Source organism: Hyla sarda, chromosome 7 (assembly GCF_029499605.1).
Source record: "Hyla sarda isolate aHylSar1 chromosome 7, aHylSar1.hap1, whole genome shotgun sequence".
Classification (NCBI taxonomy): Eukaryota; Metazoa; Chordata; class Amphibia; order Anura; family Hylidae; genus Hyla; species Hyla sarda.
Window position 1 is genome coordinate 169351240 of NC_079195.1, and position 72089 is coordinate 169423328.

Sequence of the window (72089 nt, forward strand, 5' to 3'; positions counted from 1 at the left end):
TGGCCCGGCTTACAAGGACCTTCGGAGGCGGCGGAGGCGGCATCCTGGAGCAGCGGCTGCAGCAGGAGGAGCGGCGGCCGGAAAGTGCGGCGGAGAAGACTGCAGTGAAGATCGCGATAAGTGATCTTCACTGGGCCTTCTAAAAGCTGCAAAACTACAACTCCCAGCATGCCCACACAGCCAAAGGCTGTCTGGGCATGCTGGGAGTTGTAGTTTTGCAACATCTGGAGGGTCACAGTTTGGAGACCACTGTGTAGTCTGCAAAACTACAACTTTCAGCATGCACTGACTGTCTGGGCATGCTGGGAGTTGTAGTTTTGCAACATCTGAAGTGGATGGGGGATAGGGGATAAGATGTCTAAGCACCGGAGTACCCCTTTAAGTAATAGTGGGAGAGGGGACTATGAACCAATTGGTCACTCTTGCTGAGCTCCAGAGATCCTGTCTGCAGATGGGAGAAATTTCCAGAAGGTCAGTCATCACTGCAGCACTCCACCAATCGGCGCTTTTTGGCCGAGCCAGAAAGAAGCTTCTCCTTAGTAAGAGAAACATGAAAGTAAAGGCAGACTTTCATGTTTCTTTTACTAAGGAGAAGTTTCTTTTGGGCCACTTTGGTGGAGTTTGCAACAAATAAAAAAATAAAAAAAACACCTCAAGATTCTCTGGTATGATTGAACCAAGAGTGAACATTTTGGCATTAATTCGAAAAAATCATGTCTGAAGGAAACTTAACCCCTGCCGCGTACCATTTCTACAGTGAAGCATGGTGGTGAAAGGAATATTTTGTGGGGGAGGATTCAGTGGCTGGAACTGAATAGAGCTATTTTTTATTAAAACCTGTTAAAGAGTACTCTGGATCTCAGACTGGGCTGAATGTTCACCTTCCAACAGGGCAATGATGACCCTAAGCACCCAGCCAAGACAGCACAGCAGTGACTTAGGACAACTGAATGTTCTTCAGTTGTCCTAAGTCAGAATATTCTGAACCCAATCAAAAATCTCCAGAGAGACCTGACAATGGCTTCCACCAAAGGTCCCCATCCAACCTGTGAGGATCTGGTTGGCAGAAAGTTCACAAATCCAGACAATTCAAACACTTCAATAAATTAGCAAAGATTTCTAACATTCTGTATTCACTTTGTTATTATGGTATTGGGAGAAACTTTTTTTTTTTTTTACGGCAACAAAACAAAATGTGAAAAAAGTGCAAGGGTCTAAAGACTTTCTAAATGGATTTTTATCTATCTATCTATCTATCTACATATATATATATATATATAACTCAATGTATGTATGTATGTATGTGTGTATGTTCCAGCATCACGTCCAAACGGCTGAAGATATTAACACGAAACTTGGCACATGTTACTTATATGTCAACAACAAACATGGGATAGATGATTTAACCCTTACTCACCCCTATTTGCCAGAGTCGGGGTTTTTAGTTAAAGTCCTATACAAGTCTATGGGAAATATATGTTCCAGCATAACTTCCAAACGGCTGGAGATATTTTGATAATACTTTGTTACATGTTACTTATATGTCAAATTAAAAAGTCCACTTAAAATATGGTATTTAACCCTTAACTACCCCATTAGTGAGGGTCGGGGTTTTTGTTTAAAGTCCCATGCAAATCAATGGGAAATGTATGTTCCCACATAACTTCCATAGGGATAGAGATATTTCAATAATACCTGGTACTCATATTACTTATATGTCAAATAAAAAGATATGATAGTTAAATTAACACCTTATCTACACCCTTATATAAAAGATGTTTTTTTGTTTCAAGTCCCATGCAAGTATATGGGACTTCCAATACCTTACTCCACAAGCTGCATCTGCTGGTGAATGTGTCACACCCCATCTCACAAAGATACGCCCACATTTTAGGCCCCACACCTTTTATTCTCTACCTTTTTGTGCATCGGTCTGGCTTGCAAATCACGTCCAGTCCCACAAAGCCACGCCCCCTTCTATTTCCAGCTTACAGTATCTTCATTACAAATCAGTCCCACTTGAGGACAGGATATGAGGATGGGACATTAGGACGGGATATTAGGTCAGGATATGAGGTCAGGATATGAGGACGGGATAGGAGGTCGAGATAGGAGGACGGGAAATGAGGTTGAGATAGGAAGTTGGAATATGAGGACGGGATATGAAGATGGGATATGAGGTTGAGAAATGAGGACGAAATATGAGGACGAGATAGGACGGGATAGGAGGTCGGGATATGAGGATGGGATATGAAGTCGAGATATGATGACGGGATATGAGGTCAGGATAAGAGGACGGGATATGAAGTTGAGATATGAGGACGGGATATGACAACAATATATGAGGACGGGATATGAAGTCAAAAGCTTCCTCCTTTGTTAATTTCCTCCCCAACAAAGATTAGGGTACTCAGCTAGTATAATATATATATATATATATATATATATATATATTTTTTTTTATATCATATAGTCTTTATTTGTAAGGTCCCATAAAAATGGCAGAGTTGAAAACCTGTACTATGAAGCTACTTAAAATTGAAACCTAGGAAAAATCCTTACCATGAGATACAGTAGAGACAAAATACTGTTCAAACTAAACTTTTGTGTGCATGACACCTCACTCTTGGTTTGAGGTCAAACTAGTACTTTTGGGTCGATCAGATTTTGTACTCTAATATTGTAATAGAGGGCTAGGTTAGACAGCGTAAATATCGCCATGTGGGGCCTGGCATTCACCCTTTCAACTACACATAAGGAGACCGTGCCTGCTTATAATATTAACGTAGGCTATTTTTGGAAACACTATTAGTCATTGTAATTAGGTTGAAAATGTTTTCTCTAATAGTGAAATGCTTTTGTATTAGAATTACATGCAGAAAGTATGGCACCTAGTGGCTATATTTAGAACTGCAAGTTAATACACGATTTCACTTTTTTGTTGTTCTTTTACAGGAATGAATCGCCTATATTGTTTTCCTGATTAGAGATGGATACTGAAACATGTACTATTTTCTTATATGTTTTTTTTTTTTTTTTGTACACTATTATGGGGAATGAAATCTTGCCTGTATTGTTTTTAACAGCAATTAGAGATATGTTTTAAAGCAGGACCCACAGATATAGACAATAGGCAGGACCTGTACCATTCAGATGATGTGAAGATTCTCTGAGCATTCTCTATGAACTCTTTAGAAGTCATTCTTCAGGGAGGGTGAGGCTGATCCCTGCAGTTAAAGTTGGTAGATCCAGTGTTATCCATCTACTGGTGTCAACTTTCACTGTTCTCTTTGTCTGCTCTGAGAAGAAAGACATTACTAGGAAATTATCTGTACAACACATGAAGTCTTAGCTTCATTTTAACCCTATTGGCCAGAATGAAAACTGATCATTTTAAAATATAGATACTAAAATACCAAATTAGCAAAAACATCAAATATTCTTCAAATATAAAATCTTTAGATTACTGTTAGTCAATCTTTAAAGGGATACTCTGGGGCTAAGAAACAAGATTGAACTTTTTTGGCAAGATGGAGCTTAATCCCAGGCTTGTTTATTCGTGTGTTTTTTTTTTTTCATTAAAGGGGTACTCCGGCGTGAAGACAGCTTATCCCCTATCCAAAGGATAGGGGGATAAGATTCCTGATCGCGGGGGTCCCGTGATCTTTCACACAGCACCCAGTTATCATCAGCACCCGCAGCATGTTCGCTCCGAGTCTCATGACTGCCGAAAACAGGGCCGGAGTATTGTGACGTCACGCTCCGCCCCCTCAATGCATGCCTATGGGAGGGGGCTGATGGTAACGGGGTGCTGCGTGAAAGATCACGGGTGTCCCCAGCAGGGGGACCCCCGCGATCAGGCATCTTATCCCCTATCCTTTGAATTGAGGATAAGATGTCTTTGCGCCGGAGTACCCCTTTAATGAAAAAAAAAAAAGAGGGGAAAAGAAAAGAAAAAACCGCACAAGAATAAACAAGCCTGGGATAAAGCTCGATCTTGCCAAAAAAGTCCAACCTTGTTTCTCACAGTCTGAGAGCCCTTGAAAAGGAGTAGAAAATAAACTCTCACCTTCCTGCGTTCTTGCAGAGCACCGCTACAGCTGATCAGTCCTCCGGTCTGTCTTCTTCCTACTTCCGTATGCACGGATAGTCACATGGCGCTCAGCCTATCACAGGCCACAGCAATGTCCCGCCTCGACCGGTGATAGGCTGAGCACGCGTGACAATCCGTGCTGAGTGACCATTGGTTTTTGTCCACCTCTCTTACCAAGACCCTTCTACCCCAAATTATTAGTTTGGTAGGGCGGCCAGCTTCAGTGCAGTGTCCAAATACATGTATATTTCATGTGATTTGATTAAAAATCTTTGACTTTTTAAGATCAATCAGATTCAAGTCCGGACTTTGACTAGCCCACTCAAAAAGCTTTATTTTGTTTTTGTGTTATGGTCATAAAAAAAATTACTTTTGACAAGTTACACAGATATGTTAAAAAGTTGTTGATCGCACCATGTCCCACTCCTGAGATCTTCTGTGATTGTGAGATCTAAGCCAGGGAAACAAAAAATCATTGCACTCCAACCCGGGCCAGTTGGTAGATCCAACATAATCTCTGCATAGAAGTCTATACAGAGAAAAGGTTGAATCTGCCGGCCAACTGGGGGGTGAAGCACAATGATGACATCCGCTTCCCTGGCTTATATCTCACAATTGACAGTAATGCCTTAGCCATTCAGAAGCGCTTCAGCTTGAGGTCAAAAACTGATGGACAGAGATTCTTCTTCAGGATGTTTTGGTAGAGAGTAGAATTCATGGTTCTCTCAATCATAGCAAGTCATCCAGGTGCTGAAGCAGCAAGGAAGACTCAGACCATCACATTAGCATCAGCACATTATACGAATGTTGGGATGATGTTTTTTTTTTCTGAAATGCAGTGTTATGTTCACACTAGAGTTAACAGAAAGCACACCTTTCAAAAAGTATACAGAAAATGTTTTTTGAAAATGTTAAATGAGCCTTTATGTTGTTTTTGGTTAGAAGTGTTTTCACTTGGAACTCCATGGATGCCATTTTTGTCCAGTACGTTTCATATAGCATGAAGTCATTCTAAGAGAAATGTAGGTCACAGACACATACAAAGTACATGGACATGATCAGGATGCGATACTGAGCAACATATAACAATTTAGTTTTTTTAGTGATCTGACGGGTACATTTTAAGGAGTTTATCCAGGAATATATATATATATATATATATATATATATATATATATATATATATATATTATATATATATATATATATATATATATATAAAAAAAAAAAAAAAAAAGATCATTTCATGTGAAAAATGAAAGATACAATCTGCTATGGGCATCTTCACCACTTCACTTCTACACGGGTTTTGATAAATCTCCCCCACTGTTATTCATGATTTGACAAGGAGGGAAATTACTTTTCAAACCTTAATGGCTCTATGTGAAAAAGTTTTTTCCCATAATAAATTAAATGATTACTTGACAACTGCTTTTTGTGTTTAATTGGGCTCTTGATGATTAAAACATTTGAAGAGGATTTTTTCTGATCTTTCCTTTCACCTGTGATTAGAGATGAGCGAACTTACAGTAAATTTGATTCGTCACGAACTTCTCGGCTTGGCAGTCGATGACTTATCCTGCATAAATTAGTTCAGCTTTCCGGTGCTCCCGTGGGCTGGAAAAGGTGGATACAGTCCTAGGAGACTCTTTCCAGCTCACTGGAGCACCTGAAAGCTGAACTAATTTATGCAGGATTCGTCACGTAGAAGTTCGTGACGAATCGAATTTACTGTAAATTCGCTCATCTCTACCTGTGATGTTACAGCTCTGTACAGTGCTGTCCTGTATGTTTACATGTCCTCTTTTTGCTCTTTCTCCCACCATATCAGGGATGCCTTGAGGCTAGCCTGTATGTGCACATTCATATACAGTATGGTGTGTCATTTTTTTTGCACATTTGTCACATAAAGGAGTACCCCACCCCTAAACTGGTTATCTATCCACTAAAGGATATTGGACAACATGTCTCATCCCTGGGGGTCCTGCAACTGGGACCCCCTGCAAACTCCGGGCAAGAGCTGCAGCGTTACAGACACAGAATCCTGGGGCTTCCGTGATAGTGACCTCATGCCAAGCTCCCTCCATTCGGCCAGACCCCCGTGAGACATGTTATCCCATATCCTTTAAGGGATAGGAGATAACATGTTTAGGGGCGGAGTACCCCTTTTAAGTGTGACAAATGTGCAAAAAAAAATTACACACACACCATACTGTATATGAATGTGCACATACAGCCTAGCCTCAAGGCATCCTGGATATGGTGGGAGAAAGGGCAAAAGAGGACAAACATACAGGATAGCGCTGAACAGAGCTGTAACATCACAGGAGAAAGGGAAGATCAGAAAAGAAAGTACATGGTAAGATTTGTCTGATCATCTTTTATACCAGCTGGATGGGGTTTTATACACTAATTAAGGTAACAAAAACACCCAAAAAGGAGGAAATCCTGGGGTAGACAAATATTTTCTCTGTTCTTTTCTATATCTTTTCCTCTGAAAACCCTTCTTATCTGCAGGATGCTTTTCTATGATGTTATGCAAAACTAAGCCAAATAGCAGCTTACCTGGTCATTATCTTCATCAATGCTTCAGCTTTAGGGCCCTTCTATCCAAATTAGACAGAACTACTGCTTTAGCCACCATCTCACACATATTCTGCTGAATCGTCTGAAGGAAAATCTGTGGGGATGGGAAGGAATTTATCAAAAGCTGTGCAAAGGAAACGTTGGCCAGTTGCCCATAGCAACTATTCAGATCACTTTAATTTTTCAGAGGCAATCTTATTGGTTGCTATAGGCAACTGGACAATTTTTGTTTTCTTTGCACAGGTTTTGATAAATCTTCCCCATAGAGCATTGACTATGTTGGGTCAAGCTCAGCAAGCTGTGCCTCCTCATTACCCGGTGGCCATGTAGTAAATACAGCATCAAAGTGGATAGATGCCCATGGCAGCCAGATGCCTACTGAAGGTCTCTTTTACTGCCATAATAAAACTATAATCAGGCTGCAATCTGGAGATCTGCAGTTTGACAGGACACTGCAAAACAAGTGTTTAAGTGAACTGTATAAAAGTGATGAAAAAATTGCATAGTCACATCCTCAAGGAGAGGGGGGGAGGGGGGACTTAAAAAGAAAAATTTTAAAAACAATTGGTATTGCCAAGTGGGAAACATCTGAACTAAAATACAACATACAGATGTAATTATTAAAGTTTTAAGAAGAGTTGTAATATGGTGATGCAAAGGAAAAATAAATAAAAAAACAACAAACTACAACATAAAATCTATGACCAATGCCCTTCTTTCACATCACAGTGAATAGTGTACCCACGCAAAATATGTAGAGTTGCACATTTTTTTATTTTATCTCACAAAAGTTTGTTTTTCATTAATTAGCATTGTATGTTAAAATGAAGGGTACAATTAAAAGAATAACTGGTCCTACAAAAAGTAAAATATAAAAACAGTTAAAAGTTAAAAAAAAAATTGGCATATTTGTACCAATTGAGTTTAGTTGACCTTTTATCTGTTATTCATGATAATCAAAAGTAAACCTCAAAACACTTAAAAAATAGGGATCGACCGATATCGATTTTTTAGGGCCAATACCGATAGTCTGTCACCTTTCAGGCCAATAGCCGATAACTTATACCGATATTCCGCTATAAGGTATTGGCTTATTCCACCCCCCCCCCCCCCCTGGCGGGGCAGAAGCCATTGCAGATCATTGATTTAAAGCGGGCGCTTTAAATCAATGAACTGCAGCGGCTTTTGCGGTGCGATAGACCACCGCCGCCACCCGCTTCTCTCCCCCTGCCTGTCATGGGGTCCTGAGTCCTGCCACCGCCCCGGCCAGAGACCACCGCCGCCGCCACCCGCTTCTCTCCCCCTGCCTGTCCTGAGTCTAACCACCACAGTTGCCCCATCGCCTCCCCCCCATTCTCTGACCACATACTGCCGCCGTTGCGCCATTGCCTCCCCCCATCCTCTGGCCACATGCTGCTGCCCCATCGCCTCCCCCCCCCCATCCTCTGCTCACATACCGCCGCTGCCCCATCGCCTCCCCCCCATCCTCTGCCCACATACCGCCGCTGCCCCCATCGCCTACCCCCCATCCTCTGCTCACATACCGCCGCTGCCCCATCGCCTCCCCGCCTGGTGTTATAATTACCTGTTCCCGGGGGTCCGCGATCCTTCTGGCTCCGTCGGCTTCCTGCTCTGTCACTGTGCGCACTGACGGTGACATCGCGTTAGGGACGTCACTCGTCATTACGAAGCACACAGCAATAGCGCAGGAGCCAGAAGGATCGCGGACCCCGGGAACAGGTAATTATAACACCGGGGATGGGGGGAGGCAATGGGGCAGCGGTGGTGGTATGTGGGCAGAGGATGGGGGGAGGCAATGGGCAGCGGCGGTCGATCCCTAGTTAAAAATCATGGCCTTTTTATAAAGCATTTAAAAACACTAAAGAACACAGATTTTTCTCCTCTTCCGATAATTCAATCAAATTACCTGGAGACACCTTTGAGAGTTATTTTGAATTAAAAAGACAGAGTCTGTATCAGGTACCAAAATAATTACTTTATTATCTAAGTCAAAAAGTTTTTTTTCTTTTGCATATAAATCTCCTTTCCCATAAGAGGTTATTGAAATTATAAAGTAGTGGCAAACTTTGGAAACCTGAATACTATCATTTTCGTCACTGTTCAAGTGACAGTATTTGCAGCTAGTATACAGCTGAAAAATACTTTTGTTGCAGCACCATAGACAGGGATCCCCATCAGTCACAAACTCTGGTGTTTTATACTAGTTTGTCAGTTCCTACTAAAAGGTAGACCTTTCATGTATTTTTAACAAACATCCTGTATTTTTAATATATATTTAAAAGAAACTGCATACCCCCTGCAGAGGCTGTTTACTAGAAGCTAGATGGTTCACTGACTTTATGCACTAAGGAGCATTTATTATATACGACATAAAATCATCAAATGCGATCTCTGTATAATTACTGAATTCTGTTTTCTTTTTTTATTTTAATAGTTTCTTGGAAATTTGGTCACCCCCAATAAACTTCTATGTAGACATAAACATAGGTTTAAAAGGAGTAGACCAGTATCCTGCAGACCCCCTGCGATCTCTGGCCCGGAGCTCTGGCTCTTTGCATGAATGAAGTGCATCCACCAATGTACAAAGCTGTGGCTGACACGCCCCCTCCATGCATGTCTGTAGGACAACATGTTGAAAGAAGAAAAAGCCAATGCACTCACCAGTTCAAATGGACTTTGTTTATTCACAGTACATAATCGTACAACGTAATAGTCCTGAACAGTATGACCTTGTGGAAGGTGCAGAGCAGGGTGTATCACAGGCAGGGACGTTCACCAGAGTAAGACGGTGCCGCTTCACGCCAGTGGGCGTTTCTTCAGGCGCCCTCGGTGACAACCGGTTGTCGACGAGGGTGCCTGAAGAAACGCCCACTGGCGTGAAACGGCACTGTGTGCTCCGGTGAACGTCCCTGCCTGTGATACACCCTGCTCTGCACCTTCCACACGGTGATACTGTTCAGGACTATTACGTTGTACAATTATGTACTGTGAATAAACAGAAGTCCATTTGAATGGGTGAGTGCATTGGCTTTTTCTTCTTTCAACGTGTTGTTACTTGGATGTCTGGTCGCCATCATTGCACCCCCGTAGTTTTATATTCATGAACATTGGCCACATAGGAATATTAGGCAGTGCCCAGTTCATCCCTTTGTTCTCCCACTCTAATGTGCATGTCTATAGGAGAGCCAGACATACATGAACGCTGTTACTCCCTCTCTCCCATAGAGATGCATAGAGTGGGCATGTCAGTCACAGCTTTGTGCCGTGGTCATTCATGCAAAGAGCCAGGACACTGACAAGTTGCAGAATACTGTATGTGTGAATAGACCCTTAAGGGGACAGGAGGTTCTTGACATGAGTATGGGTACCTGCGCAAGGGTTCCAAATCAATATGGCAGGACACACGGTCCATATAGCTCCTTAGGATAGAGCCACACAGTCTTCTTGTACTGCCTTGGAGTTTCCTTTGGGTGCTGTATGTATGGAGATATTCTCCCCAATGCCTCATGGAACATTTTTTTTTATTTGTCAGAGCAGCAGAACATTCACAGTTCATGCATCAGGTAAAAATTCATGAATCATAAATGGGGTAAAAAGCAGCAAATATTGTGGTTTCTTGGGCATCTCGAAAGCAGCAAAAAAGGGACAGACAACAACACTTCATAGTAGACCTTTCATGAGCTAAATAGTGGTAAAATAAACCCATAGGGCTTCTTATTAGGATTCCTGGCATACTTTTTTTTTTATAAAACATCTCCATAACCCTTTTCAACGCAGAGTGCAGGTAAGACCAGCCCATCTCCTCTTTATCATTCCATGCTCACCTGCATACGTCAACTCCCCTTTGATAGGCACTGACATGGTGAAGAGGAGAAAGATTGGTTAACCCTGGGCACTCATTTGCTGGAAAGGACCATGGAGAAGAGAAACAAACAAAAAGGTATGCCCAGAACCCCAATGAGAAGCTCTATCTGGCCATGGGCTTTATTTCACCTGTTTAGATGCCAAATGGTCTGCTTTACCTCTGTGAAATAAGAAATTCATATATTGACTAAGGAAGTGCTGTGATGTTTGTCAGATTCATAAGGAATTTGATTGAAAAAAAATCCACAAGAAATTTGAGGCATACTAGTTACAGTACCTCTGTGGAAGCCCTTTTATGGCAACATTCAAAACAGAAATATACTTTTGGAAACATGTCACTACACAGCCTGACAGTGTCCATTCAGTGTTGAGAAAAATCTAATACACACCCTTTTAACAAGGTGACTCTTAATGGATTCATACATTTCTAGGAGGAATAACAGAGGAACATCACATTGTATAGTTCCACGTCAAGATGAATTTAATTTATTATTTCATAGGGAATTTGTTCCAGTGGTTTTCTAGGAAGAAGTTCAACTCAAAGAATGCATAAAATAAAAATGCAATGGATAATTGGTGGAATTGAAAATCCATCAGAGGAAATCTGGTCTGGAAAGAGAGAGTGGTCATTTACTAAAACAGACATACAAGGCCAGGTCCTCAAATGGTTTGTCTGGTTGTTACTTAGCTGGGAATGGTAAATTTTTCAGTGGCTGCCTGAAGCATTACGCATCACCCATTAAAATCAACAGGCTGCCCTTTACCGAGGCTCTCTAAACTTGATAACAGAGTGCCAAGCAGCAGACTCTTCTCAGTTACACGTATATACCCAAACAGGTAACACATCAAGGAGAAACTTAAACATAGCCCAAACGTAACTGCGAAGCATCATGAACAAAAACATATCCCCTATCTGCAGGAGATCGCCGCCCCCCCCCCCCCCACAATCTAAAACATATCCCCTATACTGCGGTAGGGAATACATTTTTGTGCAAGATTTTTCCTCTTTTAACAATCCCTTAAAGCAGTAATAATTTTAAGGGTGCGTTCACATGTGCACATTTTCTGCTGCAGATTTGCTGTATAAGATTTAGTTCCCTTATGAAGTCAATAGGCAGCAAAATCTGCAGGAGAAGATCTGCTAAAAAAAAAAAAATGCATGTTTGAACACACCCTGAAACTGTAATACGCGCAAATCCTTTGCTGTGACACATCTGTAATAAAAGACTTATGGCAACAGCATTTTTTTTTTTTTTTTTTTTTAAAGGAACCTCACATTTAAAAATGCAGTTTAGAGCAGTAGGGGGTGAGCAGTTTGCTATATGCTTTCTTGGAAAAGTTCCAAGATAACTTGCCATTTATTCATGTAAACCTATACACATTTTGAGCTAAGTAGTCAAGTGGGCGGACAAACTCTGTGACTGACAAATCCCTATAAGCCCACTTACACAGAGATAGCTGTCAATTACTGAAAACGACTGCCCACTTGAGTACTTTGCCCAGAATAAGCAGAGGATTTAGTGAATAAATAATAAGTTATTCTGGAACGTTTTTTCAAAATCACGTATCAATCTGCTTAGCTCCTGCTTTATAATATGCTGTCCATAGACTGGACTCAATTGTGACAGGTTTTTCTTTAACACAGAACAGGGCTTTTCCCCTTTCAAGCAGTAGTACTTCTCTAATACACTATCCATCAGCTGTTTTTGTATGTGTATAATCTTAGGATACAGATAAGAGTTAAAAAGCATCTGTCACCACAATCTGTTATTTGATCTATGACTATTTATGATATGCAACAGAATATTTCAATGGGCAGAATAATGTCTTTTTTGCTTTCATTCAAGGTTTTGGTTGTGGTCATTGTTTTAAGAAGATGACAATTTTTCAGTGGATTTTGCTACCCACTGAAGTCAAAAAGGTAGCAAAACAAGCGCTGCGGAATCTGTAGGTGCTATATCAATAAATAAATAAACCAGCTGTGGAAAATCTGCACATGTGAATGTACCCTTAAGTGTATATGTCTCATGTATTAAAATTAGTGCAGACAAGAACTGAAGAAATTGTTGCCCATAACAACCAATCTTTCATTTTCAGATTTACTTTGAAAAAATAAAAGCTGGATTCTTATTGGTTGTTATGGGCAACAGCTACTGTTTTTGTCTGAACTAGTATTATACAAAAGGCCCAATGCACATAACAATGACTTTGAGTAAGCAAAATATAGGAACTCTACAAGAAAATAGTTACATGTAACAAACCAAAGTACTTCCGAATAGAAATACCAAGAAAAGGGAAATTATTAGCCTGATACACTGCATCTTATAGGCAATGATACTTTATACAGACAATTGTTTCTATTCATTGGTACGCATGATATCAATAGCATGCATAGTGGCCATATAAGATCTGTGTGATGTAGATCATGAATAGAGAATTATATAAAAAGTGATAGTAAAATCAGCTTTTAACAAGATGAAACTATTATTAAGGCATTCTAACAAGCCTGTATATAGGCATTAACCCTATGAATGCAATGAATATTCATGAGAATGCTTTTAGATTAAGTGTACAAGTGGATAATGATGAAAGCTAAATGCAAAAATTACCCTGTGAGGAATATATTTATTATATCATTCTAAATGGACTGGGACAAAACACATAGAAAACAGCATTTTGGTGACAGATGCTCTTTAAACTATGCCACAAGTTTCAAATAAAGAAAAAAAAAAAACACACATTGCAACATAAATTTGTAAGAGCATAAGATTTAAAAAATATCTTCCTTTTGGCAAGCAACCATACCACATTTGCACTTAAAAACCCTAAAGTGTAAGTATAGAGTTTGTCTCCCACTAGTTTAAAGGTGCATTCACACCACATTGAGACTATGGGAAATATAGTGACTCCGGTCGGCTAATTTTTGCCACGTATCCGGTTTTTGACTGAACCTAAAACCGTGGCATAACGGCCCGTATCTCATTAATTTAAATGAGCCGACCAAAGTCATATAGGAGAGACACACACTGATCATTGCAGAACGGGAGGGAGACCAACGCCAGACCTACACTTTAAAGTGTCCATGTCATTATAATTGAAGCACTCAAGACGGATTCCTCCAAGGAACAGCACAGGATTGAGCCGGTGCACACAACTCCAGGTACAAACAGTTTATTTCCCGGCATGCAACGCGTTTCGCTGGATAACCAGCTTCATCAGGCCTGATGAAGCTGGTTATACAGCGAAACGCGTTGCACACCGGGAAATAAACAGTTTGTACCTGGAGTTGTGTGCGCCGGCTCAATCCTGTGCTGTTCCTTGGAGGGATCCGTCTTGAGTGCTTTACTTGTGTGTGCCAGGAGCGTCTGCAGAGCTTCGCCCGTCAAGGGTCTCTCTTTCATGCCTACACCATAGTTGTACTTGGTCGCAGTACAACTTTACTCGGTGAGCAATTTTGCTATTACTACATATTGTACCCATACGTTATCACACCAGGAGCGCTTTTCCTGTTTGTTCATTGTTCATGTCATTATAATATCATCATTTCAAAAGTTTTGAACACTCTGACCCCTACCAATCTCTAGATAGTCAGGGGAATCGAATGGTCGCACACTTCCTTCCTCGACTGGCCAAGATCTCTTCCCAGTTGGAGGAGACAGCCTCACAGACTTATAACGGAGCCATCTCCAGCAACTGGATGTAGACTGTGTCTAGCCAGGGAGTTAAGTGTGCTACAGAATGCTAGTCTATATGTAGAGATTTGTAAGGATCTGAGCACTGTATAATGACAGAGGCAGTTTAAAGGGGTACTCTAGGGAAATAAATGTTTTTATATTAAAGTCAGAGTGCTTTAAAAAAAAGAAAAAGTTGTTGACATGTCCAAATTCCCAGCAGCTGGCATTCTGATGGCTCCTGGGTTCTGCTGCTCATGGCGGCTTCCCGCTTCCTATGACAGGCTGATCCTGAAGGAATCGTTCAGTCAGCAAATCACTGGCCAAGGTATGAAATCACTGTGGTCAGTGACTGACTGATTGGGCATTTGATGTCGGCTTCACATGTTAGAAGCAGCTGTGGAAAATATGAGAGCTGTTGTGTTGGCAGCTGCGGGGACCAGGGATGGAAAATAAGGCCGGGTTCACACTATGGAATTTCCAACTGAAATTCTGCTCAGAAATTCCGCTGCATTAAGCTTAACAAGCAGGTGAAAGGATTTTCCCGTGAACCCATTAACACTGCGGAAATTTCAGTTTAAAAAAATTCTGCCATAAAATTGAACCTGCGCAATGTTCTGGCGGAACCCGCTTTGCAGACATTGCAATCTATGGGTCGGTCTATGCCATCTCAGGGATATGGAATTCCAATCGCCTGACGCCCGGGACATGCCGTTCCAGGCAGGTGAATTTTTCCAGCCCTTAGCCCTGCTTCGGGCAAGCAGGGACAGGCCTGGCAAGCTCGGCAGCGCTCAGCTGTTCTCAGTAGCCGGGGGCCCCGCTAATAGCCAGCCACGGCGATTGCCTCATGCTGGCTATTAACCCAAAGCTGACATCTGCATCTAAACGGACATGTGAATGCTCCCAGGAGGGCTAGTAGGGTGGATATCCACTATAGACATAGCCGGAGGGCTTACCTCTGCCGGAGGGCTTACCTCGGTGTCCATGGCTCTGTCATTGATAGAGCCTGGCTGGACTAGGCTCTATCAATGGATTGCAGAGCACACAGATCAATGGAGTTCAACAGAACTCTATTGATCTGTATGAGGAATCTAATGATTCCTCCTAAGAGTCTAATAAAGTGTAAAACAAAAAAAAACAAAAAAAGTTTTAATAAAAGTTTAAGAGACACACATTAACCCCTTCCATGTTTAAAGTTCAAATCACCCCCTTTTCCTATATAAAAAACATGTAAACATAATAAACATATTTAGTATTGCTGCATGCGTAATTGTACAAACTAATAAAACATAACATTATGTATCCCTTACGGTAAATGACAAATGTAAAAAAAAAAAAAAAAAATACCAAACCACAGAATTACAATCTTTATAATAACCCAGAAAAAAAAAAAAAGAGATTAAAAAGTCAGATCAATACCAAAATGGTACCAATACAAAAAACTGATTATGGCACAAAACAAATTGCCCTCATACAGCCTGGTATATGGGAAAAATAAAAAGCTACAGGGGTCAAAAAATTTGAAAAGTTATGAATTTTTTTTTTTAATTTGTAAAACATGACAGAAACTAAATAAATCTGGTATTGCTGTAATCAGGCCGGCCTAACGTATCAAAACAACATGTTCGCTCAACCACAATGTAAATGGTGTAGAAATCTGTGTGTGTGATATATCTCTATTTTTTTTTTTTAGTTTTGGTTCGGAGAATATGTTATTGAAAGGTATCATTATAGTAGTTAGTTATGGCTATTATAGGGCGAGGAGGAAAAAATTCGAGTGTAAAAGCCAAAATTGGTCCAGACAAGTGGATCGTCATGAGGGACAAGTAGATTTTGCCCCATTTTAGTCCCATGGACAAGTTTTTTTTTTTAATAAAAATTTCCCCACCCCTGCATCTAAATGTCTGTGAAGTCCTTTTTTAATTTTTATAGCGAATGAATATATATATATATATATATATATATATATATATATATATATATATATAATTTTTTTTTTTTTTTCCAATTAAAAAGGACTGCTTGCTCACATGTCCTGATCAGACTGCTACCAGTTCCCCAGCTGTTTACTCTGCTTTCCGCAGAATACCCTTTAAAGTTATCATGAACTTGGTAGTATGTATAACACTATGCCTATCGCCTTGTGTAACTGAACTGTAATATTAGAATAATAACCAAACGCAAAAAGATAACATCAAAAGTAAACTTTTAGTAAGATAGAAGGTGATTATATAAGGGTATGTTCACATGCTGTATTTCCCTTGGTGTTTTGCCATTACTCTTGTTTTTACCAAAAAATACCATGTGTGTACATACCCTGAGGGAAAAGCACCAGCAGATGTGTTAAAGGCTATGTGGACCTCTGCAACCATTTTTTATGTATTGTAGCAATGCAACTAAAGTAGAGGAAACTTTGCGAATACACTTATTTAAAAGTATTCTATCGCTGTGTATCTAGTCTCTTCTATAGGTCTTCTACTTCTTCCTAATCTATCAAATGTATGATCGCAAGAAGTAGAGAACTTATAGGAGTATAAAGGCAGGATCAAAAATATACAGAGTTTGTAGTCTGTTACCATGGAGACAATTCAGTCTCTATAGGAACTGTAGATACAATAGAACAGCATACTTTTAAAGACTATTTGCAACACTGCTTCATCTTTCATAAGAACAATTTTTAAAAAATGGTTGCAAAGGTAGACCCTTCCATTTAAGCATACAGATAGGACAGATGAGGCTGCTTATAGAAGACAGGACAGGAATATTTTTTTTTTAAATAAAGAGAACAAATAAGAAACTTTCTATTTAGAAAAGCAGCTGTAAAACAGTTGACGCCGTAAAACTTTGATAATGTTCTGCATAAAAATGTTAGGCCAGTTTCTTCCTGTTAGAAAAGTCAGTTTATGTAATCTTTCTGGCAAGCATCGCATAAAGAAGTCATTAGTTAAGACCTAGGGTTGCGTCACCCGCATGGTTCAGAAGTATAGTCCTATGATCTCTGAAGAGATGACAGTCATGTAGTGCAACAAAGTAATCTTCATCAACTATAAACGCACCTTATTCTGGGATTTTAACTAAAAGGTACAGACTTTTCCCTATGCATGGTAACAGGAAGGAGCCTTTCAAATTCTCTGGCTTGCCAAAGACACATGCCAAAAGATGTAATGTGTGTACGACCAGGAACCAGTGTCTCCATATAGAGCAGCTGTTCCTGAAAGCTGAACAGGTCAACGGGTTCCAACATGCTGCCTCCTTAAACCACAATCAAATATGCCAAAGTTCCTGTCTCTTAACTGGGGAAAAAAAACATATACTGGAAGCTCAAATCAAACTGGCAGAAGGAAACATCTTCAAATGGTAAGGGGGCATACTGAGTGGTAGTCAATGCTTTATGGTTGCTCTCCCAAGATCTCTTGTGCTTGTTATGAGATACAACCCCATAGTTTCTGCTTCAGGTCCACAAGGTTGTAATGAATATTCCTTTTCCAGACTTTCATAGTTTCTTGCCTTTACTCTTATGAGATTTACTTTGACCATCAGTTAGGCCTGCAAATGGCTGTAAAAGTGGCACTTCTGTAGATGAGGAATCCAAAAACATACTTGGAATATTACTTCCAAAATAGATTTTGTTGTTTGCAGATATAGCTTTATATTTCATGAGTTCAAGATACTCTGGTGTTAGCTTCAGCTGTCAAAATAGTGTAAAACAAGAAATTAACAGATGAACACAAAAAAAACATGGACACAAGAATTAGTGCATTCCACTTACTACACCAATGCACAGGTACAGTACTGTCAAAATATGTGTGCGTCTTTCTAATAAAATAACTCCTACAAAGTTCTGTAATATATTTGTTATGTCAAATTGAATAGCCACCATACTTTCTGACAGTACCTTTGGGGAAGGTGTTCATAACCTTATCTGATCCAAGGGCTAAATTTTAAGTTTGTACCATTTGCCAAGCACTCCATGATTTTTTTTTTTACTTCTATACGGTAGCATTGTCTTAAAGGAGATGTCCGGTGTGGACTATTCCTATTCCATCCTGCCCCGGGCTAAGGGAAGTAGACAGCCCGGCCGACAGATCAGCTGTTGCGGAGCTCCAGAGGAACATAGGAAGGTAAGTGAAAGTTTGTTTTCTCTTTTCTTGCAGCCAGAGCAGGATGGAATAGGAATAGTCCGTACTGGACATCTCCTTTAATACAGAACAATGCAGATGTAGAGGTTTTTACGTGTGCCTTGTGCTTACATGCGTTAGCTGATGTGGCAGGCATGGGTAAGGTTCCATAATGGATGCAAAACCATTACTGAAAGCACTTGCTGCTTACATTTCCCTTGACTCCTCTGGCTTTGCAGAGAGATTGGGTGTGGCATTTGATCACTGCATCTAGTCAGCTAATTAGGCAGCTCTTGCTGGAGTTTGCCCACTGAAATAAGACTCATAAGTTGGTTAAGTTCAGTTCACAGCATATGCCATTTTGGTGCAAAAGTAAATTGACCTGTTATCACAGAGGTTTCAACCTGCAGGCACTGAATTTATACATGCTTTTTACTACATTTAGGCTGTTTCTGCTAAGATGTGTCAATATTACAGAAACAAATTACTTATTTTTACCATGATTTGCACAATTGTAAATTGTGTAAAGTGTAAAATAAAACCTTTTTGCCATGACTTTGGGAAAATCAGGGTATAACTGCAGCACAAAATGCAATGCGTGAACACAGCCTCAGAAAGAGATGTACCTCTAATAAACATCCTGATCCCATATAGATAGCTGCAGCATACAGAGCTGGGAGTGGAGGGGGTCTGAGAACTAGCATAAGCAATCTGGTAGGTCATGAGTCGGCTGACACAAGACAGACTTATTATGCACAGTAATTTTGTGCGTCAAACAAGTGATCACATGACCAAGTTAAAGTAATGAAACTCATAGATGCAGCTCTGCAGAAATGAAACAAATGGCGCAGTATGATAAGTGATGGCGAGTGTGCATGACATGTTCAAAACAAACCCTGAAGTGCGTCTTAAGATAATGCACTAACTACTGCAAATAAATATAAATGTATTTAACATATATAGTACTGTATAAATGAGAGAATAAAACACAACACAACTGTCCCTTTGAGAACAAGATTCACACTATATAGGAATACAGGCTGCCTGAATACTGCTGACTGTGCTATCAAGAAATGTCAGGGAATTCAATTTGTAGTTAAGCTTTTCAGGCTTACTGGTTTAACGGCTAAATTAATAAAAACGTGTCATGGAATGGTTTATAATGCAACTCCATAATATAATCAATACAGTGGCTCTAAAGGAGACCTTCCAAAAGAAATCCACAGGATTTTGTGTGTTCTTTAAAAATGTGAACATTATTAACAGAATGAAATAAAAATAACAATGACATGCCTTTCCCAGTTTCATGTCTCACCTTATTAGACTCTGAAAGCTTGTAAGCAGTATAATATTCCGCATCAGCTTTTGCTTTCTCTTTGGCAAGATAGGCAGAGTCTAGGACACAAGAAAAATTTGATCAAGCACCTTTATATCAGTAAGCAACTTTCAGTCTTTAAATCGTAATGCGTACATAACAATACTATTACAAAGGCACCATGGAAAAAAAAAAAAAAACAAACACACACACACACACACATACACACACATACATACATACATACAGTATGTCCAGCATCTTCTCAAACAATAATTGATTTATTGCTGGATGATAAAAGAACTTTAACCCCTTAAGGACGCAGGGTTTTTCTGTTTTTGCATTTTCATTTTTTCCTCATCACCTTCTAAAAATCATAACGCTTTCAATTTTGCACATAAAATTCCATATTATGGCTTATTTTTTGCGCCACCATTTCTACTTTGCAGTGACATTAGTCATTTTACCCAAAAATCCACAGCGAAACGGAAATGAAATTCATTGTGCGACAAAATTGAAGAAAAAAATGTCATTTTGTAACTTATGGGGGCTTCCGTTTCTACGCAGTGCATTTTTGGGTAAAAAATAACACCTTATCTTTATTCTGTAGGTCCATACGGTTAAAATGATACCCTATTTATTTAGGTTGGATATTGTCGTACTTTGGAAAAAATCATAACTACATGCAGGAAAATTTATATGTTAAAAATTCTCATCTACTAACCCCTATAAAACTTTATTTTTCCGCGTACGGGACGGTATGAGGACTAATCTTTTGCGCCGTGTTTTGCGCCTCTGATCTCCAGTTCTTCTTACTTGACCAGAAGGCTCAGGTGCAGGGTCTCAGCGGGCTTGACATCCTCTGCACTGACGCTTGGGCCCCTTACTGGGATATTGGCTATAACCCCTGATGGCGGCCCTGTGTACAAGGTAGGAACAGAGAAGAAGTATCCAACATCCAGGTGAATTCCAAGGGTATACTTTATTTGGAGATTAGCAAATACACGTACAACACTCGTTTCGCTATGATTAAGCGCTAACGCACGAAACGCATCAGAGTGTTGTACGTGTATTTGCTAATCAAATAAAGTATACCCTTGGAATTCACCTGGATGCTGGATACTTCTTCTCTGTTCCTTCGTTGAGTGGCCGGGGTCGGAACCGGCATATCCGAGCATGGATGAAAACAGTCTGGAGGTGAGCTGTCTCCATTTGGATATTTGTGTAAAAGGTAGGGTCGGCACATAAGCCTGGTTGTCCGCTATTGGGAGAGTGTTGCTCGGCAAGGGGGCATCCGCTACTGGGAGTGTCCGCATTAAGTTTTAAGGGACTATCCCGGGGGGGATAAAAAAAAAAACTGTCCGCTATTGGGAGGTGTCCATTAAGAGAGATTTTACTGTATTACTGTTGATATTTCAAAAGATGTAGTTAAGTGTTAAAGGTTAGCAGTTTATATAGAGACCAGAACGGCTATTGTGTGCAGTCGATATACACAGGGACTAAAAAGAAGATCTGTCCAGCAGAATTTACAGGCATTAGCATGATCTCAGACTACGGTTTCCTTCATATTGCTATTGGAGGGATGCAGAAGCATTAAAGTCATAACTACCACTGAGATCGCACCGGTACCTTTCCGTAACTAGTGTTATAGTTCATAATAAATAAATAGAAATTGGTAAAGCTTTTGAATTTTAGATTTTTAGACAAAGAGTAGCAGTAACACTGCCACTTCTTTCATTGTATACACTGGACACAGCATTCTCTGAGTGATGTGTGCATTAAAATAACATTTCCATCTTCTATACCAAGTACCTGGGTCACAGATTTTCGCAGAAGCTATTCTTAAAGCGTTACTCCGCTCCCCAGAATCCGGAACATTGAGTTCCTGAACGCTGTGTGCGGGCTTCTGTACGCCCACCCGCCCCCTCGTGACGTCACGTCCCGCCCCCCAATGCAAGTCTATGGGAGGGAGCGTGACGGCCGTCGCACCCCCTTCCCATAGACTTTCATTGAGGGGACAGGCAGTGACGTCACGAGGGGCCGGTCGTGAACACTGAAGCCCAAACACAGCGTTCAGGAACTCAATGTTCCGGACCCTGGGGAGCAGAGTAACCCTTTAAGAACAGATAAAGGACTAGTGTGCTCACAAGGGACTAATGTTAATAGGCAAGATTATTTACTCATAAGCTCACCTATTAACCCACAGAGAAATCCTAATGTTAGCACATGTTCAAGCCACTAGAAGACAGGGCACTGAAAAACAATGAATTTCCTGATCTCCTTTAAATCATCCAGCTCCCTATTTCTTATTTAGTATTAGCAAAACTTATTCGCTTACACAGCCAAATAATGAAATAACTAACAACTTCGTTAGCATCTGTTGTGGTATACCGAGATACACCTTTAATTGAAGGAAGTCTTATTTTTAATCAAAGAAACCAAAAGCATTAATGAAGTGACAAGACTGACCTTCAATCTCTGAAATTCTCTTCTCAGTTTCTTTCTCCATTACTTTCTGTTGGAAATGGATTTTGGAAACTTGTGCAACTTTTTCTGCCTCTGAATGAATGAATGAATAAATAAATACATAAATGTGTGAATTCTACAGCAATGCAAGTGCCAAAGTGGTAACAGAGTTAACATGGCCAATCTAAGCAATGACCTAACCCTTAAATTAATTCTCTACATTCATAATAGCAGTTATGCTTTAAAGTGGACGACCACTTATTCCACATGATGTGGGAGTGCGCCTTGTAGTCCCTTACTGGAGGGATGTACTCCTGCTCATTCGCAGGGTACATGGGATCAAATCTGTTACTTGAGCCCAAGCTGTGTCTGTTGAGCCAGAGCCCTCTGGGGTTGAAATAGGGGTACAGCGTATTCTGGCTAGGAAACTGATGGCCCAGTACTGGATTAGGGCTAGCGCTCCTACTATAGCTGATCTGACTGTTCAGGTCACTCTTAATAGAATGTACTCTTGGTGGGTGCCTTTTTCCCATTGTTGGTGGTGGTGGTGGGGGTTATTTGGTTGGTCTAAGGATCCTCACCTTCACTCTAAGCTCTATGCTCTGGTTGGTTATTTTAGGTTGTGCTCTGTATTGTGAAATGACTCACTGTATGTTGCGTAAGCCTGCTGTATCTGTAAGCCTGTGCTCGTATGTGTTGTTTTTCTGTTTTTTCTATATATTTTTTTTCTCTGTGCATTGTCTGGGATTCTTTTGAGGCTCCTCCTGCTCTGACTCACATGAAGGAATGACTAAGATGGACTCAACTTTCTGGTGGACTTGGGATTGCTTTGTTTAAGGGTAGGGGAGGGGGGTGGCTATGTTGGGTGGGGGAGGTGGGGATGTGGGTGACTGTTCTGTTTTTGTGTTTAAAAATGCATACAATTTCAATAAAAATATCTGAAAAAAAAAAGTTTTGAATCAGTTTGGGTCTCGGTGTCAGTTTCTAGATTTTAATATTGCTGACCACTGAGGACAAACACTCCGAAAATCCTTATCAATAAACAATGATTTTATATAGTTAAAAACAATAGCATCTCACTTAGGGTCCCTGTCACCAGGTTTATTGCGGACCTTAGATTTAATGAGTTACTGTCATTTAAATAAACCTTTGATGTCAAAAGTTTAGATCCATCCGGGTTTCAATGCAAGGACCCTCCACCCAATCATTAGAAATAGCAGGGTAAAGTGTGCAGCAGGCTCCATATATAAGTTAACAAAGTATTTAGCCTGCAATGAGATGGATTGAGTGCAGACCTGGGAAGTGAAGCACGCTTTACCCAATATGTGCTGTGGGCAGGGTTCAAAACACTAAGCCCCCGACTTTAAAAAAAACTTTTGACACTTTTCAGTTTTCTAAATGACAGAAATAGGTTAACTGCCTGGATACGTTCTACCAATAGGGCACACAAGTTTAAAAAAAAAAAAAAGGCATAGCATATTAAGACAGACAATGGCAAATATTAAAACCAAACTAAAGACATGACTCCATGACAGACACCAGATACTTTACACTAGCATGTCTAAGGCTGCAACCATGGCTTTTTTTTTATTTTACCTAGTGCATCTAGACTCCATGTATAATACAGTATCTTTTTAAAAGAAATGAGTAAAGATTCCCATTTACCTATTACTGCTTTTTTTCTCTCTGTCTCTGCTTCTTTTTCTACTACCTTTTGCCTCTGGGCAGCGATCAAGAGCTTGGTCTTTTCAGCCTCCCTAGTTAAAAAAAAAAAAAAAAAAAAGAACATAATATGGAAGTCACATTGTCTAAACATAACTAAGTTAGGTATAACCTTTTTCAGGACTTTCTGCAATACTTAATGTTTATTTTAGGTTACACTTTACAATGGTTGTCAATCCAACAGCTGTAAAAATTGTAAACAATATATACTATCAATTACACAAAAATATAGGTTGTTTTAAAATGCAATGTATTATTATTACACATTTTTATTATTATAAACTTCCTAACATTTTCACAGCTGCACACAATGACTGCTGTATCTTGAACTCCATTTTAAGGAAACATACAGCCCTACTGTAGAAAGTAGTATATTCAAGGCCCTTCTAGGTCCAGTCCTGGCATTGCAATCGCACTCCCATTTGCGCACAGCTAGTAGAGTCCAAACATTACTTATTATAAAGAGAAATCACCAGCAGCACCAACCATAAAACGTCACACTTTATTCAGTATGGTCCATAAGAGCAAATGTTCTCATTTCTTCCAGGAAGCATTCACCAAAATATCAGATTATTACTCTATGGTACTGCTGGAGGACTGCGTACGCATTCCTACTAAGAGATTATGTATTATAAAATAATCCAAAAAAGTTAGTTTTCAGTCCTTCCAATGAGCATTATAATAAACTGAGACTTCCTGTTCTGCAGAGATAACTTTGCTTCAGTCTTCCCCTTGATTATCACAGGCCTGATTACAATGAGAGGTGACACCAGTATATAGATTAGATTAAAGGGGTACTCCGGTGAAAACCTTTTTTCTTTTAAATCAACTGGTGGCAGAAAGTTAAACATATTTGTAAATTACTTCTATTAAAAAATCTTAATCCTTCCAGTACTTATTAGCTGCTGAATGCTACAGAGGAAATTCCTTTCTTTTTAGAACACTGATGACATCACGAGCACAGTGCTCTCTGCTGACATCTCTGTCCATTTTAGCAACCATGCATAGCAGATGTATGCTAAGGGCAGCATGGTGGCTCAGTGGTTAGCACTGCTGCCTTGCAGTGCTGGGGACTTGGGTTCAAATCCCACTAAGGACAACACTAAATAAAGCGTTATTATTATTATAATAACTTCAGCAGAGAGAACTGTGCTCGTGATGTCATCAGAGAGCATTCCAAAAAGAAAAGAATTTCCTTTGTAGTATTCAGCAGCTAATAAGTACTGGAAGGATTAAACATTTTTAATAGAAGTAATTTACAAATATGTTTAACTTTCTGCCACCAGTTGATTTAAATGAAAAAAGGTTTTCACCGGAGTACCCCTTTAAATCCACTATAGGGTATTGTCAGAGTTTACTCTCTCCCCATTTCTGCCAAAAAAGACTGCAGAGGTCACAGAGGATGACTAGAAGACTATCCCAAAGAACTCAATAGGGTCCCCCCTTCAGTCTACTGTGTCCATGCGGATGCTATAAAACAGAGGTCTCAACCTGGTGACCCTCCAGATGTTGCAAAACTTCAACTCCCAGCATGCCTGGACATGTCCAGACAGTCATTTGCTGCAGCTAATGGCTGTCGGGAATGCTGGGAGTTGACGTTTCGCAACATCTGGAGGGCCACCAGGTTGAGACCCCTGCTATAAAACATAGCTTTAAACAGGCACTATCATTACAACAAACTAAGCAAAGGTCAATAGTACAAACAAATATAAGAAACTTTGCAAGTTATCCTAGACAAAAATGCTTTGTTCTCCTATTAACCCACCCCCCCCATAGTTTCACAAATTTCAACATGATTTAATTGATTTAACCCCTTAAGGACCGGGCGTTTTTCCGTTTTTGTTCTTTCGTTTTTTCCTCCTTACCTTTAAAAAGTCATAACTCTAAATTTTGCACCTAAAAATCTGTATTATGGCTTATTTTTTGCGCCATCAATTCTACTTTGTAATGACGTCAGTCATTTTACCCAAAAATCTACGGCGAAACAGGAAAAAAAAATAATTGTGCGACAAAATTGAAAAAATACAGCAATTTGGTAACTTTTGGGGGCTTCCGTTTCTACATAGTACATTTTTCGGTAAAAATTACACCTTATCTTTATTCTCTAGGTCCATACGGTGGTTTGATTTTTTTATTACTTCAGAAAAAAAATCATAACTACATGCAGGAAAATTTATATGTTTAACCCCTTCCCGACCTATGACATACCTGTACGTCATGGGTGGCAAGGTGTTCCCGACCCATGACATACAGGTACGTCATGGACATTACTGCCGCTACTCGCGGCACCCCGCAGCGCCCGGAAAGATGGTGGCTATCACTGATAGCCAGCCATCTTACCATGCGACCACGGGGGGTTTCGTCCCCCACCCCCCCAGCGATCGCTGCTATCAGCTGGTCAAATCTGACTAGCTGATAGCAGCGCGGTGTGTGAGTTCCGATCACGGGGATCGGGACACACACCGCTCTGCTAAGTGTCCCTGACCCGTCCCCCGGCATCACTTACCCGTCCGAGCGGTGTCCCGAGCGGTCCCGGCGTCCTCCATGCGGTCCCGGCTGCGCTGCGTCCCGGAGGTGAGTTTCCGGCAGCAGTGCGGCATCTTCATTGGCAGCAGTGAGATCGCCGTAAAGCGATCTCACTGCTGCCTCTGAGAGTTTCAAAACTGCAACTCCCAGCATGCCCAGACAGCCTTTGGCTTTCTGGGCATGCTGGGAGTTGTAGTTTTGCAACATCTGGAGGTCCACAGTTTGGAGACCACTGTATGATGGTCTCCAATCTGTGCTCTTCCAGATGTTGCAAAACTACAAATCTCAGCATGCTCAGTTTGTCCAGGCATGCTGGGAGTTGTAGTTCTCTAACATCTGGAAGAGCACAGATTGGAGACCATTATACAGTGCCCAAGCATGCTGGAAGTTGTAGTTCGGCAACATCTGATCCTTCAGATATTGCCGAACTACAACTTCCAGCATGCCTTGGCAGTCTGGGCATGCTGGGAGTTGTAGTTTTGCAACAACTGGAGGCCCACTAGTTGGGAAACATTGTCCGTTTCCTACCTCAGTGCCTCCAGCTGTTGCAATTGTTGCAAAACTATAACTCCCAGCATGCACTGACAGACCATGCATGCTGGGAGTTGTAGTTTTGCAACAGCTGGAGGCACACTGGTTTGGAAACACTAAGTTTGGTTGCAAAACACTTGAAAGTTTATTACTTAACTTAGTGTTTCCAAACGAGTGTTCCTCCAGCTGTTGCAAAACTACAACTCCCAGCATGCACGGACAGCCAAAGGGCATGCTCGGAGTTTGCAACAGCTGGATGTTTGCCCCCTCCCCCCAATGTGAATGTACAGGGTACACTCACATGGGCGGAGGTTTACAGTGAGTGCTGCAAGTTTGAGATGGCGCAAATTTTGCGCTGCAGCTCAAACTTCCAGCGGCAAACTTGCTGTGAACCTCTGCCCATGTGACTGTACCCTAAAAACACTACACTACACTGACACTAACCTAAAATAAAAAGTAAAAAACACTACATATACACATACCCCTCCCTACACAGCCCCCCTCCCCCCAAAAAATGAAAAACGTCTGGTACGCTACTGTTTCCAAAACGGAGCCTCCAGCTGTTGCAAAATAATAACTCCCAGTATTGCCGGACAGCCATTGACTGTCCAGGCATGCTGGGAGCTTTGCAACAGCTGGAGGCACCCTGTTTGGGAATCACTGGCGTAGAATACCCCTATGCAAATCCCTAATTCAGGCCTCAAATGCGCATGGCGCTCTCTCACTTTGGAGCCCTGTCGTATTTCAAGGCAACAGTTTAGGGCCACATATGGGGTATCGCTGTACTCGGGAGAAATTGCCTTACAAATTTTGGGGGGCTTTTTCTTCTTTAACCCCTTATGAAAAGGTGAAGTTGGGGTCTACACCAGCATGTTAGTGTAAAAAAATAAATTTTTTACACTGACATGCTGGTGTTGCCCTATACTTTTCATTTTCACAAGAGGTAAAAGGGAAAAAAGACCCTCTAAATTTGTAACGCAATTTCTCCTGAGTACGGAGATACCACATATGTGGGCGCAAAGTGCTCTGGGGGCGCACAACAAGGCCCAGAAGGGAGAGTGCACCATGTACATTTGAGGCGATTTGCACAGGGGTGGCTGATTGTTACAGCAGTTCTGACAAACGCAAAACAATAAATATCCACATGTGACCCCATTTTGGAAACTACACCCCTCACGGAATGTAATAAGGGGTGGGTGCAGTGAGCATTTACACCCCACTGGTGTATGACAGATTTTTGGAACAGTGGTCTGTGAAAATGAAAAATAAAATTTTTGATTTGCACAGTCCACCGTTTCAAATATCTGTCAAACGCCAGTGGGGTGTAAATGCTCACTGCACCCCTTATTAAATTCCATGAGGGGTATAGTTTCCAAAATGGGGTCACATGTGGGAGGGGTCCACTGTTCTGGCACCATAGGGGCTTCCTAAATGGGACATGCCCCCCAAAAACCCTTTCAGAAAAACTCACTCTCCAAAATCCCATTGTAGCTCCTTCCCTTCTGAGCCCTCTACTGCGCCCGCTGAACACTTTACATACGCATATGAGGTATTTCCTTACTCAAGAGAAATTGGGTTTCCAATTTTAGGGTGATTTCTCTCCTTTTACCCCTTGTAAAAATGCAAAAATTGGGTCTACAAGAACATGCGAGTGTAAAAAAATGAAGATTTAGAATTTTCTCCTTCACTTTGCTGCTATTCCTGTGAAACACCTAAAGGGTTCAAACACTTACTGAATGTCATTTTGAATACTTTGGGGGGTGCAGTTTTTATAATGGGGTCATTTATGGGGTATTTCTAATATGAAGATCCTTAAAATCCACTTCCAACCTGAACTGGGCGCTGAAAAATTACGATTTTGAAAATCTTGAGAAAAATTGGAAAATTGCTGCGAAACTTTGAAGCCCTCTGATGTCTTCCAAAAGTAAAAACTTGTCAATTTTATAATGCAAACACAAAGAAGACATATTGTATATGTGAATCAATATGTAATTTATTTGGAATATCCATTTTCCTTTCAAGCAGAGCCTTTCAAAGTTAGAAAAATGCAAAGTTTTCATGAAATTTTTTGATTTTTTACCAAGAAAGGATACAAATATCAGTGAAATTTTACCGATAAAATAAAGTAGAATATGTCACGAAAAAACAATCTCGGAATCAGAATGATAAGTAAAAGCATTCCGAAGTTATTAATGTTTAAAGTGACAGTGGTCAGATTTTCAAAAAATGCCCAGGTCATGAAGGGGTTAAAATTGTCATCTTCTGACCCCTATAACTTTTTTATTCAATGTTCAGGGAGCTATGAGGGTTCATTTTTTGCACCGTGATCTGAAGTTTTTGTCGGTACCATTTCTGCATTGATCTGACTTTTTGATCGCTTTTTATTCCTCTTTTCATGATATAAAAAGTGACCAAAAATACGCTATTTTGGACTTTGAAATTTGCGGCCATTGACCGTGCGGTTTAATTAGCGGTATATTTTTTTAATTCGGACATTTCCACATGCGGCGATACCACATATGTTTATTTTTGCTTACACTGTTTTTTTTTTATTATTGGAAATGTCGGGTGATTCAAACTTTTATTAGGGGAAGGGATAATTCAAAGGGTTAATGATTTTTTACACTTTTCTTTTGCAATATTATAGCCCCTATAGGGGGCTATAACATTGCATTTATCGATCTTTAACACTGTTCAATGCATCTCCATAGAGATGCAATGATCAGTGTTTTCGGCAATTGATTGCTCAAGCCTGGATCTCAGGCTTGAAGCATTCAATCGGCGATCGGACTGCAGGAAGAAAGGTAAGAGACCTTCCTCCTGTAGTACAGCTGTTCGGGATGCCGCGATCATACCGCGGAGATCCCGAACAGGTCCCTGAGCTAGCCGGGCACTGTTACTTTCACTTTTAGCCACGTGGCTCAGCTTTGAGCGCGCGGCTAAAGGGTTAATATCAGTGCCGCAATCAGTGCCGCGCGCTATTAGCGGCGGTTCCCGGCTTCACTATGACGCCGGGCCCTCCGTGATATGATGCGGGGTCACCGTGGGACCCCGCGTTATATCACGGGAGCGGGACCAAGGACGTACTCATACGTCCTTGGTCCTTAAGGGGTTAATTGATTATATATATCCATGCGTTACAAACTGAAGATGTCTCCAGCAAACTGCATATCAGGCATGTGACTTACATTAATTCAAAGTTTCTTCGAATAGTTTCTGGAATTTTTGGTTTTGTAACACGCACTGCCTAAAATAAATAATAATAAAAAAAAAAATAAAAAAAAAGGAAAATAAATTGAAAACAAGTGTTAGTATTGATGCCAACTGAATTAAAACACCATATTTTATTATTATTATTATTATTATTATAGGTTTTATCAAACAAAACTTGCCTGTATTGTGAGTCCAGGAGCCATGACATTGAGCTCTTTCTGAAGGGACAGTTTCAGGTTCTCATCTATCTGATCTGTTAAGACATTAGATCATGAATGTAAAACAGCAAAAAGTAGCCAAAGCATCTGATTTAGCCACAATTCTGCACACGTTTTGTAGTCAAATACCACAGTGAATGATAAACGAAATAACCACAATGTATGAACTACACAATAAATGTAATAGAAGAAAAATGAAGCTGAAAACAAAACAAAATTTTGAATAAAGCTTTTCTGAATTTCCTGGGACCTACACTCTATGAACAAATAACACTCACCAAACAGTTCAATGTATACTTCCTGCAAGGTGTGTGCACTGCAGAACTGGTTCAATTCATGGTGGATCTTGTTGAAGATTAAAGTCTTGTCATAATCTGCTGTATAATTCCTTACAACATCATATACTGTAAAGAGAATTCTGAGTATGATTACTGGAAACAAAAGTGTACAACCTACAATTTACTGAAAATATATCAAAGGGTTTTAAAGGGGTATTCCAGTTTTTTTTTTTTTTGACTATGCTTCAGGGGCTGTAAAGTTAGTGAAGTTCATAATATAGTGTCTGTACCTGTGTGTGATTGTTTTCTCACAATTGTTATGTGATTTTCACCCCAATATTTATAAAAGATGACTGTTGTCTCAGATTTTTCCCAGGTTGCAATGCGGCCGAGACCTGACTCACTACTCAGCTGATGACAGGAAGCCTGTCTGCTTCAATGTGTGGAGGGATCGCTTGGTGGGAGAGAGATCAATCTGCAACTAATGCAACAGCTGTAGGCACCCCGATTGAAACCACAGGTCTTTTGAATGGATGCAGCTAATTTTTGCCGGGGTTGGGGAGGGATATGGGAATCGGGCGGCGGCAAGACTCTGGCCCCGCAGAAGCTGCTGCAGTAACATGGTTTAAAGCTGCCACTTTAAAATGGGTACTCCACCCCTAGACATCTTATCCCCTATCCAAAGGATAGGGGATAAGATGTCTGATCGCAGGGTTCCCGCCGCTGGGGACCCCCACATTAGACCATGCGGCACCCACCTGTAACGGCTTCCAGAACCTCTGGAGGCCCTCTGGCTAATACCATCCCGACCATGAGGACGTAAGATCGTGACGTCACGACTCCGCCCCCGTGTGACATCATACCTCGCCCCCTCAATGCAAGTCTATGGGAGGGGGCGTGACAAAATGTGTATGTTTAAAATTGTCATCTTCTGACCCCTATAATTTTATTTTTATTTTTGGGCATACAGGGCTATATGAGGGCTCATTTTATGTGCCGTGATCTGTAGTTTTTATCGGTACCATTTTTATTTTGATGGGACTTTTTAATCGCTTTTTATACATTTTTTATGGTATATGAAGTGAACAAAAATTCACAATTTTGGACTTTGGTTTTTTTTTTTAAGTGTACACCATCGACCTGGAGGTTTAACTAACCTTATATTTTAATAGTTCGGACATTTACGCACTCGGCGGTACCACATATGATTACATTACTTTATTAGGAAGGGGTTGATTCATTTTTATAAACTTTTTTTTTTATTACACTTTTCTTGATTGCATACACTGTTCAATGCTGAGCTTTGCCTCTGAGGCTTCCTGGAGGAGCAGAGGACCGATCGAACAGCAAGAAGGCCATCCACTCAGCTGATTGAGACATTTCTATTTCGTAATAGTCCTGACAGCTCCGCTGAGCTCTCATGATTGTTAACCCTGCATTTTTGACACCGCATTTGATCGCAGTATCTAAAGGATTAAGGACGGTATTGTCTCGATGGGCGATGCCCGGCATTGACCATGCACAGTCCATGGCCATCACACCCCCTCCTATAGACTTGCACTGAGGGGGTGAGGAGTGACGTCATGAGGGGAGGGGTGTGACGTTCCGAACGTTGGGGAGTGGAGTACCCCTTTACGTACAAAAGACCAAAGGTGTATCAGTAAGTCCTTGGTCCTTAAATGGGCACTGTCATATGTTTAAATGTTGTAGTACAAATGTATGTCATGGGTCGGGAAAAGGTGAAGTGTCCTCTTCTGTCCCACACTAAAATGTTGTGCACGCCCTACAAGAAATGAGTATAATAAAGAGCACAAAGCAAAACATTTCTATATACACAAACTCCAGAATAGAAACTGGTGGTTCATATCCTAGGATGCTTTTTTTAAAGCAAATCTCTGGAGAAAAATACACCACCACAGAGAAGGCAGCACTGACCTGCAGATTGGGTCAACATGTTGACAACTTCAATTCGGTCAAAATATATCATTACGCCCCCACTGGAACAAAAGAAAGAAGTTACAAAAGGACAGATACCAATTTGTTGTGGGTTAAACAGAACCGTTTGGAGCGTCATGTTAACTGAAACACAAGCAGCATAAAAAACAGGACAGGCTTTCTAGTTACAACCAGTTACGATATACTCTGCGCTTCATACTTTAAAAACAAGCCAGGAACAGCAGGGATATTTGTCTGAGAAGCATAGAACCAGCTTCGCCCCCCCCTAATTGGCATAAATAAAAAGGTCTCTACTTGTGTATAAGGAGAGAGCTGTCAACCTAGCAAGTGTTTCAAAGTATACCATAACGGATTGTAAAGAAAAGGCTCTCCTGCAGTTCAGTCAGCATTAGCGTTACTTTTATTTAAATAGACCTTTCACGAGTCACACAGACCTGTCATAGGTTTATGATGGTCAGTGTTTCAGCAAGTACTGAGAACCCTTCCAATTGTTCAATTCAGCTAGGTGAAGCGCGTGGCAATGTGCTAAACTCCTCGGCTCTGCACTCAATCTGACTGATTGTATCCACAGACCTATAATGTAGCCAGTCTCCTGCAACCAGTCAGAATTATCAACAAGCCAGGGAGTATAGCGCACTGCCGCAACTTTCCTGTCTGTGATAAGGAGGCTATATACCGTTACAGCGAAAGGCGATACAAGTATATAGATAATACAATAGCAGCTCAGCCTCTGCACAGGTCACAGAGAATGCGTACAAACCTCCCCACAAAATAGGGTATGGGGATGTTTATTATGTCCATGGAGTTTGCTGTAAGGCATATCACTAAATACAGACCAGTGAAAATGGCTGACCCCATAATATTGTACTAAAAATGTAATTTGTAATCAGAACATAGAAAAAGATTGGAAAAAAGAAGATTTTTTTGTGCTTACTGTAAAACCTCTTTCTCGTAGCGTTCTTTAGGGGGACACCTTACTGATGGGGTATATGCTCTTGCCACTAGGAGGCACTGACACTAGGGGGAAAAAAAAAAAGTCTGCTCCTCCCTGGCAGGATATATCCGCCCACCTGCAGTGAGGAAATGAGTTTTGTCACAAAGCAGTAGGAGAAGCCAACAAGAAATGTCCAAGGACCCTAGAAAGGAATCCCAGATAAACAACCCAAGAACCGGAAAAAGTTAGCCGGAAAAAAGAAATAAATGGGTGGGTGTGGTGTCCCCCAATGAAGGCTACAAGAAAGCTTTTACGGTAAGCACAAAAAAAAAAAAAAAAATTCTCGGTCGCTCTTCCGTGCCCCTTAGCCGCATATGGGGGAACAGGTAGTGCCATGCTTCTGAACCCCCACCTGAAAAAGGGAAACAAAAGGGAGTAAAGAACCTGACTAAACATCCCTTACTAGAAAATAAAAGAGACCAGGTCTGGGGAGCACCCAGACCTGTGTCTTGCCTCTTTGCTGACACCAGTAAAACTGATTACCTCACTGCAGGTGGGCAGGTATATCCTGCCAGGGAGGAGCAGACTTTTTTCTCCTAGTGTCAGCGTCTTTTAGTGGCAAGAGCATATACCCATCAGTAAGGTGTCCCCCAATGAAGAGCGACTGAGAAAAATATGGTTTTAGTATGTGGGTCTAATCCCCAAAAAACAACACATTGGCTGTTGACTTGGCCTCAAACACTTGTGAGTTCTACTTGAAAAGATACAGTATCTCACACAAGTAAACTGATAACATTAATTTTAATTTTCTTATATCTTCTCATGTGACAACACTCTGCTACAATGTAAAGTAGCGAGTGTACAGCCTGTATAACAATGTTTAATGTTGTGTCCCCTCAAAATAACATCACACAGCAATTAATGTCTAAACTTTGGCAACAAATGTGAGTATACCCATTCAATATATTGTGTGGCCAACATTATTTTCCAGCACTGCCTTAAATTGGCACTGTCAGATTCAACATCTTTTTATATGTTTTACATCTTGGCAAAACATTAACCCTTCTACTATACTTCATAAGAAAGTTATATTTACATTCTATATAAAAAAATAAAAATAAAAAAAAACACACCACTAGGGGTCCCCCATACCATCCACAACTTTTGTCAAAGCTTGGCACAAGTATGGACAAAGTTCAGTAAGTTAGGGTGGGACTAGCCTCTGTGCTTACTCCTGTCCTATCAGACTCCTGTCTGAAAACAGAGAGGATTGGATGACTACATCACAGAGACCATTTTAAGATGTTCCACAGATGCTCGGTACGGTTTAGTTCTGGACATATTCTTTGCCAGTCTATTATATTTACCCGCACCTTCCTTAGCAAGGCAGTGGTGGCCCTGGAGGAGTGTTTGGGGTTGTTATGTTGGAATACTGCCCTGCAGCCCAGTCTCAGAAGATAGGGGATAATGCACTGCCTCAGTAGGTCACAGTACATGTTGCCATTCATGGTTCCCTCAATAAACTGTAGTTCCCCAGTTCCAGCATCACTCATGCAGGCCCAGACCATAGCACTCCCACCACCATGCTTGACTCTAGGTAAGACACACTTGTCTTTTTTACAAGCATGTAACACATTTCTTTCAAAATGCTAGATCCTGAAAGGAGGATGCATCAAGTTTATAATAGCCCATGCCATCAACTGTACATACCTGGTACCACAGGGTACATTCTTCACTTCATCAGTTTGTAAAGTCGTCTGAAAAACAAAAATAATATATATATCATTAATGAATATCCTAAATACACCCATTTACATCGTATATACAGGCAAGTGTGTGCGTGTGTATATTTACCATTCAACCTCTACAGGGTTTTACTGCAATAAAACAGGTATTTAACAACTGCACAATAGGCTATATAAAGAACTCAGGTCAGTACAGATCTTGCCTATGCTTGGACAAATATGAACACAAGACCACACATACATGTTCAATGGGGCACAAAGGAATTTAGTCAGCCACCAATTGTGCAAGTTCTCACACTTAAAAAGATGAGACAGAGGCCTGCAATTTTCATCATAGGTATACCTCAACTTTGAGACATAAATGAGAAAAATAAATCCATAAAATCACATTGTCTGATTTTTAAAGAATTTATTAGCAAATTATGGTGGAAAATAAGTATTTGGTCAATAACAAAATCTTCAACTCAATACTTTGTTATATACCCTTTGCTGGCAATGACAGAGGTCAAACGTTTCCTGTAAGTCTTCACAAGGTTTTCACACACTGTTGCTGGTATTTTGGCTCATTCCTCCATGAAGATCTCCTCTAGAGCAGTCATGTTTTAGGGCTCTCGCTGGGCAACACGGACTTTCAACTCCCTCCAAAGGTTTTCTATGAGATCTGGAGACTGGCTAGACCACTCCAGGACCTTGAAATGCTTCTTACAACGCCACTCCTTCAGCGAGATTATCAGTGGTCTTGTATGTCCTCCATTTTCTAATAATTGCTCCCACAGTTGATTTCTTCACACCAAGCTGCTTACCTATTGCAGATTCAGTCTCCCCAGCCTGGTGCAGGTCTACAATTTTGTTTCTGGTGTCCTTTCACAGCATATCGGTCTTTGCCATAATAGAGTTTGGAGTGCGACTGTTTGAGGTTGTGGACAAGTGTCTTTTGTACTGATAAGTTCAAACAGGTGCCATTTATACAGGTAACAAGTGGAGGACAGAGGAGACTCTTGAAGTTACAGGTCTGTGAGAGCAGGAAATCTTGCTTGTTTGTAGGTGACCAAATTCTTATTTTCGACCATAATTTGCTAATTCTTTAAAAATCAGACAACTGGTGGCTGACTAATTAATTTTTTGTCCCACTGTATATGCAGGGGTGTGGAAATAAGAAAAAATTAAAAACACTTAATCTACTTGTCCCTCATGAAAATCCACTTTCCTGGTACACAAAATAATCTCAACCAAAATAGTATGCAAATATGGTCTCTATTAGTTTTCGCACTTTAGTTTTTTTCCTATTCGCCCTATAACAGCCATAACTCTTATTCCCCCCCCCCCCCCCCCAATCTACAGACCCATTTGAGGCTTGTTCTTTGCAGTACCAAATTTGGGGTTTGTTTTTTTCGCCATTTCGCCGTTATTTTGATACTTTAGGTTGGCCTGATTACAGCAATATCAAATTTGTTTAGTTTTCGTCATGTTTTACTAATTTAAAAAAATTCCTGACCCCTGTAACACTTTTATTTTTTCGTATACTGGGCTGTATGACTGCTCATTTTTGCATCGGTACATTTTTGGTTTTGATCAGACTTTTTAAACACTTAATTTTTTTCTGGGATTTGATGTTATAAACATAAAAAACGCAATTGTGTGGTTTGGTATTTTATTTATTTTTATGTTAACACCATTGACTGTATGGGATATATAATGTTATATTTTAATAATTCGGACAATCACACATGTGCCAATACCAAATGAGTTTATTTTTATTATGTTAACATATTTTTTACATGGAAAATGGGAAAAGGGGGAGGGGGATGATGTGAACTTATAATATGGAATGGGTAAATGTGTGTTTGTTTTCTTCCCTTCTTTTAAATACACTTCATTAGTCCCCTTAGGGAACTTTTCGGAGGAATCACTAGATTCATCATACAGATCAATGTAGTTCTATTGAACTCCATTGATCTGTGCTCCTTTGGTTGAGCCTGCTCAAGGCAGGCTCAATCAAATGCAGATACATGGGGCAGCCATGGATGCAGAGGCAAGCCCTCCAGCTACCTCCACAGTGGATGGCCCCCCCGCCATCCACCCCATTAGGCCACCAGGGATGGTTATAAGATCCCTTTAGAAGCCACTGACAACTTTGACAGTGGCGATCTAAAGGGTTCATAGCTGCCTGTGGTGATCGCCACATGTCGACTATTAGCGCTGGCCCCCAGCTACTGGGCTTGAGTCAGGAGTCAGCTCCATAAATCCCGAGTGCCAGCATTTTAAAATAAGAGTGGGAAGTCGGTCCAGCCCTGTTTGCCCGAAGCAGGGCTAAATGAATGAAAAGCTCACCTGCGCAGCACCCAGAACGATGGGATTTCCACATCCCTGTGTATGGGAACCTAGGATGCATTTTGGGGTGTAGTTTTTTCTAATGCGGATCCCATTAATATATGCAGTAACCAAATTATACTGTCAATTTAAACAAGACATATACATGCAAGATAAGAATTATTACATATTTTTACATGTGAAACTCCATTATTGTAGGTTATAGATGTTAGATTTATACTGAAAGAATGTGGATTCAGGGATTTATTCTGATTGAAAATGTCCAGATAACAGTCTTTCTTCATCAAGTAGTTATATCACTTTACACTGTGTTTCCAATGGTCAAAATAAGAAACCTATTTTAAAAGCTAACTTCCCAGGTGCCAACAAAATATAGAACAGTTATATAATCCACTACACACAAGGTACAGGTCTGGCACTACTAAAAAATCCACATGCACACAAACCATGAGCCTGAGGAGTGAGTAGACTTAACCCTGTCTTGCACGTTAAGATTATGAACGAAGTGCCTGTATAAGAAACAGCTTGTGGTGGGGGGGGGGGGGGGGGGGGGCTGATTGCAAGGGTGTTCTCGGGACAGCTGTTTTGTGCTAATGCATGTTTTCAAGCGGCTTGAATACCCCCCACCCTCAGCCTTGTTTGTGCACACTTTGAAATATAAGAATAAAGAAAAATCAGAGAAGTTTAATATCCCTACTAGATATAAAGTCGTTAGCTTTTCACTCTTGGTTGGTAACCTTTGCCCCAATAGCTATCTGCAGCCTAACAGTCAAACAATTATCAACTATTACAGTGCACCTCCTCCACCGCAGCCTTAGACCTAACCTATGATCCAGATAACTAGAGCTGTAATTCAACTCCCAGTGACAGTCTTCCTGCTATACTGTATTGCTTCTGTAATTCAACCTCAGGCTACGATGCAGGAAGTAAATACATTTCTTTATTTCTATAGCCAGTTTATTAACAATCTGTCTTTAAGCTTTGGCATGGAGACGGCAAATATGCAATACATTGTTACTATTCACATTTCTCCCACTAAGTGATGACCTGCTTCTAAACTAAAACACCTTGAGCGGGCCTGTACGGTTCTATACACCAGCCTGTTTTTAGCCAAAGGCTAACTGCAGCTATATTCATTTTGATAAGCTGAAGCAGGTTAACAGTAGAGTCAATGGAGAGACCAGCACTGCTCCTTCAGGAAAGATGGTCATCAGGGTAATTAAAGAGTACCAATGCTGAAGACCTACGTGACAGCACGTAACTCATTCTGTATTATATTACTTTACACCCCTAGTAGGCTGTTGTCTGCACTCATCTAATAACCGTCAGCAATATCCCGCCTCAGCCAGTCATAGGCAGAGCGGCAGTAGTGCAACTGCACAGCTTATGATAAATCTCAATCAGTAACCCTAAGATCACAGTCCAAGGACACACAAAAGTGGCTTAAGGACAACTCTGTAAATGTCCTTCAGTGGTCCAGACAGAGCCCTGACCTAAACCTAATGGAACATCTCTAGAGATACCTAAAATGTTTCCACCGATGGTCCCCATCTAACCTGACAGAGCTAGTGGCAGCATACCCAAGAAGGCTGGAGGTTGTAATCACTCCCAAAGGTGCTTCAACTGAGTAAAGGGTGTGAATACTCTGTCAATACAGAATTTTGGTTTTTCCGATTAGTAAAATTTAGCAAAACATTTTGTTTTAACTTTGCCATTAACCCCTTATAGGGACAATCCAACATACTAAAATCACATTAATTAATTGTCATACAGTAATGGGCATGCTAACCAAAGATGTGTGCTTGTGTTGATGGTAAATAGCTGTGTCTGTGTCCTCCATCATGAAGCTGGCTTTTTTTTTGGGCACTGGCTACTTTCTGTTTTGTGGCCTCCCTCAGACTACATTTTCCAGGATCCTTTATTTCAAGGTGGAAGGTGACTTATATCCCTCCCACACATCGATCGCACCACATCACATGACATACAAGCTGTGGATCTGTGTGATGATGAATGCACGTACATGTGTGGCGGTAACGTCATCAGTGGGCAGACTTCACACACAAAGAAGCAGCCAAGTTACTAGACTAACTTTACTACCCCTGTCTAACATTGAAAGAACCAAAAATCCTGGTATACCACTTTAAGGACACAACCTGTTTTTAAGAAAATAACTAAGCTCAATATTTCAAATCTGATCTGTGTCTCTTTAAGTGGTAATAACTTTGACATGCTTTTACTGAGCTAAGCTATTCAGAGAGTTTTCTCATGACATATTGCACTTAGTGCTAATTTTGTGTTGATACATGAAGCATTTTTTGTGAAAAATTGCAAAATATTTAGAAAAATTTCTCATGTTCTCTTAAAATTAAGTTTTTATGGCATTCACTATGTAGTTAGCTTCATTATTTTTCGGCCGACGCCATTGTGCTTTGTTTTTGTGCGATGAGCTGTACTTTATTGGATATCATTTTTATTCCACGTTTTGGACCAAAATGAGCGATTCTTGCATTTTTTTTTCATTGTGCAGGATAAATAGCATTATCATTTTCAAGTCAATACAAATGTGGCAATATCTATTATGTAAAGGTTTGCTTTTGTTTGGGGTTTTGGTGTGATAATACAGGACTTTATTGGGATAGGGGCATGTTTTTATTTTTTTTTACACTTTATTGATAAAAATTTTATTTTTATACTTTTTTTTTTTACCTGTTCTGCTATACTGCATCACAGTATAACTGTCAGTATTACACCGACACTAAGCCTTTGAGATCCTGCCTATGGCTGGACCTCACAGGCTGCCATACTTGGCAGACAGGAGGCCATCAGCTGGCCTCCTGCTGCCATGGCAAACATCGGCCCCTGTCAATCCTATAGAAGCTGTGGATAGTACTGGGGTTAACGCTGCAAAGACCAGGGTGACCTTGGTCCCCCGCCAATCTCCAGCACTGCATCCCGGAGCGCAGGAGACCATACGTCCTAGTGCACTAACCTGGAAGATAGGACATATGCATGTGTCCTATAGTGGGAAGGGGTTAGGGAGTATTAAGTACAGAATGATGGGGAAAAACTTTAATTTATGTTTTTAAGCACTAGGCCACAACATAAAATGTGAAAATAGGAGAAGGGTCTGAAAACTTTTACAATGAAGTGTACATAAAGTCGCCTTTATGTATTAGTAGGTAAACACATGTTCGCCTTTAAATGGGCAACGTCATTTGCAAAAAGAATTTTTTTTATAATGTAGATAACATTAAATGTATATATGTTTGGCTCCTTTCACACTACCGTTCTGACCCGTGAATAATGGCCATCAAACTTTTTTTGGGGAGTTTGATGGTCGTCATTTTGACGGGTCAAAACAGACAACAACGGGTCCCAATGGACCCCATTATAGTCAATGGGGTCCGTCGGGCGCCGCTATTTTCAGAGAGAATAGCAGGAGAAAAAGATTGTGCAAGCATTATTTTTTCTCCCGCAATTCACAAACCTAAAATAATGAGCTTCACAATGCTGGAGACAAATGGTAGTGTGAATGTAGCCTTCTATACATTCATCAAAAATATGTAAATTTTTGGGTGAAAATGCTGTTTTGCCCCTGCAGCTATTGCCTGTGTGTCTCAGCTGGGAAAAAATACAGGAAGTGTGAGTGGGACAAGAACACTCCCGACTCACAGAGCAGGGTGACACTCACAGAGCCAGGATCCTGCACAGACCACACTTTATGTATTTTGTCCCAGCTGAGACACACAGGCAATAGCTGCAGTGACAAGACGGAATGTTATGTTAATAATGTTCCCTACATTACATAAAAAGTTCTTGCAAATGACAGTGCCCATGTAAGCCCGATTTCACAGGTTACACAAGGGTTCTTTATTTTATTACAAATATGTTCTTTACATATCTTATACAGATCCTAAGTTACAGCATGTTTTATAGCCCAGAGCTGTAATCACAAAACTTCAGGCTCCAGCGTTTATGAAGTTACTAAATGTCATACAGACACAAACAGAATAATGCCACATTTATAATGCATCTTAGACCCTTGGTGTACATTACTAGACACAACATATCTATGTGCTCAAAGCCAAGAATAGCTCTGTATCTGCATTCTGAAGGGGTTTAAATATGCAGCCTCTGCCGAGCATGTTCCAATAAACACATAAAAGCTGACAAGTAACCTGGAGGCAGCAGGAACTGTTAGCCATTTCTGACTGCTCTATTGGGGAATTTATATATATATATATATATATATATATATATATATATATATATATATATATATATATATATATATATTTATTTATTTTTTTTTTTTATTTTATTTTTTCCTTTTGCAATTAATCACAGAAAAAAAAAAAAAAAATAAAAAAAAACACCCAAAACCAATTAATATAAAATGTTATTTACAAGTCACACACTCACAATAACATCTGTGTGAATGTCACAACTATATGATCCTTTACCTGCACCGATCGAAAAGATGTGATGAAAGGGAACATGATGTGAAAACCAGGTCCACTGGGGCTACTTAGCAGAGCTCCTCCCCTAAAAAATAATACGCAAATCTGGTGTAAGCAAAAAATATAGATAATGAAAATGTCTTCTTCATTTCCTCTGTGGTCCAGTCTTTTACTAGAACATAGAGATAAGACATCTCAGTTTAATTTGTTTGAGTTTATATTACCTGTAATATACAGCCAGGTGACCTTCTTCCACTTTATGGATAGATGAATGTAATATCAAGGCAACAAGGACGGACACCACTCCAACCACCACACCCAGCTGTGCCATGGTCATTCTGAATTTGAAACAGAGGTCAGGTTATGTAATCATTTTGGTATGAGGCTATCCCATTCTACCTAAACCCCATAACAAAACAAAAAAATATGTACATGTAGGTCATCTGCAGGGGTCCTACCTTTGTCTAATCACCTAGATGCCACAGTCACTATTGACTGCAGCATCTAAGGGATAAAACAGCTGGCAACAGAGATGCCTCTGATCCCAGCCATTAGAGCAGCAGCAAAGTGGTCAATCACAGCTGGCCTCATGCTGTTCATCGCATGTGCATAGTTCTTATGCTCATGTGATCACAATGACTGAAATGTAGATTATGGTGGCTTTACGCAAGTCCAACCTTTTGTACTATGCAGCCGCAATCATCTTCTGAGTTATGACCAAATGTAAAACTTTAAATCATAAAATTGCAAACATTTGCTGATAGTTGACTATAAATGTAACTTAGATGTCAACTGCCAGTACATATGATCATTACTAATGGCTTCAAAAGGGAGCCACACAACAAGAGGTTGCAAGTCAAAAGTGGCTCCCGAGCCACCGGTTAGGGACATGTGATGTATGGCACTCCATGACGTACAGTTACATCATGGTGGGGCTGGGTAGTATAACCAAATTTGTGTATCACAGTATTTTTGTAACTATTGGCGGTTCCACTGTATATTTCCTCAAGCGCTGCCCTCCTTGTCCTCTTGTTTGTTGCGGGCCGCTGGCACTGACACTCTATACTGTGCGGTATCCCTATGCCCGGGCTGCAAAAGGTAAACAAAATAAACTAATGCATGTTCCGACGTCGGCCTTACGCTGGGGACGGGAACGGGCTTCTTACATGACAGTGGGCTCAGCCTATCACCGGCCGAGGCGGAACATTGCTACGGCCGGTGATAGGCTGACAGCTGTCCGATGTTCCAATCCCCAGGAAGCAGATGAGGTCGGTACCGGACCAACGGGAGGTGATTTAAAGTTCATTTTGTTTATTTTTTTGCATAGGGATACCGCACAGTATAGAGTGTCAGCGCCAGCGGCCAAAACAAACAGGAGGATGAGGAGGGCAGCGCTTGCGGGAGACGTGATTATTTACCCCGATGGGGACAGCGCAGCGCTGGTAATTCATTCATTCCCGAGGTGGAGGGTCCAAACAGGTATTGCGGTATGAGTTAAAATTCATATCGTGCAGCACAAAAATTTCGGTATACGTCATGAAACGGTATGCCACCCAGCCCTACGTCATGGACTAGTGGGTTAAATGGGGTCGTCTCAGCAGGGAAATTCCTGCAGCTTCTGGAATGAGTTGATCACTCCAGGTACACTCTAGGTGTTGGTTTTTCAGTAAAGAACATTTCTGCTACAAGTGGAATGCACTTTTACAACAACATAGAACAGGAACCCCATGCACTGGAATTTGAAGTAGATCTGAGATCAGTTTCACTCTTTTCATGATTGCTATTATTGTCAGTCAGTTAAAATAGTAATGGTTAGCGACTAGTTAGAATGAATAGAATATATATGTTTTCTTGTACTTTTGTTTCCTCCCTAACAATCATGCCAAGTTTCCTTCTACATATGTAAACAAAATATTTCAAGTAATATTCCAAAAGGTCTTGGATACTCCGATCTCTATTCACTACTTATTTTCACAAATTAGAGGTGAGCGAAGTTACAGTGATTCGATTCATCACGAACCTCGCGGCTCGGTAGTTGATGACTTTATCCTGCATAAATTAGTTGAGCTTTCAGGTGCTCCGATGGGCTGGAGACTCTCTCCTAGGACTGTATCCATTTTTTTCCAGCCCAACGGAGCCCCTGAAAGCTGAACTCATTTATGCAGGCTAAAGTCAGCAACTGCCGAGCCGCAAGGTTCGTGACGAATCGAATCACTGTAACTTCGCTCATCTCTAATCTTTATTGAACTTTCAACCTCCTTTGACAATATTCATAGATTTCAGTTAGGGGAAATCTGACACCATATTCTCTGCAAAGGTCTACGAAGGTTTACATTGTTACATTCCTTTCCACACCAAGTCAAATACTTCTACTTTGTTTCTAAATGAATTACATAAATTGTCATCCTCTAAATATATAGGAAAGAAGGTTTCACTATCATCACAGACTGAGATTCTTTACTGTAAGAGCAATGAGACTATGGAACTCTCTGCCGCATGATGTTGCGATGGCTGATTAACCCCTTAAGGACCCGGGCTTTTTCTGTTTTTTCATTTTCAATTTTCCTCCTTAAACTTTAAAAAATCATAACTAAAATTTTCACCAAAAATTCTATATGATGGCTTATTTTTTGCGTCACTAATGCTACTTTGTAATGACTAGTCATTTTACCCAAAAATCTATGGTGAAACGGGGGGGAAAAAATCAATGTGCGACAAAATTGATGAAAAAAACACTATTTTGTAAGTTTTGGGGGCATCAGTTTTTACGCAGTACATTTTTCAGCAAAAATGATACCTTATCTTTATTCTGTAGGTCCATACGGTTAAAATGATACCCTACTTGTAGAGGTTTGATTTTGTATCACTTCAGAAAAAAATCATGAATACATGCAGGAAAATGTATACGTTTAAAATGGTCATCTTTTTTATTTTTCTGTGTTCAGGGCGCTATGAGGGCTCATTTTTGCGCTTTGATCTGAAGTTTTTAGCGGTACCATTTTTGTTCTGATCAGACTTTTTGATCACTAAAAATGCGCTATTTTGGAATTTATTTGCGCATGCGCAATTGAACGTGCGGTTTAAAAAGTGGTATATTTTTATAATTCGGATATTTCCGCACGCGGTGATACCACATATGTTTATTTACACAGTTTTTTTTTTATTCTTGGAAATGCCAGGTGATTCAAACTTTTATTAGGGGAAGGGATAATTGAAAAGGTTAATGATTTTTTTTACACTTTTCTTATGCAATATTATAGCTCCTATAGGGGGGCTATAACATTGCATTAACTGATCTTTTACACTGATTGATTCATCTCCATAGGAATTGATCAGTCAGTGTTTTCTTCGATTGAATGCTCAAGCCTGGATCTTAGGCTTGAAGCATTCAATCGGCGATCGGACAGCACAGGAGAAGGTAAGAAGACCACCTCCTGTGCTACAGCTGTTCGGGATGCCGCGATTATACCGCGGCGATCCCGAACAGTTCCCTGAGCTAGCCGGGCACTTTCACTTTCGTTTTTAGCGCGGCTTAAGGGTTAATAGTGCACGGCACCGCGATCAGTGCCGCGAGCTATGAGAGGCGGGTCCCAGCTTCACTATGACACCGGGCCCGCCGCGATATGATGCGGGGTCACCGTGTGACCCCGAGTTATATCGCAGGACCGGGACCCAGAACGTACCCATATGTCCTGGGTCCTTAAGAGGTTAACCCCTTAAGGACTCAGGGTTTTTCCGTTTTTGCACTTTCGTTTTTTCCTCCTCACCTTTTAAAAATCATAACCCTTTCAATTTTCCACCTAAAAATCCATATTATGGCTTATTTTTTGCGTCGCCAATTCTACTTTGCAGTGACATTAGTCATTTTACCCACAAATGCACGGCGAAACGGAAAAAAAAAATCATTGTGCGACAAAATCGAAAAAAAAACGCCATTTTGTAACTTTTGGGGGCTTCCGTTTCTACGCAGTGCATATTTCGGTAAAAATTACACCTTATCATTATTCTGTAGGTCCATACGGTTAAAATGATACCCTACTTATATAGGTTTGATTTTGTCGCACTTCTGGAAAAAATCATAACTACATGCAGGAAAATTTTTACGTTTAAAAATGTCATCTTCTGACCACTATAACTTTTTTATTTTTCCACGTACGGGGCGGTATGAGGACTCATTTTTTGCGCCGTGATCTGAAGTTTTTATTGGTATGATTTTTGTTTTGATATGACTTTTTGATCACTTTTATTCATTTTTTAATGTTATAAAAAGTTACCAAAATACGCTTTTTTGGACTTTGGAATATTTTTGCGCGTACGCCATTGACCGTACGGCTTAATTAATGATATATTTTTATAGTGCCGACATTTACGCACGCGGCGATACCACATATGTTTATTTTTTTTTTTTTTTACACTGTTTAATTTTTTTTATGGGAAAAGGGGGGTGATACAAACTTTTATTAGGGAAGGGGTTAAATGACCTTTATTAACACTTTTTTTTTACTTTTTTTTGCAGTGTTATAGGTCCCATAGGGACCTATAACACTGCACACACTGATCTCTCATCCTGATCACAGGCGTGTATTAACACGCCTGTGATCAGCATTATCGGCGCTTGACTGATCCTGCCTGGATCTCAGGCACGGAGCAGTCATTCGTCGATCGGACACCGAGGAGGCAGGTAAGAGCCCTCCCGGTGTCCGATCAGCTGTTCGGGACGCCGCGATTTCACCGCGGCGGTCCCGAACAGCCCGACTGAGCAGCCGGGATACTTTCAGTTTCACTTTAGAAGCGGCGGTCAGCTTCGACCGCCGCTTCTAAAGGGTTAATACCGCACACCGCCGCGATCGGCGATGTGTGGTATTAGCCGCGGGTCCCGGCCGTTGATTAGCGCCGGGACCCACGCGATATGATGCGGGATCGCGGCGCGATCCCGCTTCATATCGCGGGAGCCGGCGCAGGACGTAAATATACGTCCTGCGTCGTTAAGGGGTTAAGGACCGGGGTTTTTTCCGTTTTTGCATTTTCGTGTTTTGCTCCTTGCCTTTAAAAAATCATAACTTTCAATTTTGCACCTAAAAATCCATATGATTACTTATTTTTGCGCCACCAATTCTACTTTGTAAGGACGTCAGTCATTTTGCCCAAAAATCTACAGTGAAATGGAAAAAAAAAATCGTTGTGAGACAAAATTGAAAAAAAAAAAAACGCTGTTTTGTAATGTTTGGGGGCTTCCGTTTCTATGTAGTACATTTTTCGGTAAAAATGACATCTTATCTTTATTCTGTAGGTTCATACGATTAAAATGATACCCTACTTATATAGGTTTGATTTTGTCGTACTTCTGGAAAAAAAATCATAACTTCATGCAGGAAAATTAATACGCTTAAAATTGTCATTTCTGACCCCTATAACTTTTTTTTATTTTTCCACGTATGGGGCGGTATGATGTCTCATTTTTTGCGTCGTGATCTGAAGTTTTTAACGGTACCATTTTTGCATTGATAGGACTTATTTTTGCGTGTACGCCATGGACCGTGCGGTTTAATTAACGATATTTTTTTATAATTCGGACATGCGGCAATACCAAATATGTTTATTTTTATTTATACTGTGTTTTTTTTTTTATGGGAAAAGGGGGTGATTCAAACTTTTAATAGGGGAGGGGTTAAATGATCTTTATTCACTTTTTTCCCCACTTTTTTTTTTTTGCAGTGTTATAGCTCCCATAGGGACCTATAACACTGCACACACTGATCTTTTACATTGATCACTGGTTTCTCATAGGAAACCAGTGATCGATGATTCTGCCGCTTGACTGCTCATGCCTGGATCTCAGGCACTGAGCAGTCATTCGGCGATCGGACAGCGAGGAGGCAGGTAGGGACCCTCCTGCTCTCCTGTAAGCTGTTTGGGATGCCGCGATTTCGCCGCGCCTATCCCGAACAGCCCACTGAGCTAACCGGCATGGTTTCACTTTCGCTTTAGACTAAAGGGTTAATAGCGCGCAGCATTGATCGCGGTGCCGCACGCTATTAGCCACGTGTCCCGGCCGTTGTTAGAGGCCGGGCCCGACCCGCTATGACGCGGAGCCACGCCATGGCCCCGGGTTATAGATCGGGAGCGGACACATGATGTTCCAATACGTCCTGTGTCCTTAACCCCTTAACGACGCAGGACGTATATTTACGTCCTGCGCGGCTCCCGCGATATGAAGCGGGATCGCGCCGCGTTCCCGCATTATATTGCGTCGGTCCCGGCGCTCTTCAACAGCCGGGACCCGCGGCTAATACCACACAGCCGATCGCGGCGATGTGCGGTATTAACCCTTTAGAAGCGGCGGTCAAAGCTGACCGCCGCTTCTAAAGTGAAAGTGACCCAGCTGCTCAGTCGGGCTGTTCGGAAATCGCGGCATCCCGAACAGCTTGCAGGACACCGGGAGGGCCCTTACCATCCTCCTCGGTGTCCGATCGGCGAATGACTGCTCCGTGCCTGAGATCCAGGCAGGAGCAGTCAAGCGCCGATAACACTGATCACAGGCGTGTTAATACACGCCTGTGATCTGTGTAAAAGATCAGTGTGTGCAGTGTTATAGGTCCATATGGGACCTATAACACTGCAAAAAAAAAAGTTTAAAAAAAAGTGTTAATAAAGGTCATTTAACCCCTTCCCTAATAAAAGTTTGAATCACCCCCCTTTTCCCATAAAAATATAAAACAGTGTAAAAAAAAATAAAAATAAACATATGTGGTATCGCCGCGTGCGTAAATGTCCCAACTATAAAAATATATCATTAATTAAACCGCACAGTCAATGGCGTACACGTAAAGAAATTCCAAAGTCAAAAAGCGCATTTTTGGTCACTTTTTATACCATTAAAAAATGAATAAAAAGTGATCAAAAAGTCCGATCAAAACAAAAATCATACCGATAAAAACTTCAGATCACGGTGCAAAAAATGAGTCCCCATACCTCCCTGTACGTGGAAAAATAAAAAAGTTATAGAGGTCAGAAGATGACATTTTTAAACGTATAAATTTTCCTGCATGTAGTTATGATTTTTTCCAGAAGTGCGACAAAACCAAACCTATATAAGTAGGGTATCATTTTAACCGTATGGACCTACAGAATAATGATAAGGTGTAATTTTTACCAAAATATGCACTGCGTAGAAAAGGAAGCCCCCAAAAGTTACAAAATGGCATTTTTTCTTCGATATTGTCGCACAATGATTTTATTTTTCCGTTTCGCCGTGCATTTTTGGGTAAAATGACTAACGTCACTGCAAAGTAGAAATGGTGACGCAAAAAATAAGCCATAATATGGATTTTTAGGTGGAAAATTGAAAGGGTTATGATTTTTAAAAATTAAGGAGGAAAAAACGAAAGTGCAAATTAAGGGGTTAAAGTGGTACTCTGGTGGAATTTTTTTTTTATTTAAATAAACTTGTGCCAGAAAGTTAAACAGATTTGTAAATTACTTCTATTAAAAAATCTTTATCCTTCCAGTACTTTTTAGCAGCTGTATGCTACAGAGGAAATTCTTTGGTTTTTTTATTTCTTTTTTGTCTTGTCCACAGTGCTCTCTGCTGACAACTGTCCAGAGTAGCATAGGTTTGCTATAAGGATTTTCTCCTGGCCTGGACAGTTCCTGACACGGACAGAGATGTCAGCAGAGAGCACTGTGGTCAAGACAAAAAAGAAATGTAAAAAGCAAAGAATTTCCTCTGTAGCATACAGCTGCTAAAAAGTACTGGAAGAGTAAAGATTTTTTTAATAGAAGTAATTTACAAATCTGCGCCTGTTAAAACTTGACATTTATTAGGTTCTTTAAAAGCCCATATGGATAACAGTGAAGGAACACTGAATATTGAAATCCAGGCAAAACTTGGAGAATTACTTCATAACCGACATGTTTCAGGCTCAATGGCCTTTAGTCATGGCATACATGCTTGTACCTTAGTCTTACTATTTGTACTGACCAGAGTACCTGCCTCTCCACCGCACCCACTCCCACATAGGGGGAGGGGAAGAGGAGGAACCCAGGTGCACAATGCACAAATTCAATTACAATATTCAGTGACTAAAATCAACAAAACACATGAAATAAAAACAAAAGAAAAGACAAAAAACCTTCAATAATGCAGTATCAAATCTGTCCTATTATTGAGACCATATGGCTGTATACTATTCAAAAGATATATCCACATTGTCTCTTTATTCCGGAGACATTGCACAAGATCACCACCCCTTTTAGATGGTATTATTCTTTCAATCCCTGAAAATCTTAGAGAAGAAACATTACCTAGATGCTTAACAAAAAATGTTTAGAAACATTAGACATGCTGCTGGTAAAAGGACCAGCAGCATGTCTAATATGTTCCTGTATACGCTTCTTTAATTTTCTCTTGGTGCTTCCTATATAGTTCACACAGCATTCAGTACAAGTGATCTTATATACTACGTATTCGCTATTGCAGTTAATAAATGTTTTCACATGATGTTTAATGTTATCCACTGTACCCTCTACGCTTAAACATTTTTTCACCAAATTTGCACACAACACACCTCGACTCTGAACATTTGTAAAAACCTTTAGTGGTTAGCCAGGATTCCCTGGGCTTGACATCACTAACCAGACTAGGTGAAAGCATGGATGATAGTGTGGGTGCCCTGCGACTAGAAAAACGTACCCCTCCCTTTAGTACTCAATCTAAATCAGGGTCACATGATAACATAGGTAAATGTCGTCTAATAATGTTCTTGACCTGATTGAATTCACAACTGTAAGTCGTCACGAATGGGTTCACCTCGTACCTTATCAAGCAGTTTGGAGCGATCCATAGGATGTACTTTTCTCCGTGCCTTGTTCAGTGTCCACCATGGATAACCTCTAAGTTTGAGTCTGTTGCACACCCCTTTCTGCTTCCCCCAGGTACACATCATTGTTAGAGCTGTTCCGCTTAATCCGTATGAGTTCTCCCACAGATATACTCTCAATGGTGTGCCTGGGGTGACAAGAATCAGCTCTCAACGTGGTGTTGCCTGAGATCGGTTTGCGGTAAGGGTTAATCTCCACTGTATTACCCCTCGCTGTCAAACTGACATCAAGAAATGGAACTGAATTTTTTTGCCAGGAATAAGTAAATCTCAGATTACATGAATTATTGTTTATATACTCCATGAATCTTTTAGCATCATCCTCATCTGATCTCCAGGCAACAAACACGTCGTCGATATATCTACCAAACAACGCTATACAGTCACAGAAGTGAATAACATTAAACAGCATGTGAAAACATTTAACTGCAATAGCGAACACGTAGTATATAAGATCACTTGTACTGAATGCTGTGTGAACTATATAGGAAGCACCAAGAGAAAATTAAAGAAGCGTATACAGGAACATATAAGACATGCTGCTGGTCCTTTTACCAGCAGCATGTCTAATGTTTCTAAACATTTTTTTGTTAAGCATCTAGGTAATGTTTCTTCTCTAAGATTTTCAGGGATTGAAAGAATAATACCATCTAAAAAGGGGTGGTGATCTTGTGCAATGTCTCCGGAATAAAGAGACAATGTGGATATATCTTTTGAATAGTATACAGCCATATGGTCTCAATAATAGGACAGATTTGATACTGCATTATTGAAGTTTTTTTGTCTTTTCTTTTGTTTTTATTTCATGTGTTTTGTTGATTTTAACAACCTAAAAAAAGTCCTATGTACTGTGGTCTGAATAAAATTGGGGAAAAACCCCAAACAACCACTAAAAAAACCTATAAATACGCCACTGCAGCGTATAGGGTAAACCCACCAAGAGTAAAAGATGTATATAATAAAATAAATAAAAAGTATATTTAATCTGAAAAATCAATTACCATAGAATTTAATAAATATAATTTTATTTTACAAAAAATACATATATCATACACAAGCAAGAAAAGTTAGTAATAATATATAGCTATATAACATACATAAAAATAGTAATCATTAGCGCAATTTGATAATGTGTATAATTATTTAAAAAAAAAAAAATATTTTATATGTATATATATATGTAAATAAATAAGCTTAAAAAATGCAAAGGATAGCAGGGACGGGAAAAAGGATGTAAACAAGTTGTAATGAGGGAAGACGTAAATGTCGGGGTCAACTGATCACCAATGGATTATAAAAACACCTTTTGTTAAAAAAATATATATATATACGTGCAATGTGACACTCAATTTAAAGCATAACAAAATGTATGTAACCTTAAAGATAAAAATATATAAGGTGCAATGTGCAACACAGAAATGTACGTGTATACAATAAATATAAGAAAAGGGGAAAACAGTGCAAAAAACAAAAATTAAGGTGCTGGGAGTAAAGGTGTCAGAATGTAAATACTTGACCCCACATGTAAAAAGAGAATGGGTTCCACGTCCCTGCGATCGCCTCCAACGCGTTTCACCGTGACCGGCTTTGTCAAGGAGTATATCATATACTCCTTGACAAAGCCGGTCACGGTGAAACGCGTTGGAGGCGATCGCAGGGACGTGGAACCCATTCTCTTTTTACATGTGGGGTCAAGTATTTACATTCTGACACCTTTACTCCCAGCACCTTAATTTTTGTTTTTTGCACTGTTTTCCCCTTTTCTTATATTTATTGTATACACGTACATTTCTGTGTTGCACATTGCACCTTATATATTTTTATCTTTAAGGTTACATACATTTTGTTATGCTTTAAATTGAGTGTCACATTGCACGTATATATATATATTTTTTTAACAAAAGGTGTTTTTATAATCCATTGGTGATCAGTTGACCCCGACATTTACGTCTTCCCTCATTACAACTTGTTTACATCCTTTTTCCCGTCCCTGCTATCCTTTGCATTTTTTAAGCTTATTTATTTACATATATATATACATATAAAATATTTTTTTTTTAAATAATTATACACATTATCAAATTGCGCTAATGATTACTATTTTTATGTATGTTATATAGCTATATATTATTACTAACTTTTCTTGCTTGTGTATGATATATGTATTTTTTGTAAAATAAAATTATATTTATTAAATTCTATGGTAATTGATTTTTCAGATTAAATATACTTTTTATTTATTTTATTATATACATCTTTTACTCTTGGTGGGTTTACCCTATACGCTGCAGTGGCGTATTTATAGGTTTTTTTTGTTGATTTTAGTCACACTGAATATTGTAATTGAATTTGTGCATTGTGCACCTGGGTTCCTCCTCTTCCCCTCCCCCTATGTGGGAGTGGGTGCGGTGGAGAGGCAGGTACTCTGGTCAGTACAAATAGTAAGACAAAGGTACAAGCATGTATGCCATGACTAAAGGCCATTGAGCCTGAAACATGTCGGTTATGAAGTAATTCTCCAAGTTTTGCCTGGATTTCAATTTTCCGTGTTCCTTCACTGTTATCCATATGGGCTTTTAAAGAACCTAATAAATGTCAAGTTTTAACAGGCGCTGGTTGTTGTTCCACTTGTATGGTGTTCGTATTGAGGATTGACGTGCACCTTGGTTCCAGGTGAGCTGATAACTAGTTTTTAATTAACAAATATGTTTAACTTTCTGGCACCAGTTGATTTGAAAAAAAAAAAAAATAATGTTTTCCCCCCTTTAACAAACAAAGTTCAAGTTTTTCTGGAAAAATATAATATTACAGGTTATGGACACTAGATTTATGGAGAAATAACATTGATTTAGTGATTCATTATGATTGCCATATTGGAATCAAAATTTGTCCTGTTAGGCTAGGTTCACCAGGATGTTTTCTCTCCCATCCCACTTATTCTCCCGTCATTGCTACTAAATGGACCACACTAACAAAAAGATTCAAACTGATGCCATTTAGGCTGGGTTCACATTGCCGTTCGCATGCAACCAGTCAAGGGTCCAATCAACAACTTGTTGACCTTTTTTTTTTAATCTCTGTAACTTCTTAAAAGGAGAACTCCGGAATATAAAAATTGTCCCCCATACTGCCGGCAGTAAAAAAATAAAGATGTACATACCTTCCTCCGCTCCCCTGGGGCTTCCGGTAACCGTCTCCGGTCTCCGCCGTGATCCTATTCCTGGTTGCCGGTGGTCGGAGAGTCATACTGCACTCAGCCAATCACCAGCCGCAGTGAAGTCCCCACTCGGCCGGCGATAGGCTGAGTGGCAGTGTGACGTTTTCGGCCTCGGCAGCAGGTGCCGGTGTAGTGAAGAATTTTGTGTCCTGAAGCGTTCTCACACTGCTGCTCAGCCTATCGCCGGCCGAGTCGGACTTCACTGCGGCCGGTGATTGGCTGGGCGCAGTATGAATCGCTGACCCCCAGCAACCAGGAAGAGGATCGCGGAGGAGACTGGAGAGAGTTACCGGAGGCCCCGGGGGAGTGGAGGAAGGTATGTACATCTTTATTTTTTTACTGCCGGCAGTATGGGGGGGGACAATTTTTATACTCCGGAGTTCTCCTTTAACTTTGTCTCAGCAGTCCTGTACAGCAGAACTACTAGAGAGGCCTGTAGAAAGTACATATTGCAACATGAGTATTTCAGCTGCTGAAGCCCTGCCTCTTGTATCATACTTTCTGCCAAACCAAACAACTTCTGAAAACCTGCCAAAATGTGTGTCTATTAAAACTAAATAGAACGTCTGTCAAATATTAGACTATTAGGCTGTACAACTGTAAAATGCAATCAGAGACTGAAATATAATTGAGTTTTTATGTAAACTGCGTGATATGCACATAGACATATCACTGCAGCGTACACAAGCTTTACTTGAGGTTAAAGTGTACCTGTGGTTGCAAAAACCTTTTATATAATATAGAAAATACCATTATATATGTACAGTATATTCATTGTAAAATACATTGGTTAAAGTTGTATTTGGGGGGGGGGGGGAGGGGAATGCTGTCCATGCAGTAATTGCCTGTGTGTCTCTATAAGAAATCCAAACACAGGAAGTGAGGTCCGGAGAAGCAGGGCTCTGTGGAGGCTCCTGGCTTGTCAATCATCCTGCTGCGTGAGCCGGTGTGAGGTGCAGAACTGCGCACTGTGCATTTTTATGTCGCCCCCTCTCCGCAGCTGTTCGGAGATTTCCGAACATACAGCGAGGGGAGGAGGCAGGCAGAGATGGGCAGGACGCAGTTCTGCACTTCCCTCAGCCCCCGTCCACAGCTCCCTCAGGAGGACGTAGATTTTCACAGAATCCCTCTAATGTCGAGGGAGGTGCACAGCCCCCTGGACGTAGATTTGAACAATGGCAGTGACAAAACCACAAGTAGCGATTTTTACAGCCCCGCTCCTGGACGTAGATTTTCACAGCTGTCAAACTATGTCCAGGAGCGGTGCTGTGAAAATCTACATCCCTCCTCTCCTCCTGAGGGAGCTGTGTACGGGGGCTGAGGGGAGTGCAGAACTGGGTCCCGCACATCTCTACCTTCACCCTCCCCTTTGCTGTATGTTCTGAAAACTCAGAACAACCAACGTAAAAATGTACGGGGTGCAGGTCTGTGCCTCACACCGGGAGTATGTCACATAGCCTCACTGTACAGAGCCCTGCTTGTCCACCCACACTTCTGTATTTTGTCTTTGCACAGAGACACAGTAGCAGGGACAAGCCAGGATTTTTTAGCCCAAAAATATACACATTGTTATCTACGTTATATAAAGATTTTTTTGCAAGTACACCTTAACAAGAACAAAACATATACATGTTTATAGCATGTTAGGCTAAGTTCAAACTGTGTAAAATTTCCAGATACAATTTATTTTATGTGCGCAATTCCTTAACAATTACAGGAAAAACACATTGCATAAAACAAAATCATGTTTCAATTAAATAAACCTTCGACTTGTACCACAGACATGTCTTAAGTTGAAATCCATCCTGGTGTCAGTACTGAGACCCACTGTGATTGTAAGTACAGTGATCCCTCAACTTACAATGGCCTCAACATACAATAGTTTCAACATACAATGGTATTTTCTGGACCATTACAACTTGAATCCAGACTCAACATACAATGCTACGGACAGTCCAGATCTCTGAAATGTGTCAATGGCCGGAAATCTGACCAATCAGAATGGACATTTCACTGGTAAAACCCCTGTATTCCTAAAGTGCATGCACTGACTGGCTGTATGGTAGCGCTCCATACAGTACAGGGAGGTACTACATGTTCTGTACTAATCTTTACCTGTGCCAGGGATAGCTGCTCCAGGAGGGGGCAGCTCCATTTTACTTTTTTTGGGACACTGTGTGTACTATACAGGACTCTGAAGAAGCTCCTGTCCTCTACCTAGACAGTGATTACAGTTCTCAGCAGATCTTTCTTACTTGTATATGTAAGGATTTGCTGTATCTATATTAGTTATCTACTTATTTTTCTTTAATCCTCACCTTTTCCTATTTTGGATGACATTTGTGGTGGCATCAGAACCAATTACCAGGTTTCCATAGAGTTAAAGTCTCAACATGCAATGGTCGTCCTGGAACCAATCAATATTGTAACTTGAGGGACCACTGTACTAGAAGGGTAGTGTGCAGCAGCGCTCTTCACTTCCCAGTCGGCCGCCCAATCCAACTCTTAACTCCATAGACTAATGCAGTGAAGTGTCTGAAGTGATTGACAGCCCGGGATTGAAGCGCACACTGCACTTTACCTTGTGATTGCGGCAAATCTCTGGACTGGCTGAATGGGCAGTACATTGCTACAGACAGTGGTTAGCTAAGTATCAAGGTGTCACACCGTACCCAGCACCATGATGCGAGGGTTAATCACTGTGCAGGCTCTGTGATAATTTAGGCTGCAGGGAGCCTTGTTTTGTTTTTCAAGCAGACTAGGCATACTCAAAAAAAAAATAAAAAAATAATTATATATATATTTAGAACTTGGTGGTAGGCAGCACTTCCGAAAAAATGGATATGGTGCAAGCAGTCTGGGGGCCCTGGTCTTGGGTCCAATTCATACAAAACATAAAGGATGACCGCAGCACTCAATAGTAGTGAAAAGATCAAAAAAGTGGCTTTATTCCAAAAGCAAACAGCAGCGACGTTTCGGTGTTCTCAAGCTGCTTGAGAATGGTGTTGTGAGAACACCGAAACGTCGCTGCTGTTTGCTTTTGGAATAAAGCCACTTTTTTGATCTTTTCACTACTATTGAGTGCTGCGGTCATCCTTTATGTTTTATATATATATATATAATAATGTTTTTGTTGGACAACCACTTTAACCCATTCGGTCCCCAAGGCATATGGATGCATCCTGGAGGCTTTGGATTGTGCCATATTCCTGCTCCGTACCACGCTGCCCCTGCAGGAATCGATAGCCAGGGGCCACAGCTAATCGTCTGCAGCGGTGATCACCGATGCAAGGCTATTAACCCTTTAGATCCCATAACTAAAGTTGATTGGGGACCTAAAGACAGTAAAACACTAGTGCCAGTCCTTTTCTACAACTGATTGGGACCACTGCAGTACAATCATGGGGTCACGATCAGTTAACACGACGGCTGGAGGGTCCTTACCTGCCTCTGTGCCCTCAGATCTTCATTCTGTTTCTCCAGTCTGCTTTGGTAGGCTGGAGAAGCAGAGTGACGATTACACTGATCAATGATCTGCTATAGTACAGCAATAAACAGCATTAGCAAACTAACAATTGCAGGTCATAGTTCCCTAATAAGTGTGAAACATCCCCTGTTTTCCATTTTACTGAATAAAACAAATATAAAACATATATATAGGGGGTCATTAAGGGGTTAAGGCAGAGCTCTCTAAACAGTATGTCTCCAGCTGTTGCAAAAAACTACAATTCCCAGCATGCCTGGACAGCCTTTGGCTGCCCAATCATGCTGGGAGTTGTAATTTTGCAACAGATGGAGACACATTGTTTTGAAAACTCTGGGTTTAGACTGTTTCGGTAGCTCTGGGATTTTTTTTATCTGTATGCCAGTGTGACCAGCACCAGCAGGAAGGCTGTGCCATCCACAACAGCTTATGGCTGGGCCACAGGCAGCACTCCAGAACATGCCCGGCCGATCCGGTGCCACCACCAGCAGAAGAAGGAAGTTTACGGACTCGTGTAATGCACCAGGCAAGTGACGGCCTCATGCACGTCCCCGGCCACTACCCGGTTGTTCCTGACTACAAAGGCAGGGCTCCGGTCATTACCGCACGGCTCGTACACAGCTACACTATACAGGCTAGTCACAAAGTGCGGACTCTACCTCAGCAAGTTCCCAGGTCCGCCGCCTACGCTCCTGCTGCCCCGTCCTTTTGTGTCAGTACTGTTACCAGCGGCGCTCCACACAACTCCGGGGAGAACCCACGTTACTTACTCACAAACTCACCGGGTCTCACGCTCTCATGCTATGCGTTCCGGCGCACCTCCAGCTACGGAAGCCCTAGAGGGCCTCGTCTGTAACCATAGCAACGACTTCCGGCCGCCGTCTCGCAACTTCCGGGAGTCTTAATTCTGGTGAAGCCTAGAATGTATAGGAGGCTGTGGTCATGTGAGTAGAGAGCGTCACATGATCGTGGGGGCTTACCAAGACCAGAAAAACAGAGGAGAGGGCTGTGTTTTTTTGTTTTTTTTTTACACTTTATAAGTCCACTTTGGGGACTTTAAGGAGGAATCATTAGATTCCTCATACAGATCAATGGAGTTCCATAGAACTCCATTGATCTGTGCTCATTTTTAGGCAGGCTCAGTCAAATGCATATCCACAGGCAGGCAAGAAGGAGAGGTAAGCCCTCTGGCTACCTCTATAGTGTATCGTCCCCTACCCACGTGGTGCAGGGGGCATGGGAGAGAGACCCACCCCACCCGATTGGACCACTAGGCATGCATGAGGTCCCTTTAGATGCCACTGTCAGGTTTGACAGCGCCGATCTAAAGGGACCTCATGCATCAAGGACGAAGGGCGTACAGGCACTTGTGTACACCCTGGTCCCATTATTGTGGTATGAAGCATGCTCACAAGCTGAGCATGCTTCATACCCGGTGAGTCCCAGTTGCTGTGAGCAGCCAGGAACCACAATTAATGCTGGGCATGGTCGATGCTCAGCATTAACCCTTTAGACGCCGGGGGGGTTAATGTGCCGCTTATTTCAGCATAGCTGATCAGGACATCCGCAGTGAAATTGTGTGTCCCAATCAGCTGAGTGGATGGCGGGAGGGACCTTACCTGCCTCCTCACTGTCCGATTGATGGCCAACCATGTCAGGCTCGAGCAGCAGAGCACCGATAATACTGATCAATGCTTAGGCAAAGCTCAGCATTAAACAGTTTATGCAGTCAAAAGACTGCATGTTGTAGCCAGCTATGGGGACTAAAAAAAAAAGTTAAATGTGTAACATAGTAACATAATTTATAAGGTTGAAAAAAGACCAGAGTCCATCAAGTTCAACCTATTACCCTAATGAGTCCCTACTGAATTGATCCAGAGGAAGGCAAAAAAAAACTCATACTAGTGGTAAAAATTCCTTCCTGACTCCAAATATGGCAGTCAGAATAAATCCCTCAATCAACCTTCTGTCCCTATAAATCTAATATACATAACCAGCAATTTTATTACTCTCCAAAAATGCAAATAACAAGAAAGAGAAAAACGGAGTCACTTATAAAACATATCATTTTATTAATTCCGTAGAATGTAAGTACATAAAAATTGTATATATATTAGTTAAAAATATTATTTTTCAAGGAGGAATAAGGCTAAAAGGTGGTGTCACCGGCTCTGCAATGAAGGCTGGGTATAGTGTATATATTACTGGATCCACCACAATGAGATAGAAAAGATACAATAATCTTGCACACAAATTTGCAAAAACAGGATGTTTAGCAGCATGAAGAAAACATGTACATAAATCTCACAGTGAGAGCAAAAAATATATATGGCATGCAAAATAAAGTGCAGTGTGCATGTAAACAAACATAACATTGCAGGGATACAAAACAGTATGGCGATATACCAGAGTACAACAGCAATCAGCAGAGACCGGGACAGCACCACTCCAACGTACGTTTCGGTACGCAACCTTCGTCTCCAAAAATGCATCCAGACCCCTTTTTGAAATCTATTACAGAGTTCACCATGACCACCTCCTCAGGCAGAGAATTCCCCAGTCTCACTGCTCTTACAGTAAAGAACCCCCGTCTGTGCTGGTGTAGAAACCTTATTTCCTCTAGACGTAGAGGATGCCCCCTTGTTATAGATACAGTTATAGTTCATGGGAGAGATCTCTGTACTGTCCCCTGATATATTTATACATAGTTATTAGGTCTCCCCTAAGCCTTCTTTTTTCTAAACGAAATAACCCTAATTCTGATAATCTTTCTGGGTACTGTAGTCCTCCCATTCCCCGTATTACTCTGGTTGCCTGTATTTGAACCCTCTCCAGCTCCACTATATCTTTCTTGTACACTGGTGCCCAGTACTGTACACAGTATTCTATGTGTGGTCTGACTAGTGATTTGTACAGCTGTAGAATTATTTCCTTGTCGTGGGCATCTATGCCCCTATTGATGCACCCCATGATTTTATTTGCCTTGGCAGTAGCTGCCCGACACTGGTCACTACAGCTAAATTTACTGTTAACTAAGACTCCCAAGTCCTTTTTCATGTCAGTTGCCCCAAGTGTTCCCACATTTAACCCCTTAAGGACGCAGGGTTTTTCCGTTTTTGCATTTTCATTTTCTCTTCATCACCTTCTAAAAATCATAACGCTTTCAATTTTGCACATACAATTCCATATGATGGCTTATTTTTTGCGCCACCAATTCTAATTTGCAGTGGCATTAGTCATTTTACCCAAAAATCCACGGAGAAACGGGAAAAAAATTTATTGTACGACAAAATTGAAGAAAAAATGTCATTTTGTAACTTATGGGGGCTTCCGTTTCTACGCAGTACATTTATCGGTAAAAATAACACCTTACCTTTATTCTGTAGGTCCATAAAGTTAAAATGATACCCTACTTATATAGGTTGGATATCGTCGTACTTCGAAAAAAAATCATAACTACATGCAGGAAAATTTATATGTTAAAAATTCTCATCTTCTAACCCCTATAACTTTTTTATTTTTCCACGTACGGGCTGGTTTGAGGATTTTTTGCGCCGTGTTCTGACGTTTTTATCGGTACCATTTTTGTATTGATCAGACTTTTTGATCGCTTTTTATTCATTTTTTCATTATATAAAAAGTGACCAAAAATACGCTATTTTGGACTTTGGAATTGTTTTGCGCTTAAGCCATTGACTGTGTGATTTAATTAATGATATATTTTTGTAATTCGGACATTTCCGCACGCGGTGATGCCACATATGTTTATTTTTATTTACACAGTTTTTTTTATGGGAAAATGGGGGTGAATCAAACTTTTATTAGGGAAGGGGTTAAATAACATTTGTTAACTTTTTTTTTTCCACTTTTTTTGCAGTGCTATAGCTCCCATGGGGAGCTATAGCACTGCACACACTGATCTCTTATGCTGATCCCTGCAAAGCCATAGCTTTGCATTGATCAGTGAGATAGGGGCTCGACTGCTCAAGCCTGTAGCTCAGGCTTTGAGCAATCAAACCCAGACCAGACGCGGCGGAGACAGGTAAGGGGACCTCCGCTCGCATCCTAGCTGATCGGGACATCACGATTTTATCGCAATGTCCCAATCAGCCCGACTGAGCTTCCGGGAAGTGTTTACTTTCAGTTTCAGATGCGACAGTCAACTTTGATTGAAGGGTTAATAGCGCGCTGTTAGCCCAGGGTCCCAGCTATGAATAGCAGCCGGGACCGACCCGGTGTTTTAAACACTGGGACCAGGCGTAGGGCTTACAGGTACGCCCTGCGTCCTTAAGAGGTTAATACATAATCCCAGCCCGGATTTTTCCTCCCCATGTGCATTACCTTACATATATCAGTGTTGAACCTCATCTGCCACTTCCCAGCCCAAACTTCCAACCTATCCAGATCCATTTGTAACAGTGCACTGTCCTCTATAGTGTTTACTGCTTTACAGAGTTTAGTATCATCTGCAAAGATTGCTACTTCACTATTCAACCCCTCTACAAGGTCGTTAATAAATATATTAAATAGAACAGGACCCAAGACGGACCCCTGTTGTACTCCACTAGTAACAGTCACCCAATCAGAATAAGTACCATTAATAACCACCCTCTGTTTCCTATCACTGAGCCAGTTACTTACCCACTTACACACATTCTCCCCCAGCCCAAGCCCTCTCATTTTATGCACCAACCTTTTATGTGGCACCATATCAAATGCTTTGGAAAAATCCAGATATACGACATCCAGCGATTTCCCCTGGTCCAGTCTGGAGCTCACCTCCTCATAAAAGCTGATCAGGTTAGTTTGGCAGGACTGATCCCTCATAAAGCCATGCTGATCTGGAGTCATACATTTATTTTTATCAAGATATTCCAAAATGGCATCCCTTAGAAAACCCTCAAACAATTTACATACAATGGAGGTTAAACTAACAGGTCTATAATTCCCGGGGTCACCTTTCGACCACTTTTTAATTATTGGCACCTCATTTGCTATGCGCCAGTCCTGGGGAACAGTCCCTGTCACTATAGAGTCCCTGAATATTAAAAATAGGGGTCTGTCTATTACATTACTTAATTCCTTTAGAACACGCGGGTAAATGCCATCTGGACCTGGTGATTTGTCTATTTAGATTTTTTGTAAACGCCACTGTACTTCTTCCTGGGTTAGACAGGTGACCTGTACTGTGGAGTTTACCTTCTCTCGCTGTATTTCACCTGGCAGTTCATTTTCCTCAGTGAATACAGTGGAGAAGAATTAGTTTAATATATTTGCTTTTTCCTGATCCCCGTTATAATTTCTTCCTCATCATTTTTTAAAGGGCCAACACTTTCATTATTGACCTTTTTGCTATTTAAATAGCGTATTTATCGGCGTATAACACACATTTTTTTGGCAAAATTTTTTAGCCTAAAGTCTATCTGCATGTTATATGCCGATAAGCTGCTGCAGTTCAATTATTTAAAGCGGGCGCTTTAAATCAATGAACTGCAGGGGCTTTTGCAGGTGCAGAGACCTGCAGGCTTCTCTGCCCCTGCCTGTTCTGGGGTCTAGAGCCCTGCTGCCGCCGCTTCTCTCCCCCTGCTATCGGCGCCGCTGCCCCTTCTCTCCCCCTGGCTATCGGTGCCGCTGCCCCATTGCCGGCGTCGATAGCCATGGGGAGAGAAGCGGCGCTGGCAATGGAGCAGCGGTGCCGACAGACAGGGGGAGAGAAGGGGCAGCGGCACCCATTGCCGGCGCCGCTGCCCCGTTGCCTCCCCCATCCCCGATTGTATAATTACCTGTTGCCGGGGTCGGGTCCGCGCTGCTTCAGGCCTCCGGTGTGCGTCCCCTGCTTCGTTGCTATGCGCTGCGAGACGCAATGACGAGTGACGTCACTCGTCATTGCGCTGCGCCGTGCAGCGCATAGCAACGACGCAGGGGACGCACACCGGAGGCCTGAAGCAGCGCGGACCCGACCTCGGCAACAGGTGATTATACAACCGGGGATGGGGGAGGCAACAGGGCAGCGGCGACGGCAATGGATGCCGCTGCCCCTTCTCTCCCCCTGTCTGTCGGCACCGCTGCCCCATTGCCGGCGCCGCTTCTCTCCCCCTGGCTATCGGCGCCGGCAATGTGGCGCCGGCACCAATAGCCAGGGGGAGAGAAGGGGCAGCGGGGGGAAAGAAGTGGCGGCAGCAGGGCTCTAGACCCGAGGAAAGGCAGGGGAGAGAAGCGGGCAGCAACGGCCTCTCTCCCCCTGCCTTTCCTGGGGGCTTCTGCGGGGTCAGAAACAGTGTATCGGGGTATACACATGCACACACACGCACCCTCATTTTACCAAGGATATTTGGGTAAAAAAATTTTTTACCCAAATATCCTTGGTAAAATGAGGGTGCGTGTTATAGGCCGGGGCATGGTATACCCCGATAAATACGGTAGTTAAAGAACATTTTAGGGTTAGATTTACTCTCTTTGGCAATGAGTCTTTCTGCCTCTATTTTTGTGGCTTTTATCAGTTTTTTACATATTTTAAATTTTTCTCTATAGCTTTTTAATGCTTCTTCACTGTCGTCCTCTTTTAGTAGTTTAAATGCTTTATTTTTGTCATTTATTGTTCCCTTAACATTTTTATTCATCCATATTGGTTTTCTTTTATTTCTGACCCTTTTATTCCCATAAGGTATATACATCTTACAGTGAGAATTTAAGATATTTTTAAAAGTGTTAAGGGCTTCTCTGAGTTGATCGAACTTTGCCCTCCTAAAGTTCATTGTTTTTGTGGCCCCTCGAGAGATTCCCTTATTGAAGAACAATTTATAATGTATTATATAAGGATCACTATTTCCTAGGTGTCCTTCTACTTGCACATTAATCACTCTGTTAGGTGTAAAAAAATAAATAAATAAATAAAAAAAAAGTGAATTAACCTTGCGTGCATAAATGCTTGAACTATTAAAATATAAGGTTAGTTAAACCACACGGTCGATTGCGTACATGTGAAAAATACCAAAGTCCATAATTATGCATTTTTGTCACTTCATATACCATAAAAAATAAATGATAAAAATAAAAAAGTTATAGGGGTCAGAAGAGGTTGTTTTAACCACTTAAGGACACAGGGCGTACAGGTATCGCCCTGGTACGTAAAGGAGTACTATGGCGCTTTTTTTCATTAACCCTCCGTGCCCGCTGCAAAATGAAATAAAACAAACTTTCACTCACCTGCTTATGTTCCCCTGTTGCTCCGATGTTGGTGTCCCATTCTCCGGTCCCTGTCTTCTTCCGCTTCCTGCGGGTCGGTAAGTCACGCTGCTCTTAGCGTATCACCAGCCGCAGCAGGACATTGAAAAGGAAAAGTTGGGGTCTACACCAACCTGTTAGTGTAAAAAATTTTTTTTAAATTACACTAACAGATAGCGGAGGGTGACAGCGGCAGCAGTGGTCACTGCGACCAGGAGCTCGCAGGTCAGTGGTTCCTCCTTGCTCCTACCCCTTCATCCTACTTTCCCTTTTCCTACCCTACTCAAGTCCTCCTTTTCTTACCCCACATACCCTCTTCCTTCCCGGCCACTATTGGCCCTCGATTCCTCCTGTCAAGATACGATAGACGCTCCTTGTTTATTTTTATGGAGTGCCATACTGGCCGGAACTGGTTATGTTAAGATGTTTCTGGTACCGCTGGATAACAGTAGTTAATGACTCCACTAGAGGACCTAAGTGGATAGCTACTCCATTGTTTTATTTTCTCATGCATAAGATGCTGCGGTATGTACTGTATACTCCGATGGGCCTTTTGTACGTTTTGTATGATTTGTTATGGCTAATAAAAAAAACTGTGTTAATAAGGAGTAGGTTTGTTACAGTGTGTTACTCTTATACACCGTAGGCAGCTGTATGCCTGTGGCCCGTAAGAATCCTGGAACCGTGCAGGATGTCAAGTTTTAGCTTGGACATTTTCATTTTAATTTTTTTGCGCAAACTGGGCGGGTGTATTAGAAAACTTGGGTGAGTTCCCATACTTTTTTTCCAGGACTTGACCCCTGACATACCCCATATGTGGATGTAAAGTGCTCTGCTGGCGCACTACAATGCTCAGAAGAGAAGGAGTGCCATTGGGCTTTTGGAGAGAAAATTTGTCCGGAATTGAAGGCCATGTGTGTTTACAAAGCCCCATGGTGCCAGAACAATGAACCCCCCCCCCCACCACCACCACATGTGACTCCATTTTGGAAACTACACCCCTCATGTAATGTAATAGGGGGTACAGTTACGCCCCACAGGTGTCTGACAGATTTTGGAACAGTGGTCCTTGAAAATGAAAAATTTTAATTTGCACAGCCCATTGTTCCAAAGATCTGTCAAACGCCAGTGGGGTGTAAATGCTCACTGCACACCTTATTAAATTCTGTGAGGGGTGTCGTTTCCTAAATAGGGTCACATAAGTGCTCATGGCCCCGAACTTCTATTCCAAACAAATTCTCTCTCCAAAAGCTCAATGGCGCTCCCTCTCTTCTGAGCAATGTAGTGCGCCAGCAGAGCACTTGACATCCACACATGGGGTATATCCATAAATGGGGTTGCAAATTTTGGGGGGCATTTTCACCTATTACCCCTTGTAAAAATGTTACATTTGGGGAAAAACCAGCATTTTTGTGAAAAAATGTATATTTTTTTCATTTACACATCCGAATTTAACGAAAAGTTGTCAAACACCCAAGGGGTGTTAAGGCTCACTGTACCCCTTGTTACATTCCTTGAGGGGTGTATTTTCCAAATTAGTATGCCATGTGGGGTTTTATTTTTGCTGTTCCGGCACCATACGGGTTTCCTAAATGCGACATGCCCCCCAAAAACCATTTCAGCATGGGGTATTTCTATACTCCATAAATGCGGTTACAAATTTTGGGGGGCATTTTCTCCCTTTACCCTTTGTAAAAATGGTGAATTTGGGGAAAAAAACTGCACTTTAGTAAAAAAAATTTTTTTTCATTTACACATCCAGCTTTAACGAAAAGTCGTCAAACACCTGTGGGGTGTTAAGGCTCACTGGACTCCTTGTTACTTGTCTTGAGGGGTGTAGTTTACAAAATACCGTATATACTCGAGTATAAGCCGACCCAAATATAAGACGAGGCCCCTAATTTAACCCCAAAAACCCAGGAAAAGTTATTGACTCGACTATAAGCCTAGGGTGGGAAATACATCATCCCCCCCTGTCATCATCCAGACCCCCGTCATTAACACCCCCTCATCATCACCCTTTTATCATCCCCCCCTGTCATCATCCCCCCCTGTCATCATCCAGACCCCCGTCTTCTTTTCCCCCCTTCATCATCACTGCCTGTGAATCCCTTTCAGTGGTCTTCAACCTGCGGACCTCCAGATGTTGCAAAACTACAACTCCCAGCATGCCCGGACAGCCATTGGCTGTCCGGGCATGCTGGGAGTTGTAGTTTTGAAACATCTGGAGGTCCGCAGGTTGAAGACCACTGAGGCCTTCGTCATCATCCAGACCCCCCTTTAGTTTTCTACTCCCCTCGGTGGGAAGGAAGGGTGAGCTGGTCCTGGCCATCTATGCTGCAGGGACCGTCCGGTGGGGAGGGTTAGTCATTCCGGGCTGTCCATTTTCACCGGGAGGCCCTCTTCTCCGCTCCAGGCCCGGCCCCGAACTAGTGACGTTGGCTTGACGACGACGCACAGGGACGTTCATGCACAGGTACGTCTGCTGCGCACGGACATCCCTGTGCGTCGTCGTCAAGGCAACATCACTAGTCCGGGGCCGGGACCCCCGGTGAAAATGGACAGCCCAGAACGACTAACCCTCCCCACCGGACGGTCCCTGCAGCATAGATGGCCCGGACCAGCTCACCCTTCCTTCCCACCGAGGGGAGGTGAGTAGAAAACTAAAGGGGGGTCTAAATGATGACGAACGCCGCAGTGGTCTTCAACCTGCAGACCTCCGCATGTTTCAAAACTACAACTCCCAGCATGCCCGGAGTCCGGGAACGCTGGGAGTTGTAGTTTTGCAACATCTGAAGGTCCGCAACTTGAAGACCACTGAAAAGGCATTGACAGGCGGAGAGTTCACTCGAGTATAAGCCGAGGGGGGCGTTTTCAGCACAAATAATCATGCTGAAAATCTCGGCTTATACTTGAGTATATACGGTAGTATTTTTTGCTGGTATGGCACCATAGAGGCTTCCTAAATGCGATATGCCCCCCAAAAAACCATTTCAGCAAAATTCACTCTCCAAAATCCCATTGTCGCTCCTTCCCTTCTGAGCCTTCTAGTGAACCCACAGAGCACATTGAATCTACATATAAGGTATTTCCTTACTCAAGAGAAATTGGGTTACAATTTTTTTTTTTTTTCTCCTATTACCCTTTGTAAAAATTCAAAAACTGGGTCTACAAGAACATGCGAGTGTAAAAAATGAAGATTTTTAATTTTCTCCTTCACTTTGCTGCTATTCCTGTGAAACACCTAAAGGATTAACGAAAATATTACCACTATGTTAAAGTAGAATATGTCACGAAAAAACTGTCTTGAAAATTCATAAGTAAAAGCATCCCAGAGTTATTAATGATTAAAGTGATAGTGGTCAGATGTGCAAAAAATGCTCTGATCCTTAAGGTGAGTATGGGCTTGGTTCTTAAGTGGTTAAGCATACAAATTTTGGTGCATGTAGTTATAATTTTTGTAAAGTAGTAAATTAAATAAAACCTACATAAACGGGGTATTCTTGTAACCATATGGACCTACAGAATAAAGCTAAGGTGTCATTTTTACCGAAAAGTGCACTGTGTAGAAACGGAAGCCCCTTAAATTTACCAATTGGCGTTTTGTTTTTCAATTTCACCTCACAAATAATTTGATTTGGTTTAACCAAAATGTTGTGGTGAAATTATTGATTTTATTGCATAGTTAAATTGGTGGCGCAAAGAACAAGCCCTCAAATAGGTCAGTAGTTGAAAATTTTAAAGGGGTACTACAGTGGAAAACTTTTATTTTTTGTAAATCAACTGGTGCCAGAAAGTTAAATAGATTTGTAAATTACTTCTATTAAAAAAACATAATCCTTCCAGTACTTATTAGCTGCCTTAAAGAGTACCTGTCATCAAACAAAACTTTTGATATGTCGTTCCTGGTGTGAAATCACAAATCTTTCTAATGTAAATTCTGTTTAAAAAAATGCACTTGTTTCATGATTTATTTGCATTTGAATTTTCTCTCTTCTTCACCCGCCTGCACTCTCGGCACAGGCTTTGGACTTGTGCCGGACTGGCCCAAGTCCAAAGTCCAGAAGTGTGGGTGGGGCTGGACATCAGGGTGACCCTGCACAGCTCTCGCTCCCTGCCTGTCAACCAGGCAGGTGGGAGCGAGTGCTGCTTTCCTCTGGTATAGTGGACACTGCCTCTTGTTCCCCAGAAGCAATGACTGTGCATGGCGGGCAGGCTGGCTCCTCTCTCCCTCCTCTCTGTATGCCTCGTGCTGAGCATAACAGAGAGGTGGGGAATCACAGCCTGCCTGACGGGTAACATTCCCTTCAGCCAGCAAAAGCTCCCAGGGAGTGAGCAAGCAACGTAATTGGACAAAAAAGACAGCGAGGGACATGTAAGCAAGAGGGGAACCTAGGAAGATACTAAAAATAGGTAGGTAACATGACGGCAGGTACTCTTTAACCCCTTAAGGGGTACTCCACTGAAAAACATTTTTTTCAAAATCATCTGGTGACAAAGATAAAAAGATTTGTAAATTACTTCTATTTCAAAATATTAATCCTTCCAGTACTTATCAGCTGTTATATGATCCACAGGAAGTTCTTTTCTTTTTGAATTTCCTTTCTGTCTGACCACAGTGCTCTCTGCTGACAACTCTGTCCATTTTAGGAACTGTCCAGAGTAGAAGCAAATCCCCATAGCAAACCTCTCCTGCTCTGGACAATTTCTGTTATGGACAGCGGTGTCAGTAGATAGCACTGTGGTCAGACAGAAAGGAAATTAAAAAAGAAAAGAACTTCCTGTGGATCATACAGCAGCTGATAAGTGCTGGAAGGATTAAGTAATAAAAGTAATTTACAAATCTGTTTAACTTTCTGGCACCAGTTGATTTAAAAAAAAAAATGTTTTCCAGTGGAGTACCCTTTTAGGGACTCAGCCTATTTTCACCTTCAGCACTAAGCAAATTTTCGTTTTTGCATTTTCACTTTTTCCTCCTTCCTTTCTAAAAATCATAACGCTTGGCTTGTTTTTTGCCTCACCAATTGTACTTTGCAATGACATCACTTATTTTAGAATATAACCTGCGGCAAAAAATTTAAAAAAAACAACGCCATTTTGTAACTTTTGGGGCCTCCCGTTTCTACGCAGTGCAATATGTGGTGAAAAATGACACCTTATCTTTATTCTGTAGGTCCATACAGTTACAAGGATATCCAATTTATGTAGGTTTTATTTTATTTTAATATTTAAAAAAAATTATAAACTACATGCACCAAAATTAGTATGTTTAAAATTGGCATCTTATGACCCCTATAACTTTTTTATTTTTCCGTGTACGGAGTGGTATGAGGGCAAATTTTTTGCACCGTCATCTGTAGTTTTTGTTTTGATGGGACTATTTGATCGCTTTTTATTAATATTTTTATGGTATATGAAGTGACCACTGAGCTGCCGGGATTCTTTTACTTAAATTTTAGATGCCGCCATCAACTTTGATCACGGCGTCTAAAGGACTAATGCCAGGCATCGGCCTGATCGGCCGTGCCCGGCATTAGCCGTGGGTCCTGGCTGCTGATGAGAACGGTTTAAACACGATAAACGTGACTTAAGGATCGGGGATGCAGGGCGTATGCATATGCCCTGCGTCCCCAAGAGGTTAAGGGGTTACAGACAAAATGGGCTTTGTCCTTAAGCCGCCCAGTATGGCACGGGCTCGAGTCAGGAGCCTACATCATATACTGTTAATAGTACAATGTATATACGATATTGGTCATTAACAGGTTAAAGGAAAACGGTCACGCATTTACCCACACTAAACCACTAACACCGGGTTATAGTGTGGGTGAACAGTAGACCGATGCAGGATTTCTAACCGATATACGTATCTGCAGTCTGGCGCCCGGTCCCTCTGAAGTTCGGCTTCTCCCAGCGCTGAATTGCGCACCGGCTGGATTTGAATATTCATGGGTGCTGGTCACGTGAGCGCTCAGTAGACACAAGTGCTCACGTGACTAGTGTCCATGAATATTCAAATCCAGACGGCAGGCCCACCTCCATCGCGCAATTCAGCACTGGAAGAAGCCAATCGCATATAGTGTGGGTGAACGGGTGACCGTTTTCCTTTAAGGTGGGTGAATAGTTGGTGAGGTTGTGAGTCAATGGGGGGGGGGGTTTCTGGGGGCTGTATTTTTCATTATGGGTTAAAGGACCCCATGACCGTGTAAAATTGGATAACCGCATCATTTATTTATGCTTCCCCATAAGTTTTGTGCCCTTTCGGTCCTCCCTGAGCTTGTCTTAGGACACCTGCGTTATGGTTTGACAGGTGTACCGCCCCTTACAAAAAAACAATTGGTCATGCAAACAACAAGCCCTCATATGGGTCTGTAGCCGGAATATTGAAAGAGTTATGGATTTTTTAAAACAAGGAGAAAAAGATGAAAATGCAAAAACATAAAAAAAAATTTTAGATATATTTTATTAACAAGATCAGCAGCAGTACAAATAGATATTACAGCTGGTGTAGATAAAATGTTCAGATATATTCATATAAAAAAAAAAATAGGGGTAAGTATATACCTGTCTTTGCCATGTCTGGAGTGGTATCACTCAATCATATAGGTTTTTTTTATTTACCATTACTAAGGAAAACAAGGCTGATAACTGAACAGGTCATCTTAATAAAAATTCAACAAACATGTATTAAGCATACATAACCTGCCATAGTGTATGCCATACGTTGGTGTGATATACAGTACATTGTCATCTCGCTGATAAGTTATAGGAATACCTAAAAAAGTTCTGCTGTTGTATCCTATCTGCAGAAAATGGTGAGAGGCAAAAAATAGGTCTTAGGGGTAGGGATGTCCCGATACCATTTTTTTAAAGCCAAGTATGAGTACCGATACTTTTTTTTATGTACTCGCCGTTACTAATTACCAATACTTTTTTTTATGTCATGTGACATTGATATGCCATAGCATATGATCAATGATATGCCATAACAGCACAGCAGCACACTGCAAGTGCTTAGATATACAGTGGTCCCTCAACATACGATGGTAATCCGTTGAGGGATCCGTGCAATGTAAAGTATAGGACAGTGGTCTACAACCTGCGGACCTCCAGATGTTGCAAAACTACAACATCCAGCATGCCCGGACAGTCGTTGGCTGTCTGGGCATGCTGGGTGTTGTAGTTTTGAAACATCTGGAGGTCCGCAGGTTGTAGACCACTGTTAAAGAAAGTTGTACTC

General features: G+C 41.2%; 1 protein-coding gene across 4 annotated transcripts; it reads right to left on the bottom strand.

The window, feature by feature from the left end:
* Positions 1-16239: 16239 nt before the first annotated feature.
* Positions 16240-58549, bottom strand: ERLIN1 (ER lipid raft associated 1). Of its 4 annotated transcripts, XR_008846496.1 has the most exons (13): positions 58411-58549; positions 42273-42386; positions 42052-42133; positions 35223-35269; positions 32558-32619; positions 30623-30748; positions 30302-30379; positions 30102-30156; positions 23800-23891; positions 22138-22227; positions 19669-19748; positions 16362-17923; positions 16266-16325 (listed from the first exon to the last, which is right to left on the bottom strand). XR_008846496.1 is itself a non-coding variant. In XM_056531254.1 (12 exons), exons 2-12 carry the CDS (start codon positions 42383-42385, stop codon positions 17729-17731), a joined length of 1020 nt encoding a protein of 339 aa, XP_056387229.1. In that variant the 5' UTR covers position 42386; positions 58411-58549; the 3' UTR covers positions 16240-17728. The 4 variants fall into 4 exon arrangements, 3 of the variants coding, with proteins under 3 accessions (XP_056387229.1, XP_056387231.1, XP_056387230.1); XM_056531254.1 differs by having other exon boundaries at positions 16240-17923; XM_056531256.1 differs by having other exon boundaries at positions 16240-17923; positions 58399-58503.
* Positions 58550-72089: the final 13540 nt, after the last annotated feature.

What these genes read in the sequence shown, in the direction of transcription:
- ERLIN1 (XM_056531254.1), bottom strand. Translation starts at nt 42,385, where the DNA reads ATGACCATGGCACAGCTGGGTGTGGTGGTTGGAGTGGTGTCCGTCCTT. An exon ending in CACCTGGCTGTATATTACAG is followed by an intron (nt 42,134 to 42,272) that starts GTAATATAAACT and finishes ATTATTTTTTAG; the next exon opens with GGGAGGAGCTCTGCTAAGTA. An exon ending in CATCTTTTCGATCGGTGCAG is followed by an intron (nt 35,270 to 42,051) that starts GTAAAGGATCAT and finishes TTTGTTTTTCAG; the next exon opens with ACGACTTTACAAACTGATGA.